Here is a 72,089-nt window from a genome sequence, read left to right as displayed (position 1 = left end):
AGCAGATATTGCAGCATTGGTTGGGCAGTCGTGACCTCATGGGCATTCTGGAAGGCTCAGGAATGCATGCTGGGAGGGAAAAACTCCCTCTTATTGAACTTATGAAAAGAGTTTGGGCAAAGGTGAAGCAGCTAAGAGGTGTAGGTGGAATCAGTGAACTTTCCCCTATTGGAAAGAATCACCTGTTGTCCGAATTTTTTGCCATACCAGGACTTAGGAACTGGAAAACTTATGGAGTGACGAGAATTGGCCAATTAATTGAGGACAAGATATGTAAGTCATTTCAAAATCTGCAGCAGGAATTTAATATTCCTAGGGGGTGGTTCTATAAATATCTCCAAATGAGGCATGCCCTTGAGGTCACACTGCGGAAAGGATGTGTGATAGCTCAAATGGAGGTGGTTCATAAGCTTGTTCTCCCGACAGGGGGGGGGGGAAAGAGGGCTGATATCACAGTTGTATGCTCTTTTACTGGGAAAATTCCTAGAGGGGTATCCGCTTTCAAGAATGAAAAAATGGGAGGCTGACATGGGGGATATGTCTAAAGATAAGTGGGAAGATATATTGGAAGGGGTCCCCAAGGTGTCCTTGAGCGAACAGGGCAAATTGTCCCAATTATTTATTATACATAGAGTGTACAAAACACCGGTGTTTCTAAAAAAGGTTGGCGTAAGAATTGATGACAAGTGTCCAAAGTGTATGGAAGATGGTGCGGATTTGTTGCATATGCTGTGGTCTTGTCCAGTAATTAGTAATTATTGGGAGGATGTAAGAAATATGATTAATAGCAGAATGACATTGAAAATTCAAAAAGACCCTAAGGTGTGTGTATTGGGGTATGTGTCTGAGATTGGAGGGACTGAATCGGTCAAGGTAGCTGTGGGCCTTCACATTTTCTGGGAATGTCCTGTGATTGTGCCCTTTTGGAGAATGGTGGAGTCTGTCTTTTTTCAACTCCTCGCAATTCGTTTTCCTTTTACACCTTTTTTTTACTTATTGAATATGCCAAAAATGTCATTAAAAAAACAATTCCTCCTAATAGTCCTTCAGGTGTTAACGGCGGCCAGACGCCTAATTGCGAGGTTTTGGTTGAGGGCAGACGCGCCTACCCGAATGGACCTCATACATAGTGTAAGGGAAGTTAGGAAAATGGAATACTTAACTGCATGTATTACTAACTCAGTCGAAAGATTTACAAAGATCTGGCAAACATGGGATGACGCTTTTGATCACTTACAATAAAAGACCGTTGATTACCAGTTAGATTATTATTTTTCCCCCTTCCTCTAATTTCCCCCATGTGTCGTGTCATTGTAATTGTCTTATGTCCTTTTGTGGTTTCAGCCCTTATTGGCCTCAGATGCAAAATGTATGTTTTGTATACTAATGTACATTTGTTGATATCGACGTTATGCAACATAGTATTGTACCTGTATTGCCTCTTACGATTGTGCAATGAGACAATGTACCTGTACTATTTTTTCATTGATAAAAAATCAATAAAATAAACAATTTAAAAAAAAAAGGTAGCTGTGGGGAGGTTGCTGTATGTGGCCAGGAAACTGGTGGCTATGAGGTGGATCCAGGGAAGTCCGCCTACACTGAGTGGGTTTGAACGGAAGGTGCATGACATGATGATACTTGAAAAAGGGGTGTATGTGAAGAGAGGGTGTCCTCAGAAGTTTGATAAAATGTGGAGTGATTGGTTATCTCATACTCACGTGGTTATATAGGCTCGTGAAGGTCAAGACTAGTTGTCAGGGAGGGGGGTGTTAGGGTAGGGTGGGGGGGAGGGGTTTTGGGGGGGTTAAGATATATGTAATTCTTTGTTTCAAATATTTGTTTTAACATGTGTACACGCTATGTATAGATACTTGATAAAACTGTGTGTTGGTATTTCTACGGTTACTGTTGTACACTGATTCCACATGGTGGATAAAGCAGAAAAAACAACGTATTGTTTTTGTAATACTCTGTATTTATTGATTCAATAAAAACGATTTGATTTAAAAAAAAAAAGGCCATATAGGAATAAATGAGTAATGTGATAAATAAGAAAAAAGACATTTTATAGGAAAAAAAATAATGAGGGGGGAGCAAAAACACCATAAAAATAAATGTGTGTAGGTAGACTCGCAGGAGACTGAGGTGGATGGTCGGGGCACAGGTGCACAAATGCAGGGCTAGTAGAGTGAGGAGTTAATGAGGAAATACATACTGCAATACTGTAACTATCAAAGATGTTTGTAGAATGAATATATATATTTAATGTATAAAAAGCCTCAAGGCAAGGTCTTTTCGTCGGTTTCTCCTGAAAGCTATATACCGAAGGGAACAATTGGATCAGCCTTGTCCCTGAGAAAGGAAACTGCTATTCCTAAACACCGCCAACCATACCGACTACAGTGATGTCAATTTAGCTGTAAGGGTACTGCTACATGGCAACACCATTGAAATATATTATATGAAATGCTTTGCGACTTTCTTGTCACGCAACATGTCACCGTGTAGCTGTACCCTTGGACTGGTGGAAGCAAGTGTTGCATGCTGCTGGCTGAAGCATGCTTAGTACTGCCGCAGAGGACTATACCCACTTCCCTTGGAGCTTCTTTACCCTAAGGCCTCTTTCACATGAGTGTGTCCGGATGCGTCCCGGTGCATTGTGGCAAACCCGCGCGAGTAGGTACGCAATTGCAGTCAGTTTTGACTGCGATTGCGTTCTGTTGTTCAGTTTTTATCGTGCGGGTGCAATGTGTTTTGCACACGCATGACAAAAAACCGACTGTGGTACCCAGACCCGAACTTCTTCACAGAAGTTCAGGTTTGGGTTCAAGGTTGTGTAGATTGTATTATTTTCCCTTATAACATGGTTATAAGGGAAAATAATAGCATTCTGAATACAGAATGCATAGTAAAATAGGGCTGGAGGGGGGTTAAAAAAAAATAATATATATATATATTTTGACTCACCTTAATCCGCTTGTTCGCGCAGCCGGCATCTCTTCTGTCTTCATTTGTGAGGAAAAGGACCTTTGATGATGTCACTACGCTCATCACATGATCCATCACCATGGTGATGGATCATGTGATGAGCGCAGTGACGTCACCACAGGTCTTTTACCCAGGTCCTGAAGAAAGAAGACAAAAGAGATGCCAGATGCGCGAGCAAGTGGATTAAGGTGAGTTAAAATATTTTTTTTTAACCCCTCCAGCCCTATTAATTCTGTATTCAGAATGCTATTATTTTCCGTTATAACCATGTTATAAGGGAAAATAATAATGATCGGGTCCCCATCCATCGTCACATAGCAACCGTGCGTGAAAATCGCACCGCATCCGCACTTGCTTGCGGATGCTTGCGATTTTCACGCAACCCCATTCATTTCTATTAGGCCTGCGTTACGTGAAAAACGCACAAAGAGGAGCATGCAGCGATTTTCACGCAACGCACAAGTGATGCGTGAAAATCACCGCTCATGTGCACAGCCCCATAGACATAAATGGGTCCGGATTTAGTGCGGGTGCAATGCGTTCACCTCACGCATTGCACCCGCGCGGAAATCTCGCCTGTGTGAAAGGGGCCTAAGGCCTGTTCAGTTTTTATGGTGATGGAGCATGTGATGAGCGTAGTGACGTCATCAAAGGTCCTATTCCTCACAGATGAAGACAGAAGAGAAGCCGGCTGCGCGAACAAGTGGATTAAGGTGAGTTAAATTATAATTTTTTTAACCCCTCCAGCCCTATTTTACTTAGCATTCTGTATTCAGAATTCTATTATTTTCCCTTATAACCATGTTATAAGGGAAAATAATAAAGATCGGGTCCCCATCCCGATCGTCTCCTAGCAACCGTACGTGAAAATCGCACCGCATCCACACTTGCTTGCGGATGCTTGCGATTTTCACGCAGCCCTATTCAATTCTATGGGGCCTGCGTTGCGTGAAAAAAGCACAAAATAGAGCTTGCTGCGATTTTCACGCAACGCACAAGTGATGCGTGAAAATCACCGCTCATGTGCACAGCCCCATAGAAATTAATGGGTCCGGATTCAGTGCGGGTGCAATGTGTTCAACTCACGCATTGCATCCGCGCGGAAAACTCGCCTGTGTGAAAGGGGCCTAAGGATTGCACTGTTTTTCATTACGTCAGTTGTGAAATGATTAAGATAACCAGGTAAATGGATCGGTATATACACTCACCTAAAGAATTATTAGGAACACCATACTAATACGGTGTTGGACCCCCTTTTGCCTTCAGAACTGCCTTAATTCTACGTGGCATTGATTCAACAAGGTGCTGATGGCATTCTTTAGAAATGTTGGCCCATATTGATAGGATAGCATCTTGCAGTTAATGGAGATTTGAGGGATGCACATCCAGGGCACGAAGCTCCCGTTCCACCACATCCCAAAGATGCTCTATTGGGTTGAGATCTGGTGACTGTGGGGGCCATTTTAGTACAGTGAACTCATTGTCATGTTCAAGAAACCAATTTGAAATGATTCGAGCTTTGTGACATGGTGCATTATCCTGCTGGAAGTAGCCATCAGAGGATGGATACATGTTCTCATTCTGTTTACGCCACATTCGGACTCTACCATTTGAATGTCTCAACAGAAATCGAGACTCATCAGACCAGGCAACATTTTTCCAGTCTTCAACAGTCCAATTTTGGTGAGCTCGTGCAAATTGTAGCCTCTTTTTCCTATTTGTAGTGGAGATGAGTGGTACCCGGTGTGGTCTTCTGCTGTTGTAGCCCATCCGCCTCAAGGTTGTGCGTGTTGTGGCTTCACAAATGCTTTGCTGCATACCTCGGTTGTAACGAGTGGTTATTTCAGTCAACGTTGCTCTTCTATCAGCTTGAATCAGTCGGCCCATTCTCCTCTGACCTCTAGCATCCACAAGGCATTTTTGCCCACAGGACTGCTGCATACTGGATGTTTTTCCCTTTTCACACCATTCTTTGTAAACCCTAGAAATGGTTGTGCGTGAAAATCCCAGTAACTGAGCAGATTGTGAAATACTCAGACCGGCCTGTCTGGCACCAACAACCATGCCACGCTCAAAATTGCTTAAATCGCCTTTCTTTCCCATTCTGACATTCAGTTTGGAGTTCAGGAGATTGTTTTGACCAGGACCACCCCCCTAAATGCATTGAAGCAACTGCCATGTGATTGGTTGACTAGATAATTGCATTAATGAGAAATAGAACAGGTGTTCCTAATAATTCTTTAGGTGAGTGTATAAGCGTTATAATACCTGTGAGGAGCATAATTAGAAAGTGCTATTGGCGAATGTTGTATGTTACCGGTACTTGCTAAAGTAGTTTACACCTGTTCACACGGATTATAGTAGGCTTTGTTTTATGAGGGATGTTGCGCTGCAGCATTTGTATTTTTCTATAGGTAGACTTATATGGTTGCATATGTTTACAAGCTTTAGGTACACACGTGGTCCTTAGAAATCTTTGGGGTGTGTTAACCGTAAACCTGGACATGCAGCATCAACCCATTCCTACACAATCAATGTCAAAGTCATGCACCCTGAGCATGTATGGTGTTACACAGGGAGTGACACTTTTTGTGATGCGCTCAACAAGGGGTGAGGTTTAACAGGGAAGGAGTGTGGCTTAAAATGCAACCCTGCAACAGAATTGTGGTGCACAGTGCTGGCACAAAAGTAAGCCAGCTAATAGGTGGTAAAAACGTAGACAAGACAATGTAAAGGTGAACTGGAAGTACCATGCAGCATCGGCCACTGTGATAAATGGGGCACAGCTCTAGACTGTCTAAGGCCTTATGCACCCAGCCATGCAAACAGCAGGTCCACAATATGCGGGCACCAGCCGTGTGCACTCTGCATCACGGATGTGGACCCATTCACTTGAATGAGTCCACAGTCTGGAAGGTGAGGACCCATTTTTTTTTTGCAGAGTGGACGGATCACGGACCCATTCAAGTTAAATGGGTCTGGATCCGTTGCGGCAGCCGCACTGATACTGCCTGTGCATTGTGCACGGAGTGGCCGAGCAATGGCCGTGTGCATGAGGCCTAACTGTTTACACTGTATTAGTAAACCTGCCCAAATATCCTCTTCTCACTGCCTCTAGTGGAAAACAATGGGGCCAAAGAAATCACTCAAATAACAATTAGATCTAAGATGTACAGAGGAACAATACGGGCCTGAGCCCTTGGACCTTCTTAATGTGCAAAAATGACCTTTTGTTGATGACAGAGGCCTGAATGAGTTTGAACCAACCATTGCACCAGTGACTAAAAGAATGTATGTGCCTTTGTAAATGGTATAGGAGTACGATTAACATGTAAGTGTATAAAAGAGCCAAACACTTATTTGTATATTGAGCATAATACGGAATATTTATGCCAAACAGCCATTGAAAATGTTATGTCACAGTATGTATAAAATGTGGTGTGATGTGATTTGGGGATGTATTTGCACATTTTATTATTTGACTTAAATATATAAATAGAACACTTTTTGTCTTGTGCAAAGATTTTGTTACATTCTAGAATTCATATACATGGCCAGAAAACAGGACATTAATCTAAAACACAATATACAGCAAAATGATGGGATGATCAGAGCAGCCGCTATACAATTACCTTGTGTGGGAACACCTCATCATATTGTCAAAGGATGGAAAATATGGGACCTCATTTATCAAAACTGCCTCAGTTGTCCACAGGGACGGAATGTGAACTTAAAGTGGCCCCATGTTGTAGATGGGTCCAAATTGACAGAATGCAGGAAGGAGTACACCAGTAGGAGATGTCAACACGTCGGTAGAGCCAACAGAAGTAGGCGGGGACAGAAATACCGTACCATAGTGCAGCACACAATACCGCCCCAGCAGAACCAAACACCATAGTGCAGCATATAATACTGCTGCTGCAGTATTCAACTGCGAGGATGGCGATACAGTTGAATTTAGGAGGGCACCTGTGCACCAAGTATCTGATGCTCCCAAAATTAATTAAAGTTGATGGCATCTGATCGTTATGTACCCGGCCATGAGAAGGGCTTAGGTGGCCCCCTGGGCATTGGCCCACCAGGAAATTTCCCTGTAGGGTCTATGGCCAGTCCAACCCTGGTTGCCCATAGCAACCTATCAGAGCACAGCTTTCATTTTTTTCAGAGCAGTTTAAGAAATGAAAGCTGAACTCTGGTTGCTTGGGGCAACTAGGACAGTTTTACTGTTATGGAGAAGATAATGGAGTAACAAGAGGGGCTCCAAAAGAACTTTTTACATAAACACCAATCATCCAATAAAGTATAAATCTTTATTCCAAAACTGTAACGCATTTCAGGAGTTAACCCCTTTTACATTCATTTATTTTCTGAAGAAGGGCACATTTATCTTTACTCACATCAGTTTTCTGAAGTGAAAAAAAGAGAAGAAATATACGGCAGCTAGGAGGCTGCTGTGGATTTTAGATTGTCGCATGGACATCGGGAGGATGCATCAAATCTATGAGGCATGCGCCTTTGCATAAATTTGGCGGAGGGGAATTCAAGACCAGTGAAGAAAACACCAGTTTTGATAAATGTCCCGCCTAGGTTTCCTTGGATCATTGGTGTTTAGGCTTTCATGTAAAAAGTCCTTTTGGAGTCTTTCATGGTACTCCATTATCTTCTCCATGGGCCTGACATCCGGACCATATCTGTGATAATTGCTGTGCACCTGCAGCCCGTATTCCACCATAGTGATCCTCGTGTACATACAGTGGTTGTGACTTCTTTTACAAGAGCAATACCTACAGCTTTATTACCGTTTTTTCATTCCATTAAGTCCTACTGTACTACCCTATCTAGCGCTCGGCGCTGTATGTTTTTACACTTTTGGTGATTTGAAATGCCGCTATGCTTAAACATTACTTTCTTCTCAGGATTGTGCATATGCCATTACTTTATAAGATGGAAATAATGGTTTAACACAGCACATGAACCAGCTTTACTATAATTGGAGGCCTAAACTGAGGTGCCCCCATTTACTAGAATTGGGAGCTGAGCTGCAGTACCCTGGCACGGCTACTGTATAGTTTTTGGCAGCAGTGGCTGCCCAAAAGAGCTGATTGGTGGGAGTGTTGGACTCCCACCAGTATGATATTTATGACCTATCCTAAAGATAAGCCGACAGTATGTAACTCCTGGAAAAAACCCTCAATTAACGGTCTTGGTTATTGCTGTGACAATATTACTATTTTGCAATTTCTTTAATTATACCTTTATATTCCCCATTTACAGAACCAGCCAGCCATATTGGACAGTTGACAGTGGTCAACTCTTGATGCTGATGATACATTACAAGCAGTGGCGTAGCGTGGGGGGGGAAAGGGGGGCATTGCCCCAGGCGCGAGACTGCAGGGCCGGCGGCTTGCCCAAAAAATCTGTGAACTGAGTGAGTTTTTCGCTCTGCTGCACTGCACAGCACCGCAGAGTGAGGAGCAGTATCAACAGAAGGAGCGCGCACCAAGAAGAAGATGGCTGCCGCAGTGTGCCACTTCAGGACTCCACAAGCAGCCTGAATGAGCGACACTGACAGTGAGTGACATCAGTGTCACAGTCAGTGTGACAGTACTCCCTGAGTGTTAGGTGTGGGGTGACCAGGTGGCCACGCGGTATATGAAGGGGTAATACTGCCTGATATATGGCCAGTAGAGATGGCATCCTCTGGGCAGTACTGTCTATGGTCATCCTTCACCAGCACCCTGACTGCCACCTGCTTGGCCTGGCTCTCATGGCACTTCACTGCCTGCTACTTGGCTATCAGTGAGTGACAGTCAGTGTCACAGTGTAAGTCAGTCCCTGAGTGTTAGGTGACTCACCCCACATAATTATACAGAGGGTCCATAATAATACTACAGTGGAGGCCATTATAATGCAGAGGTGTCATTATAATAATACAGAGGGACTATAATATACAGGGGGAATAATATTATGGGGGACTATCTCTCTGGCACTAGCACAGCATTGGTGGTAGCAGCAGGATGACAGTGTTTAGGCACCAGGAGGGGGAGGATGATAGTAAAGTGAGGAATCTAAGATTTTTTTTTTTCTGTGAACCTCTGCAGAGACGAGAGATGGCTGAAAGAAGGGTGAGGGATGTGGTGCTGTATTTTATAATAATGTCCATCCACATATCTGTTTACGATAGGGTTTGGGGGGGGAAGGATATAGAATTTGTCCCACACTGCCACAGACTGGCCCCAGACTTCAGGTCACACTGTGCATGTTCTGAATTCTGGGGCCTTACACCCGTCTACTACATTATCTGTACTCCGAGAGTTATCACTGTGTTAGCTGTGGTGTTACGTAGGACTGCAGAGGGGGGGGGGGGGGGGGGGGGCGCAATACTTGGCTTGCCCCGGGTGCTGGCAACCCACTCTACACCGCTGATTACAAGGTCTTATGCCCATGATGTATTAATGTAGACTCTAACATAGATTCATTACTAATGTTGCCCCTGCATTTACAGAGTCCATTCAATGGTGTACCCAGTGCGCAGCCATGTTCATTAGTACCAAGTCTGGATTCACATACAGTTGCAAGAAAAAGTATGTGAACCCTTTGGAATGATATGGATTTCTGCACAAATTGGTCATAAAATGTGATCTGATCTTCATCTAAGTCACAACAATAGACCATCACAGTCTGCTTAAACTAATAACACACAAAGATTTAAATGTTACCATGTTTTTATTGAACACACCATGTAAACATTCACAGTGCAGGTGGAGAAAGTATGTGAACCCCTAGACCAGGGATGGCCAACTTGCGGCTCTCCAGCTGTTGTAAAACTACAACTCCCACTGAAAGGAATCCATGTTCTTTATTATGTCAAAATGAATTCTGCTTTTTGCTGAAGTTTTGTTTCTATGTTAGGTACTAACTCTGATTGCTGTGAAACTAATATACTGTAAGGTTTCTATTCTCTGTAACCCTGAATCTTATCTCTTTGGCACTACTCCCGGACAATATTCCTAATATGGAAGTTCCGTTTTTGTTTCTCTTTCTGTAAACGTAGAATGAAACGTGTTAATGTGATAGGTTAAATACATAACATACGATGATGCTAATAAAGAGGGTAAAGCCCCCTCTATATAACCTGTGTGCATTAAAAATAAACCTTAGAGTGTTCATTCAGTACATCACTGTTGTGTCTTTTGTTACCTACTGAGTGAAGCGCTCTCCTGACGTCAGAAAGGGACTCAAACCAAGCCGATACTAGAAGTTTGGTGCCAGGGGTACCAAGAGGGACTCAGAGATTCCTATCAGTTTGGGGGCTCGTTTCCGGGATCGGGAAGGTTTTCCTCGTGTTCGGTAAGGAAGGCATCTGTTATTGTCCTCTGGCCGATCCGAGGACCACGTCCCGATCTAGTAAGTAGAACCTACAACTTCTAGTATAATTACTGTATCAGGGATACAGGGTACAGACTCCGGAAGTCTGGGGGAGTGACCCGGGGACTCCGGGAGTCCGCCGTGAGGATAACTCAGAGAAAATATAGTGCGCACTACATAATATTGTCTCAGGGAGACAAGGATGGAGCTTGGTTTGACTCTTTTAACGTTGTTTTAAAGTATAAGATTATTAGAGTTGAGATAAGGATACTGATGTCCGGGTGGTAAGTGTACGGACTGAAGTTCACTATTTGCATAGAGTTTTAAGGACATTGCATTGTTGTTTTACTGTGTTGCGGAGGTCTGCAATACGCCCCACCCCCGGCTGGGAGCAATCCATTAACCCGCAGATAGGTGAACACAAGCGGCAGACCAAAGCAACAAATTATATGTTTGATGAGACACTCTGATATTTTCTGATCAGACCTGAGTCCTTTGCCTAGTTGACAGCATTAATTTGTCGAATCCTTAACGCTTCAGTACAGCCAGTCCTAGGAAAGTAGCATCATTAAAATATCAGACGGAATGGGGTCACAAGGGTCTAAAACAAATCATCCCAAACCTGAGACGGGAGAAACATGCAAAGTTTATGTTGCACGGTGTAGTCCCACAAATTACTTCCTATTTAACCCATGGGTGGATAACTTAGCTGGATGGACTGAGTTCATGCAAGCTGCTAGCCCCTTTTCCCAGGGACGGCGATAATAACCTGTACCACATGGACATGATAAAGGGTCTTTGTCTGGGAGACAAAGAAGCATGGCCACATTTTGACCATGACCCGTCCTAGGATATGGATTACATGATACAAAGGAGTAGGGAATCCTGCAGAGTAAGTGATGTCATATGTGTAATATTATTATAGAAGACAAAAATTGTTCAATAATTTTCTTTCCCCAGCAGTGTAATGTGAGAATCCAGTTTTTAACAAGAATTATTATATATGTACAACATTAACTAAGAACACCTGACATATAAAATGATTTGGGTTTAACAAAATGACTTTATGATTATAACATGTATATTGTCTTACAGCGACAGACCATCAGCAATTCTGGGTGTGGTGTGGCTGTTTCCCGGAAAACTGTGTTTGTCTGTGCTGCAAGTTTTGGGATGAAACAAAGACAATTGTGTGATTAGGTTGGAAGACAAATGATTCAGTGGAATGTGAATGGGTGTGGCTCTGAGTTGTAGTGGAGTTGAAAGTGTGAAAGAACCCTAATGGATGCTTTAGGAGAGCTGTGTGTGCAATTCAGTTTTTATGTGTAAGGGCGTGGTTATGAGCTGTTTTGTGAAGATGAGTACATGAAATGTATATGAATGTGTATGGAGTACGATATTTGTTTTCATATAATATGCGCATTGAGAATTTAATTTTTCTTGGAAGTTTTGGTTTTTATTGGTGCCAACAGCATTGATCAAGCTGTACATTTTTTTTAATCGAAGTTAATGAAAAGTTTCTTATGGGCCCTTTGTGTGTTCATGTCTGTATTGTCAGATCTGTTTGTTTCAATGTTTGAAGTTACGTGTTACATGTTAAGTGTTGTGCTTCACATCAGAGCTCTGTTCTCACGGACAGAAGGTGGACCACAGCGTCCGACTAAAAGGGGTGGACTTAGATGACTGAGAGTAGGATTCATGGTAGATAGCAGTGCAACCTCAAGTGTGTTAAGTAAAGATTTGTTCATTAAGCTTGACTTACAGCCAAAAATCAGGGCATAAGAGTACACTCAGATCTCATTCCAGTCTCTACACCAGTGCCACTGATTCTTGCAAACATACAGAGCCACCCAGAACTTAACAACATTAACCCTGCATTATGGTCTTCAAATGAATATGACACAGGATTCATAGATTGCACACCTTACAAAGCTACTGTAAAACCAGGTGTCATTTCAGTGTTCCAGAAACAATACCTACTGCCAAAAGAGAAACTTGATGGACTTAGGCCAATGATAAAAGAATTCCTACAAAAGGGAATCCTGGAAGAGGTGATTTCACCCTACAGCACGCCCGTGAATCCAGTGACAAAGGCAGATGGTACTACCCGCTTTGTACAGGATTTAAGGGCCATCAACAACATCATTGTGCCTATAGCCCCTGTTGTACCTGACATCACTCAATTACTATCTGCCATTCCAGCAGACGCTGTTTGGTTCAGTGTGATAGATCTGAAAAATGCATTCTTTTCTATCCCAGTTGACAAGAAGACCAGACTAATTTTTGCTTTTTCCTTTGACAGATGTCAACTGACCTGGGGCAGAATGCCCTAGGGATGTGCTGATTCACCTGTAGTGTACAGCATAGTCCTCCAAGCCACGTTAAAACCATGGCACCCCCCCCAAGGTTCCGTGTTGTTGCAATACGTGGATGATTTACTGTTGTGCAGTATGTCAGTGGAGGCCAACATTGAGGATGGTATATCACTGTTACAATGGTTGTTTGAATGTGGACACAAAGTGTCATTAGGGAAAATGCAATGGTGTAAACAGCAAGTCGAATACTTGGGGTTTGTCCTGACAAAGGGGGAAAGAAGGATCAGTCCAGGGAGAGTTCAGTCTGTAGCGGGCTTGGTCACCCCGCTCTCCAAGAAGGAAATGCTATCCTTCCTTGGAATGATAAACTACTGCAGACAATGGATCCCAGACTGTTCCTACTATGACAATATCTTGAGACAGGCAACACTGCAGGACAAACCTGATTTAATAAGATGGTCTTCAGAAATGTACAATGCATTTGATTATCTGAAATGTTCATTAATGTCAAGTCCAGGATTGGGCCTCCCTGACTACAAACTTCCACATGTTTGCACGACAAAATTGTAAAACCATGGCGGGTGTACTGACACAAGAAAACGGAGGCAAGTTGCGTCCTTGTGTATTTTTTTCAAAGGTAATGCCCACCCCTGTTCAAGGGATGCCGGCATGTCTGTGTTCTCTTGCAGCCTGTGCTATGATGGTAGAGTTGGCAACTCCTTTCACAATGTGACGTTACACCATTTTTGCACACTACACATGATGTTATAGGCCTACTCAAGGGCATCCACACTCGACACAGCAGGCAGCTGAGCTCATTGCACTCACTAGAGCATGTATTGTACATACTGATAGATCTGTCACCATTTATACTGATAGTAGGTACGCACATGGGGTAGTGTGGGACCATGGTATGATTTGACAGAGGAGAGGATTCACGGCAACAGATGGTAAGGATCATGTCTCACAGGGCAATGCACTGGCAGATAAGGTGGTGAAACGAGTGGCCAAATGCAACCCCACAGGTCCATGTAACCATTGGGAGATGCCATGTTTGGCACCTCCAACCCCTGAGATGTCACAAATGCTTACTGATCTTCAAAGATATTCCACTGAACAGGAACAGCAAGACTGGTGTTATCCAGTATTGCAGAAAAATCCTAAGACAGGATTAGTCTGCAAAGAGGGGGTAGGATATAACAGCATTGAGAATCCTTGCAGATACTCATGGGAAGGCCTTTCCCCACCCCCTGGGCAAGGCGCCCAATGATAGTGCAGGAAGGTGATCTTGATTTAATAAGGGAAGAAAATGTCACCAAATTGATACAGGTTCTTAATAAAACTGAGGAAAAAGTTGCTTGTAAGTCTCCCTCTCTTCCACAGGAACCCACCCACCCATACAGGGTGGGGGATGAGGTAGTGATCAAAACACTGAAGAAAGGAAAATCCCAAGGTGACTTCGCATATGGCCCACCCACTACCGTGGTTGCAGTGACCAGAACAGCTGTGCTGACTGAACAATCTCCAACTTGGATCCACGCCACCCGAGTGAAGCTTGTGAGAAAAAGAGAGGAGGCAGGAACGGAGGCAGACAGCCTTGGCCTTGAAGAAGGACAAGAGGTACTAACGGGGGCAGACAGCCCTGACCTCCAACAAGGCCCAGAGGTACTAACGGGGCAGACAGCCCTGACCTCCAACATGATGAGCTCCTCACTCCTTTCTGGGAAATGGTTGAATGTACTGACTAAGATTGCTTCAATAATCTTGTTGATTTTACCAATTAGTAGTAAGGGAGAAGTAGCCGCAACTAGCAAGGGCGGCGTCATCACCTTTTGGTATAATTCATCTAACACTCACGTAGCTACCTACACCTTTTGCCTTTGTGATATATTGAAAACATGTTCATATTATAACTATTGTTCCAACGACTATGTAGAAGGACAGGCCTATATATGTGTAACAGACTCATACTGGGGAAAAGGTTGTGGATACTGGGGATCAGTGGGATGGAATACAGGGACAGAATGGGGATATAAACCAGAAAGAGCCCTCAAAAGGAGGGATAAAAATTCTAAGTCCCTTTTGACTAGGATGACACTCCTTGAGAGAGGGACGTGTTATGTGGACACCTCCTCATTGAATTATTGCAAAAAAAAGGTCAGCGGAAATGAAAATTGTATTGACAATAGAAAACCCTGGTAAATATGATGAAGGAGATTATGTACTGGGATGGTACTTCCATAAAATGTGGGGAGCTGAGACTTCTCAGGTAACACAAATGTTCAAACTTAGAGATATGTATAAGTCTAAGGAATACCAGCCCATCACAGGTGTCCCCAAAAACCCACTAGCCCCGCATATAGTTTCTCTAAAAAACCTAAGGGCCATATCTAATCCCACATATGAGGATACTTTGGCCATGGGGACGGGTTTTTCTGATGTTAATTTGTGGCTGGAGTGGATGAAATATAGTGCAGCCTCTGTGAATAAAAGTAACTGTTACATATGCGGTGCTACCAAGCCACACCTAGGTACCGTACCCCTAGTGTTACCAGAAAGTGTTGAAGAATGTTTTTTGACTCTTTTTGTTAATATGTCTTATAACCACACAGTGTATGTACAGAATGGAAATCAAAATACCCTCTTTTGTTAAAAAATCCTCGCCCAGGGGCAGGTATCCAGGTATATCCAGGTAACTACACATGTTACAAGGGGAGTACACATGGGAGGAATGTACAGAATTTCACCAAAGGTTATTGTCACAAATACAGCAATCTGAATATATCCCTCACTCAGAACCAAGTGTACTCCATAGAAGATGTGTACTGGATCTGGGGAGATGGAAAGATAAGATCCAGATTGGAAGGTGCCTGGAAAGGTGAATGTGCGCTTGCCAAAGCTATAATGAACACGCACATTTTTACTGAATCAGATATTATAGACAAAGGGGTGCTAAAGATAAACAAAAGAAGCAGCCCCCTTTCAAGTTTTGACCCCCATGTGTATATAGATGCAATAGGTGTTCCAAGAGGGGTCCCAGATGAGTTCAAAGCTAGAGATCAAGTAGCTGCCGGATTTGAATCAATATTTCCCATCATTACTGTGAATAAAAATGTTGATTGGATAAATTACATATACTACAATCAGCAAAGGTTTGTAAACTATACCAGAGATGCATTTCTAGGGGTAGCAGAAGAACTACAAGCAGACTCAATCATGACATTCCAGAATCGAATGGTGTTGGATATGATTCTTGCAGAGAAGGGCGGGGTGTGCAGAGTATTGACTGATCCAACCTCCTGTTGCACATACATACCAAATAATACTGGCCCCACTGGTAAGGTCACAATAGCTATAAAGAAGCTTGAAGATCTGTCAGTAGAACTGAAAAAGAACTCAGGTATAAATAATCCATGGGATCAATACTTTGGGTGGTTCACAAATTGGAAACAAGGTCTCATGCAACTAGGGATTGTCATACTAATAGTAATTGTAGTAATAGGTGTAGTAGTATTATGTGTTATTCCCTGTGTGAGACGAATGCTAGAAAAAGGGCTCTCTAATATGTCATTATACCAGACTACTGTACCCCAGGAGGATCGAAGCCCAGATGGGTATAAGAATTACCTAATATCATATAGAGAGAAAAAGGACAAGAAAGGAAAGAACCATGTAGTGTGATCCACTAAAGGTTCTTAAGAGGGGATTTGAAAGGAATCCATGTTCTTTATTATGTCAAAATGAATTCTGCTTTTTGCTGAAGTTTTGTTTCTATGTTAGGTACTAACTCTGATTGCTGTGAAACTAATATACTGTAAGGTTTCTATTCTCTGTAACCCTGAATCTTATCTCTTTGGCACTACTCCCGGACAATATTCCTAATATGGAAGTTCCGTTTTTGTTTCTCTTTCTGTAAACGTAGAATGAAACGTGTTAATGTGATAGGTTAAATACATAACATACGATGATGCTAATAAAGAGGGTAAAGCCCCCTCTATATAACCTGTGTGCATTAAAAATAAACCTTAGAGTGTTCATTCAGTACATCACTGTTGTGTCTTTTGTTACCTACTGAGTGAAGCGCTCTCCTGACGTCAGAAAGGGACTCAAACCAAGCCGATACTAGAAGTTTGGTGCCAGGGGTACCAAGAGGGACTCAGAGATTCCTATCACCCACCATGCCCTGCTATAGGCTGATAGCTGTAGGCAGACTGGGCATGCTGGGAGATGTAGTTTTGCAACAGCTGGAGAGCCACAGGTTGGCCAGCCCTGCCCTAGACTAATGACATCTCCAAGAGCTAATTGGAGTGAGGTGTCAGCCAACTGGAGTCCAATCAATGAGATGAGATGAGATTAGAGGTGTTTGTTACAGCTGCCCTGGCCTGCCCTATAAAAAACACACACCAGTTCTGTGTTTGCTTTTCACAAGAAGCATTGCCTGATGTGAATGATACCTCGCACAAAAGAGCTCTCAGATAACCTACTATTAAGATTTGTTGACTTGCATAAAACTGGAAAAGGTTATAAAAGTATCTCCAAAAGCCTTGGTGTTCAATCAGTCCACGGTAAGACAAACGGTCTATAAATGGAGAAAGTTCAGCACTGCTGCTACTCTCCCTAGGAGTGGCCGTCCTGTAAAGATGACTGCAAGAGCACAGCGCAGACTGCTCAATGAGGTGAAGAAGAATCCTAGAGTGTCAGCTAAAGACTTACAAAAGTCTCTGGCATATGCTAACATCCCTGTTAGCAAATCTACGATACGTAAAACACTAAACAAGAATGGATTTCATGGGAGGATACCACAGAGGAAGCCACTGTTGTCCAAAAAAAAAACATTGCTGCACGTTTACAGTTTGCACAAGAGCACCTGGATGTTCCACAGAAGTATTGGCAAAATATTCTGTGGACAGATGAAACCAAAGTTGAGTTGTTTGGAAGAAACACACAACACTATGTGTTGAGAAAAAGAGGCACAGCACACCAACATCAAAACCTCATCCCAACTGTGAAGTATGGTGGTGGGGGCATCATGGTTTGGGGCTGCTTTGCTGCATCAGGGCCTGGATTGCTATCATCGAAGGAAAAATGAATTCCCAAGTTTATCAAGACATTTTGCAGGAGAACTTAAGGCCATCTGTCCACCAGCTGAAGCTCAACAGAAGATGGGTGTTGCAACAGGACAACGACCCAAAGCATAGAAGTAAATCAACAACAGAATGGATTAAACAGAAGAAAATACGCCTTCTGGAGTGACCCAGTCAGAGTCCTGAGCTCAACCCGATTGAGATGCTGTGGCATGACCTCAAGAAAGCGATTCACACCAGACATTCCAAGAATATTGCTGAACTGAAACATATCTGTAAAGAGGAATGGTCAAGAATTACTCCTGACCGTTGTTCACGTCTGATCTGCAACTACAGGAAACGTTTGGTTGAAGATACCTGGCTTGCTAGCTTAGATGTGGAGGCCTTGTACAGCTCTATTCCACACGAATTAGCTGTACGGGCCTTCCTTCAACAGAGGGGTGAACACCTTAACGGACATAATGCTTTTGTGATGGAACTATTGGACTTTGTCCTGAGTCACAATGTGTTCCTCTTCGACCGTCAATTTTTCCACCAGCTCAGGGGAGTTGTGATGGGCAGTCCTTGTGCCCCTACTTACGCAAATCTCTACCTGGGCTGGTGGGAAAAAGAGGTCGTCTTCAGTGATGCCATGGAACAGTACACGTCGTCGATAATGATCTGTATCAGATATATCGACGACGTGTTTATACTATGGAAGCGGACCAAGGATTGGTTCACCAAATTCGTAGCTGAACTTAACCACATCTAGGTCTATTTTTTACGTCTGAGATTCATGAGCGGGTAATTACATTTCTGGACCTGACTGTGCCTGTGGGGACAGATAGGAAGATCACGACGAATTTGTTCCGTAAGCAGACTGCCACCAACAGTCTACTGAGGTGGGACAGTGGCCATCCCCTGGCCCTCAGGAGTGGCATTCCCAAGGGCCAATACCTGAGGGCTAGGAGAAATTGTTCTGAAATGAGGGATTTCAAGGTGGCTGCCAATGATCTGAGGACTCGGTTCATGCGCAGGGGTTATCCCGAGCAAACACTCAAAAGAGCATATCATCACTCTATGAGTGTTAGCCGTGACCAACTACTGATTCCCAAACATAGGCCGCAGGGCCAGAATTTTCCAAGGATCATAGCCACGTATGACAAAGCGGAGAAACGGGTACGCGATATCCTTCAAAAACATTGCCCCATTTTGCAGTCAGACCCAGATATTGGCGAGTTAGTATTAGACCGTCCCCCCATTACATACCCCCGTAGTTCTAACATACGCGATCGTCTGGTCCACAGTACTTACCTACACCCGACATCTGACACATGGCTCAAAAATACACTAACTGGGACCTTTCCATGTATCATTTGCGGTAACATCATGAAGGGGACATACTTCGCTAGTCAAGTGACTAAGGAAAGATTTTCCATCAGATCCTTCATTAGATGTACATCAGTGGGAGTGGTGTATCTTTTGACTTGCCAATGTGGTGTACAATATGTTGGTAAGACCAGACGCGAATTACAGAGATGTATTGGCGAACACCTACTGGACATCAAAAATAAGCGTGACACATCTGTGGCACATCATGTGTGTGATCATCATGGGGGTAATCCAGCTGTGCTGAAGGTCCAGGGGATTGAGCACATTGTGACATCCATTCGCGGAGGGGACATTGATGTGCCATTGCTCCGCAAAGAAACTGAATGGATTTTTAAACTGGACACGGTACACCCCAAGGGACTAAATGAGGCAGTTTCCTTTTCCTGCTTCATTTGAGATACCATGGGTGAGAATATGTGGTCCATCACTTTGTCCCAGATGTTCTGGGTGTCAATCATACAGAGTATCTTTTGAATTATACTAGCAATCCGCATTCATTACGGATTGGTGGCTCTTATAACAGATACTCAATTTAATCAATATGGTTGTCTGTGTGGATAATTGAAGCACTTATTGGTGTTACTTCTCTTGTATAGACCTTCCTTATACATCCTGATCAATTCTTCAGAGCGATGTCACTCGACTATTCACAGACCGCATTCGAATGTTCCCCCATATAATCGAGCAGAGTAATGCTCCTCCCCGTGAGCGAATGACACTGTACTGTGCGACGGTCACGTCAGGGAGCGTGTCAGAGGACGCGCCTCCGTCCCTGATTGGAGACCTGGGCCGGCACACACACTCGGGGGGCGGGTCTTAGATTATTTATATCCGGCGTGTGGTTGGCCGCATACGGCCATCACAGCGCCGATGCACGCACGCTACAGTGCGGTAGCTTTATTCCACTTGACACTGTAATAAATCAAGTTCGCTCCTGATGATACACATCTGTCATGTTGAAACGCGTAGAGAGATTTGTTGCGTCATCTATCGCTCATTAAATAGGGCAGCCTCTGTAAGTGATAATCTAGTCACAAGTGACAATCCGGTCACACTGGCTGCCTATATTTGAGCGCATTGAAGCATACACATCATTCATTCATTCATCAGGGAGCAGTGTTAGGGTGTACCAGGACCCATTAGAACTGCTTTAACTGCATTGGCGGTCCACTGCATTGCTGGAACACAGGGCAATTGCAATCAATAAGTGGATTAGATCAATGTTGCCAGTCCCTGCATTGAATGTAGTGTTTACATTATCCTGTGGATACAGGCTACACGCCAATCAGTGTGCCCCAACACTGGATGTTAGCCTCACACACAGGTTACTAGTCAGGCTCTCAGAGTGCTGGATGGTCTATCACTTGATCCCTCTCCGCACCTCTGATTTCCTGTATGCCTGATTTTATCTATACCCCTTGATTGAGTTTAAATAAAGTATTTATTATTTTTACATTTAACGTTCTATCAGGCTGAGATTTAATATTTCTACTGAACGTGCACCGTCAATATTACCTTTTACTGTGTATTGAAGTTATTGCTGCCAAAGGAGGTTCAACGAGTTATTAAATCCAAGGGTTCACATACTTTTTCCACCTGCACTGTGAATATTTACATGGTGGGTTCAATAAAAACATGGTAACATTTAATTCTTTGTGTGTTATTAGTTTAAGCAGACTGTGATTGTCTATTTTTGTGACTTAGATGAAGATCAGATCACATTTTATGACCAATTTGTGCAAAAATCCATATCATTCCAAAGGGTTCACATACTTTTTCTTGCAACTGTAGGCCGGTTAGTCAGACACAGAAATGTATACAAAAGAAAGAAGTATCAGGCCTTATTATTGGATCCATTCTGGCTTTGGCTAAACTACATCAAAAAATGCATGTGGAATTCCATCCTGAGGCCTCATTCAGATTGCATTACAGCCGAAAATTCCAGCTCACTCACACGTCAGTGAATCACCCAAGATTACACGGATATTCAGACTTCTGAAAGCATGTTCAACTTTGGCATGTTTTTGGGACCAAACATTACTATTCAAGCCTAAGGGTCTATAAAAACCATGGACAACACATTGATGCCATCCATGTTCAGTCAGGTTTTTTTACAGAGCAAGTATCTTAAAACATAACTTTTATTTATGTATTTGTAAAAATAATAATACCCATGGATCCAATAAAGATCCTTTTGACAAATACAGCGAGCTATCAACTACATAAAGGCTGAAAAAGTAAGGTGCCAAAAGGCAGCAAACAGTCGGGATGCGGGAAAATTAAAACTATCCCTTCACTGAGCCCTTACACTTCTCAACCCAGGGACACACCTTGATGGTAGGTGTTCCCTGTTCTCGTACCTAGGACTATTCTGTCCTTAACCTAACTTAGAAAAAACTAGCTAAGGTATATTGGGACAGAATAGTCCTAGGTACGAGGACAGGGAACACCTACCATCAAGGTGTGTCCCTGGGTTGAGAAGTGTAAGGGCTCAGTGAAGGGATAGTTTTTTTCAGCCTTTATGTAGTTGATAGCTCGCTGTATTTGTCAAAAGGATCTTTATTGGATCCATGGGTGTTATTATTTTTACAAATACATAAATAAAAGTAATGTTTTAAGATACTTGCTCTCAGTGATAGTTGCTTTGACCTCTTGCAAGTTTTCTCAATAATAGTAATCAATCAGTGATTCCGTTTTTTTTACAGACCATCGCTAGGAGAGGCCCTGGAAACCCTCTTTTTGGCAGGATACTAGAAGAGGCTCTGGAAATCCTATTTTCGGCAGGATACTAGAGGATGCTCTGGAAATCCTCTCTTCGGCAGGATACTAGAGGATGCTATGGAAATCCTCTCTTCGGCAGGATACTAGAGGATGCTATGGAAATCCTCTCTTCGGCAGGATACTAGAGGATGCTATGGAAATCCTCTCTTCGGCAGGATACTAGAGGATTCTATGGAAATCCTCTCTTCGGCAGGATACTAGAAGAGGCTCTGGAAATCCTCTTTTCGGCAGGATACTAGAAGAGGCTCTGGAAATCCTCTTTTCGGCAGGATACTAGAAGAGGCTCTGGAAATCCTCTTTTCGGCAGGATACTAGAAGAGGCTCTGGAAATCCTCTTTTCGGCAGGATACTAGAAGAGTCTTTGGAAACCCTCTTTTCAGCAGGATACAGTTGCAAATGGGCCGCCTTCCTTTTTTTTCCACGCACGTTAAAAAAAAGAAAGGTAACAGTGTGCAAAAGACGACACACAAAATGGAAACTACTTGAACATAAGTCATGAAATGTTTTCCCTGCAGGCATTGATTGTTGGCATATCCATCAAAAAATAAGTTTGTGGCCAGGTATACAGAGAGATCTGCATATAACTAGTTTCATGTTTTTTTTTCTCCATCTTTTCTATATGTACAATCTGGGCCTCAAATAAAAAATGTCTACCTTTGCCTGTAGATGCCATGCTGGTTCTAAAATAAAAAAATCAGATTTTGGGTGGTATGTCTCACTAGGTATATTTTCTAACATTCTTTATTCAAACTGATATTCCACACAAAAGATAGATAACATTCTAGTCCACTAGGAAATACAGAAACTGATGAGCATTGTACAAAATAAAAAGTCTGTCGAGGTTATAGTAAGGAGGAAAAAAAAAAAAAAAAAAATGCTGACTGTACAGTACCCGAGGCAAGTAATAGATCATGTGGGCTAGACAAATGCCGGGACAGTCAGATCATACAGCAGTCTACTGTCTACATTATCATAATATTTAATAGTAACATATTTCTCCTTTATAGTAGGACCTTTGAACCGCATCACTGAATTGATAATGAACACCGTGCACAGCTCAAGGTCACATTCATCAGTAATAAGTTATTGTACAGTAATAAATAATGCCAAATATACAGCCACAGTCTTTTACAGTCATGACTGTTAGAACTCCACATGGGCTTTTCAATATTACTTACAATTATCAGTGGGAACTAAGTGGAGCAGAGCTCACCTGGAGAGCGGAGCCTGTGCTAAACCAAATCACAGGACATGAAAATCCAACTAAGGAAAAAGTTACAAATGGCCCAGTGCATTGTCCTTTATTCAAACATTTTATGTTGCAGATTTCATAGATTTAGATAAAGTCTAAAAGTGTGAAGTCTCTTTAAATAACTGGAATCATGAACAAGTGTTGGGACTAAAACTTTGGTTGGTACAGGGAAACCCGTCCACTAAGGCACCCCGACGCTATCTGACAGTGCGTGGGAGAAAACTTGGTTGTCAGGACCACATCCTTATGAGAATATAGGGAACGGATTTCTTGTAGATTCCCAGCTTCTTTAGGCATACAGTCTACAAGTTCACTGCACTGGGAATCAAATCCCAACAATCGGATTCCATATCCATGTGGGGAGGCAATCATACGTCCATCTGGGCTAAAACAGAGTTCTTTAATGTAGCCCCGGCCAACATTGGCTTCTTCTATGTAATGTGTTAATCGCAATGAACATCGAGGAGAGATGGGACGTACAGGCGCTCCTTCTTGAAACTCATACACGCACGTCCACTGGTTGAAAAGGCACATTAAAAACGATTAAATCAGGTAGGACATATTCCATCCAATACTTTATTACATAAAGGAGGATTACAAAAACATTACTGCGTCTTCCAAAAAAAGTGGCACATCTGTATCGGTGGTATGTGGCACTGCAGTTCAGATTCCCTTCATTGGAGCCAAGCTGCAATACTAGACAACACATGGACAAGTATAGTCCAGTTTCTGGAAGAAAGCAGCTATGTTTTTCTACTCCTGTACAACCCCTTTAAAGGGGTTTTCCGAGACTTTACTACTGATGACATATCCCCTGAATAGGTCATAAGTATCTGATCGCGGGCGTCTGACACTCGGGACCCCCGTTGATCAGCTGTTTGAGAGGGCAGTGGTGCTCGCAGTAGCGCCACACATTGTACAGAGGCTGTGCTTGGTATCGAGCTCAGCCCCATTCACTTCAATGGGGCTGAGCGGCGCCTAGGCCCGTGATCGATAAACGTGATGTCACATGGCCTAGGAAAATCTGGAGAAGGCCACGGTGCTACTGTGGGCACCTCTGTCTTCTGAAACAGCTGATCATCAGGGGTCCCGGGTGTCAGTCCGCCACCGATCACATACTGATGAATTATCCAGAGAATAGGACATCAGTAAAAAAAAAAAAAAAAAAAGCTCTTGGAAAACCCCTTTAACTTCTAACATTAACATATCTATAAAGCATCTGTAAAAACCCATAATGCAATATGTGGAATTGCAGCTCCTCTCTGTAGATCACACCTGGCAGTACTATGTTTCAGGTATAGACCGAATAGCTTTAAGCTATTAGCTTTATTTTTGTGCAACAAATCTGCAGCATGATACTGTACTAAAAAAGTGGATGAGATTTTAAGAGGTCTCATCCATCTGCTGAGTACAAAAAACGCAGTGTAAAGTGGCCTGCAGTGCAGATTTAAAACAGGCAGTTCCGTGGCAAAAAACGCATGCGTTTTTCTGCACTTTGTTCGCCACTTCAGGGTGCGGGGGCCAGACCGGGACTGAGACTTTGATCCTGGCAAATTAAGTGCACGCCTCCTCATAAATTAGCCGCATCTTATAGCATTATTGGTAAGAATCCAAGACCGCCATAAAAAGCCGGTCTTAGTAAAGGACCCCCAATAGGTTTTGAAAAAAAGAAGTAGGGTGTAGGCTGCTTTGTCACACCAAGGCTAAAATAAAATGCCCTCTTCTGCCAGCAGAACAGTCCTATAACGGTATGTCCATATGAGGTGTGTTGCAGATTTCGCACAGAACAATTGGAGCATGTTAACTGACGCTTCAGATTTCCACATCACGTTCATTGTTCAGGTGACCACTGCAGCCAACCAATGGCCTCAGTGGTCATGCTCTATACCTGAACATGACTGCTAAAGTCCTAAGTGTTGTGCATGGTATGATCGAGTCTGTGAATATGGGCATCGTTCAGTGTGTGTTATTCGCAGAAATTAGAAATCATCTGTTTTACACAGCAATAAGACACAGTTTTAAGTCGTCGTAACAAAGCTACTCTGAAATATAGCTAGGCTTTGGCTATTCAAATAGTAAAACAGAAGTCCTTACCTCTTGGTCATCAGTATTGCTGGAGCAGCGTAGTAGTGTAGCCCAGCCTTTGGGGTGAAGCTGAAGTGACGTAATACAATTGCCTCGGTCTCTCTCACCTGGGACTTCTGGAGTTAAAACTTCAAGGCTGTTACGAGGGGAATTGCCTAATACATAAACATAATATATTGAGAGGGATACAAAACAATTTTAATCCACTGCTACAAGCATACTTATTGTATAGATTTTTCTCAAATCAATAGTGCATGCAAAGATAATAAACTTTATAATATATCTTATCAAAGAAAAAATTGCCTCTTTTCCCCTGTTACTGGCTCTGCAGACCTGCCCTGCGGCATAAGGCAGCAGATGACTCAACACAATACTGACGTTGAGAGGATATGGGGAGCTCATCCAAGACATTGATCAGACCCGCTGCTGGACAAATACAGGCATTTCTACAACCGGGCGGAAAGTATGGGACATATGCGGCTGGTATCTGTGTTTTGTGGACTGCAAAACATGTTCAGTTGTGTGCACGAGGCCTTACTGGACGCAGTCACATTACTGTGGGTTGAGGGAAAGTGTGCAGTAATCCTGAGTGTGAAGAATACATGGTGCCAGCCCCTTATAAATCGGATCTCTATAAAAACTGACTACTACCAAATCCAATGGAGCCAACAGAGGGGGAAAGGTGCTATACAAAACCTGAGAAAAGAAACATTTTGGGACAGATTTATCATTAGCTCAGGTCAGAATAATGGAGTGAAAAAGTCCCAAGTAAAGTCCCAAACGCTAAAACTGCGCACAAATCTGCGACTTTTTTCTGCTCTGCACTATGCTCGCCAGTTTTCTGAAAGTGGGCGTGTTTTCTTATGTAAATGAATCTCTAGACAGATTTACTATTGGGACTATTTAAAAAGTCGCAATTTCACTCCAGTGATGACCATGCTTATCTTATGAGACTTTTTAATAGAACATGCGACTTTTTTATAAAAATGTGCGACTTTTTCGTAAAGATGTGCGACTTTTGTAAAGCTGCTTACTGACGGATAAACTGCTACCGTCAAACCACATTTATTACAGTCTTAAAGGGCCGATCATAAATCTGACTTGGCTAAAACTGACTTTAGCCATATGTGAAAGTGGAGTGAGCTGTCAGAGTCATGATAAATCTGGCCCTTTGTGTGTACACTAAAATTTTAGGCCCAATTTATTAAGAGACATGAGCCTTTTAATACATTTGGTGCGATTCACTGCAAAGATTTGTTTTTAACCAAGCTTATGTCAGCCTTATGGCAGTCTTAATAAATCTGTCCTTTTATCCATTTGAGATGCCCAAAGGCAAGTTGAAACTTGGCTTCTGGTTCAACACGATGAACAAACAAAGTGGTAGAGTTCGTGAGACATACCTTCTCTTGGTGATGCCCGGGAAGTATGTTTCTCAAACAAAGAGCCCAAATCACTATGATGACAGGGGGAGCTAGAAGGTCTGGAGTCAGAAGATGTAGGAGACGAGGTCACATCTGTGGACAATACATAGAATACCAGGCATGTTCACATCTGCATCCAGTGCAAATGACAGGAATATCTCTCAGTTACCAATGACTCAAATGCACACATTTACATGGCTTTAACATCCTCCAAAAGGACACTACCATACAGTAAATTATATACAGAATACTATATGACAAGGAGGCCCCACAAACTTCCTAATGGAAGCCACTATAATGGCTAGCTGCTGCTCACGAGCCAAATTATGGAAACCCTAAATCTATCTGTCCCCTGAATTGAATAAATCAGATTCATTCTTTCTATCAGGTGGTCTATAGACCTGACCAGCTTTTGAGAAACCAAAGACCCTATTACAAAAAAGGCAATCATGACATGTTTTTGGGGGTTTTGTTTTTACAGTGTTCACTATGCACTAAAAATGACATGATGACCTTATTCTGCAGGTCAGTACAATTCTAACGATACCAAATGTATCTAGTTTTTATTATATTTTACCCCTTTATCTCCATATTTTGACACCCATATCTTTTTTATATTTCAAACTACAGAGATGTTTGAGGGATTGTTTTTGCAGGATGAGTTTTTTTGTTTGTTCTATTTTGAGATTTTCATCAGTTTTTGTTCAAAAGTTTTTAGAGGCCAGGTCACAAAAAAATATTTCTGTTATGCGTTTTCTGCACTATGCTTTATCTCCTCAGTGACCAAGCAATTATTTTTGTTGCATTTCAAGAGCTAGCTATAACTTATAATTTTTTTCTGTCAATCTAGCCATATGAGGGCTTGTATTTTTGCAGGATAATTTGACGTTTTTAACGGCACCGTTTTGGGGTACACAACTTATTGATTAACTTTTTTTTAGGGGGAATGGACAAAGGAGCAATATCACCATTGTCCTTTTTACGTTGTAGATTTTACGACGTTCACTTTATGGCCTAAATAATAAAAAAAATATATATATATATATTTTCTGGGTCAGTACAATTACAGCGATACCAAATACATATAGTTTAAGGTTTACCCCTTTTGCAAAAATAAAAACTCTTAACCCATTCCTCACCAGACTTTTTCCCGTTTTTGCATTTTGCACTCCCAGCCTTCGAGTCATAATTTTTTTTATTTTTCCATTCACATAACCATATGAGTGATTGTTTTTCGCGGTACAAGTTGTACTCTAATGGCACCATTTAATATTGCATATAATATAGTAGGAAGCTAAAAAAAAATAATTCTAAATGGGGTGGAATTAACAAAAAATTCCCACAGTCCCAGCCACCAGAGAGTCCAGCGCATTTTCCTATAGTGGGCAAACACGCCACCACTGATGGATTGCAGGGTGGTCGTAACCATAGAAACGAGCAGTGTATAATGCGATGGAAAAAATTATTCTAGCCAGCAAAGGAGGCAATATGGACAAGCACAATACATTAGTAAGTACCTTGTACCCCCACCGATCACAGGAATGGGGGCCCCCGTACCCCCTGAAATTAACAGAGCAGCCAGTCGGGCATGCACATGGTCATGCCATTCATTTCTATGGGAGTTTCCAAGATAGCTGAGCACTGTACTTGGCTATCTCCGGAACTCCCATAGAAATGAATCGAGCGGCCGCACACTTGCCCGACCAGCTACTGCGTTTATTTTAGGGGGGCTGCAGGTGGTGATTGGTGGGGGTCCCAGCAGTAGAACCCCCACTGGTCTAATAGTTATCACCTATCCTATGTATAGGGGATAACAATGTAACCAGGATACCCTTTTAAGTCACTGTAAGTGACTATAGGAAGCAATCATTCAATTACTTATACAGTAAATCGCATTGAATTAGTACAGCAATGCTCTATTGCCATGTTCTTATGGAGCTCTGCCATCTGCAGGGCTCCATAGGAACTACAACTTTCTTTAGCGAAACCAGGGCTTTCAAATTCAACCGTCGGTTCCTCCAATTGCCACACGGGGAGCAGTCGTGCAGCAGTAGGGAAGTAGTTAAAAAAATAAAATGTTTTTGCATCGCTCAAACCCTGCAACTTTTTTCTTTTTCTTTCTACGGAGCAGTGTGAGGGCTTGATTTTTGCAGGACAACTTGTAGTTATCATTGGTGTCATTTTGGGGTACATATGATGCTGTGATCGTTTTTTTTTTTTTATTCAGTTTTTTTGTGGTGGATAAGCAACATTTAAAGGGTTAAACAGCGAGGTTTAGAGAGTCTGAGCAGGAGCCTGGCTGTCCTGAGAGACCCGAGTTTCTGCTCTTCTCTGCACCGGAGACCCGTGCAGTGCTTGAACTAGGCCACCATAAAGAGGCGGTGGTCTAGCTTGAGGCCCCTTAGTTAGAGCCGTAAAATACTGTAGATGTATTGATGGTCACTAAGGGGTTTTAATATGATTTTTGTTTAATTACAGAGTACACTTGAAGAGGCCAAGATATAGGCACAGTACTAGGACTGTACTGTGCATGCGTCAGCAAAGACAGGTAGGCCTCGAGAATCTCTCTAACAGTACAGTCACATGGAATATCTGTAGCATTGTACATTACCAGCAAAAATGATGAGATTAAGAAATCTCATCCAAACACTGCAAAAAAAATCTGCAGCTTCAATTGGCTAGCAATGTAGATTGTGATGCAGTGGCATATCAATTTATGCTGCATATTTCCACTGGAAATTTCGACCCTTTTAATGCAGAGGTTGAATGCAATGTGGATGATCCATCCCCATGACTGTACCCTTGGTAGGAACTCGTGCACGAGGGATTTGGCACAGGGTGTTATTAGAGGCCTGTCCTATCAATGCAGAGGACCTCATCAGTAATAATTATTATAAGACAGGGAGCCATGTTACCAGCTGTGCTCAACCACAAATGGGAAGAAAAGTGTGGGAGGGTTGGCCTTTGCTTGTGAATGGTACTGTCTATTATAGTCTATTGGAGGGTTATGAAAACAGCAGACTGGATGCAGTCAATTTCTTAAATACAAAAACGAGACCGTATATTGCTGTGTGCCTTTTACAGAACCTGCCCCTAGTCATCTTTGGTTTACTGTACCTGAAGTTGAAGCTGTTCTTCTTGCTCTCAAGATAGGGTAACTGCCAACCTCTAGAGACTTTGTCAGATCTAAATCATGCAAAATTAATAAATAACCAGAGGAAGTAGAAATCAGCATTTTTGAACAGTCGGGGGTCAGTCTCATGCGCATCAGGAAACGAGTGTGAAAGAATTTTTTGTGTGGACAACCATCCTCAGTACACCTGTCAAACAATAAAATACTGGGTAAGGGAAACTGTGTACAAAACGCAATACCTAAGCAGAAAAAAAGGTTACATATGATACCAGCATCTTTTATAATATAACTTAACTTCTTCAGTATCGAGCCACTTTTCACCTTAAATCCCAGGCCGATTTTTGCAAATCTGACATGTGCCACTTTATGTGGTAATAACTTTGGAATGCTTTTACTTAGCCATTCTGAGACTGTTTTCTCGTGACACATTGTACTTCATTACAGTGGTAAATTTCAGTCAATTTAAATCTTATTATTTTTTTTTTATAAAATAAAAAAAAATAAAAAAGGAAAAATTCACAACTTTCCAAATTTCTATTTCTCTGCTTTTAGAACAGATAGTGATACCTCATATAATAGTTATTACTTTACATTTCCCATATGTCTACTTTATGTTTGGATCATTTTGTGAATATCATTTTATTTTTTGGGGACGTTAGAAGTCTTAGAAGTTTAGAAGCAAATCTTGAAATTTTTCTGAAAATTTCCAAAACCCACTTTTTAAGGACCAGTTCAGATCTGAAGTCAGTCACTTTGTGAGGCTTACATAAAACAAACCCAAAAATTACCCCATTTTAGAAAATACACCCCTCAAGGTATTCAAAACTGATTTTACAAACTTTGGTAACCCTTTAGTTGTTCCACAAGAATTAAAGGAAAATGTAGATTACATTTAAGAATTTCACTTTTGGCAGATTTTCCATTTTAAATCCATTTTTCCCAATAACAAAGCAAGGGTTAACAGCCAAACAAAACTCAATATTCATTAGCCCGCTTATGTAGTTTACAGAAACACCCCATATGTGGTCGTAAACGGCTATACGGGCACACGGCAGGGAGCATAAGGAAAGGAACGCCATATGGTTTTTGGAGGGCAGATTTCACTGGGATAATTTTAAGTTGCCATGTCACATTTGAAGACCCCCTGATGCACCCCTAGAGTAGAAAAATGAAGAAATCAGCCGGCACTCACTCAATTTTGTGATACTTTGACCCCCCCTCCCTCTTCTGGGTGGGTGGGTGACGTCATGATGGGCAGTATTATCTCTCTATATATACCTGCTTATTTGAGTATACCTTTACCTGTTGATAAAGGCATGTATGCCGAAACGTGTCCTGGCTATAGGACATTTTTGATTTGATGTAATAAAACATCACGATTATACAAGACACGACTGCTGGGATTTCTTTTGGATAGAGTAGAAAAATTACCCCATTTTGAAAACTATGGGATAAGGTGCAGCTTTGTTGGTACTATTTTAGGGTACATATGATTTTTAGTTGCTCTATATTACACTTTTTGTCAGGCAAGGTAATTTAAAAAATAGCTGTTTTGGCACAGTTTTAATTTTTTGCCATTTACAATGTTCATCTGACAGGTTAGATCATGTGGTATTTTTATAAAGCAGGTTGTTATGGACGCGAAAATACCAAATATAACAACTTTTTGGGGTTGTTTGTTTCAGTTTTACATAATAAAGCATTTTTAAAAAAATTATTTTTTAGTGTCTCCATATACTGTCTTATGTAGGGGCTCATTTTTTTTTTCAGTATGAGATGACGGTTTGACTGGTACTATTTTAGGGTGCATATGACTTTTTGATTGCTTGGTATTACACTTTTTGTGATGTAAGGTGACAAAAAAAATGGCTTTTTTGACACTTTTTATTTTTATGTTGTTCACCTGAGGGGTTAGGTCATGTGATATTTTTATACAGCAGTTTCTTAAAGATGTGGCGATACCTAATATGTATACTTTTTTTTATTTTTATTTAAGGCCGAGTTCACACGAAAGTGTGTGACCCGTGCCTGTGCTGCGGCCCGCAAATAGCGGGCCGCAATGCACGATCGCCGGCCGTAGGTCAGCCGCATCGGATCGCGGACCCATTCACTTTAATGGGTCCGCGATCCGGCCGTTCCGCTAAAAGATAGAACAAGTCCTATCTTTTTGCGGAACGGAAGTACGGGACGTAACCACACGGAGGCACTCCGTAGTGCTTCCGAGGGGTCCCGTCCCGTGCGGCCGTTCCGCGATTCCGGATTTGCGGACCCATTGAAGTGAATGGGTCCGCATCCGTGATGCGGAATTCACACGAAAATGTGGCCGTGTATTGCGGCCCGCGATTTGCGGGCCGCAATACGGCCACGGATCACACACGTTCGTGTGAACTTAGCCTAAGTTTTACACAATAACAGCATTTTTGAAACAAAAAAAATAATAATCTTGTTTTGGCATCTCCATATTCTGAGAGCCATAGTTTTTTTATTTTTTGGGCGATTATCTTAGGTAGGGACAATTTTTTTTGCGAGATGAGATGATGGTTTAATTGGTACGATTTTGGGGTGCGTATGACTTTTTGATCGCTTGCTATTACACTTTTATTTTTTTTACGGTGTTCACCTGAGCGGTTAGGTCACGTGGTATTTTTATAGAGCAGGTCATTACGGATGTGGCAATACCTAATATGTCTACTTTTTTATTTATTTAAGTTTTACACAATAAAAGCATTTGCGAAACAAAAAAAAAAAAAAATCATGCTTTAGTGTCTCCATAGTCTGAGAGCCATAGTTTTTTTTATTTTTTGGCCGATTGTCTTAAGTAGGGGCTCATTTTTTGCGGGATGAGGTGTTAGATTGGTACTATTTTGATCGTCTGGTGTTGCACTTTTAGTGATGTAAGGTGACAAAAATTGGAATTAGACTTACCGGTAATTTGGTTTCCATGAGATCACCATGACAGCCACAAGGAGATTGACCCCTGTCCTCTGTAAGGGCAGGAGCAGAGAAAGGTTAGAACTCTTCCCCCCCCCCCCCTTCTCCACCATACACCAGTGCTTTCCAAAATTACAAGAGTGAGAGGTGGAGATAAATCTAAGCAACTGTTATATAATTAGAAGGTATTAATTCATACCCTCAACGAAATTAAGCAAATAATGATAATAATTGGGGAGGGATTAACGGGCTGTCATGGTGATCTCATGGAAACCGAATTACCAGTAAGTCGAATTCCGATTTTCCATATCACCACCATGACGACCACAAGGAGATATCCAAAATTATAACATCAAGGGGGGAATACTGCCTGAAACACTTTACGTCCAAAAGGACAGTTCGGAAGAATTGGAGAAATCTAAGCGGTAATGCTTAATAAAAAGTATGTACACTGGACCAGGTCGCCGTCCTACAAAAATGTCTTCCATGCAGGCACCTGCTTTCTCACCATGAGAAGAGGACATAGCTCTAGTTGAATGCACTTTTAAGTTGGCTGGACAAGAGAACCCCTGAGTAGTATAACAATGGGAAATTGTGCACTTAATCCACCTGGCAATGGAAGACCTAGACAAACTCTTCCCCCTGTTTTTCCCTGGGAATTGAACAAGAAGACTATCGGACTTCCTGAATTCCTTAGTGACCTCCAAGTATTTCAGAACTGTACATCTAAAGTGTGAAAGGAACTTTCCCTGCTATTTTTTGGGTTATTACAAAAAGATGGGAGGATGATCTCTTGATCCCTGTGGAAGTCAGATACCACCTTAGGCAGGAACCCTGGTTCTAGTCTGAGTACTATCCTATCTTTCAGGATTTTAAGATAGGGTTCCCTAATTGAGATGTATTTCACCGAGCCTTCTTGCGGACGTGATCACAATCAGAAATGCTGTCTTGAAAGATAGGAATTTGAGTGGTCAGTCTTCCAGAGCTTCAAACTGATTCATAGTTAAGCCATTTAAAACAGTGTTAAGGTTCCAGGAAGTGACTCATGATTTCAAAGTGGGCCTCAATCTTGATGCTGCTCTGATGAATCTTCTGATCCATCTGCGATTTGCCAAGTACGCATCGAAGAAACAGCTGAGTGCCGATACCTGCACTTTTAGAGTAGATGGCCTAAGACCCAGTTCTAGACCCTGTTGAAGAAAACCTAAGATTTGTTGAATCTTTGGTCCAACTAGGTTTGGAGAAGATTCCCCTGACCAAGAGCAGAATCTCCGCCAAATTTTTAGGTATATGGCAGATGTCACCTTCTTCCTACTGGACCTGAGAGTGGCTATGATCTTGTCTGAAAGTCCTTGACGCTTCAGTATTTTGACCTCAGGATCCAAGCTGTCAGTCTTAAAAACTCTGGATTGGGATGAAGGTCTTTCCTGAGCGGAAGAGTCCATGGGCTGGATATTGAACATTATTTGAGGGAGGAGAACCAACTCCTCTTTGGCCAAAAGAGGGTTATCAGGATGACCGTTGAATTCTATTGTAGAATTTTATAAATTACTCTTGGTATATTCGGTATTGGAGGAAACGCATAACAGATTCCAGACCCATGTCGTAGCGAATGCGTCTATCATCCAAGGATTGCTCCTGGGATCCAGGGAACAGAATATGTTCACTTTTTTGTTGTCTTTTGACGCAAACAAATCTATGTCTGGTGTCCCCCATCTGTCGACTATCATTCTGAAGACTTCCGGATTTAGGGACCATTCCGTTTGGTCTATTGTGTGTCGGCTTAGATAGTCCGCCTCCTGATTGAGGGTTCCTTTGAGATAAGTTGCCGAGATAAACTTCACGTTCCTTTTGGCCCAGTAAAATGTTCTGTTTGAAAGGTCTAGAAGCTTCTTTGATTTTGTTCCTCCCTGATGCGAGAGGTAAACCACTGTCGTTGTGTTGTCTGACAGGATCCTAAGGTGGTGATCCAAAAGAGCCTCTTTCGCAGTCTTTAAGGCTTCCCATACAGCGCTCAGCTCTCTGAAGTCCCCAATTTTTGCTCCCCAGCCTGACTGACTCGCATCCGTCTTGATCTGAACATACAGAGACTTCCTCCAGGTCACTCCCTGTGAGAGATTGTGGTCTACCTTCCACCAGCTTAAGGAGGTTTTTACATAGGCTGGAATGGGAACCTTGCAATCTAGTGACCTCTGTTGCTTGTCCCAGATTTCCAGAATCCAGGACTGCATGGGGCAGGAATGTAGTTGACTCCACATTACTGAGGGAATGCAGGCTGTCAGAGTTCCCAGCAAACTCATAGCTTCTCTTATAGAGCAGATCGTCTTCCTCTGGAAGGTTTTGACTTTCTCCTTTAGAGACTGAATCTTGTCTGTGGGCAGGAGAGTGGTCTGTGACTGCGAGTCCAGGATGACTCTCAGGAACCGTACTCTGGTCGATGGCTGTAGACATGATTTCTGCGGATTGACAATCCAGTCCAATTCTGTTAGAGTGGATAAAAAAAAAAAGTGTCCAGTTCTGTTAGTAATTGGTCTACTGTATCTCCCACTAGAAGGAAGTAGTCTAGGTAAGGGATTAAGTTTAGTTCTTTTTGTCTCAGGAATGCTACCATCTCGATCACCAGCTTGGTGAATATTTTGGGAGCCGAGGAAATCCCATAACGGAAGAGCTGTAAACTGAAAATGGTGAGTGTTGCCTTGCTGGTCTTTTATGGCGAATCTCAAGAATTTTTGAGAGTTATGGTGGATCTTTTAAGTCCACTGTACACATCACTGCTTTCCATTTTATTAGGGGAATTAGAGATCCCAGGGACTTCATCCTAAACTTCCTGTAGGAAATGTACTGGTTGAGGAATTTCAGATTTATAATCATACGGAATGACCCTTCATTCTTTTTCACCAGAGAGACTGGAATAGAATCCCTGGCCCTGTTCTGAAACTGGGACCTGAATTACAACCCCTAAATCTATGAGATCTTTGATCTCTTGCCAAATGCTGCACTGAGCTTTCACTGACCCCAGATTTGATATAAAAAATCTGCTCGGGGGGACTGAATAAAATTATATTTTGTAGCCTGCTCTGACAACCTCCTGGGCCCAGGGATTTGATATCGCCTTCTTCCAGGAAGATAAAAATCTCTTTAGCCTTCCCCCCCACTCTGGCATCATTGTTTATCGGCGGGTTTACTCTGGGGATTGAGGAGAAACCCTTTCCCCTTACCCGCTTTGGGGTAACTCTAGCGGCCCGATTTCCCTTTGCCTCTGTAGGATCTCTTTTGGCCCTGAAAGGAATGAAAGGTAATTTTCCTCCTATAAGGTCTATCCTCCGGAAACCCCTTTTTATCGGACGCCTTTTCCAGGATCTTGTCTAAAACTGGACCGAAGATATATTCACCTGAAAAGGGGATAGAACATAACTTCATTTTTGAAGTCTTATACCCTGACCACGATTTCATCCAAAGGGCACGACGTGCCACATTAGAAAGACCTGCATCCTTGGCCGAGAATCTAATGGACTCAACAGACGCATCTGCTAAATAGGCCGTTGCTGATTTTAGGAGAGGGATGGAATTTATTATTTCCTCCCTGGGGGTCTTATCCCTCAAATGGGACTCTAACTCATTTAGCCAAAGATACATAGACCTCGCGACCGAGGTTGCAGCAATGTTAGATTCAAGATTAAACATGGACGCCTCCCAGGATTTACGTGGTAAGCTGTCTGCTTTCCTCTCCATGGAGTCCCTCAATTGGGATGCGTCTTCAAAGGGTAAAGAGATTTTTTTAATAACCTTGGCTACCTGTACATCTATTTTGGGGATCTCGTCAAATAGTCTTGACTCTGCCGGATAAAATAACAGGCGGTTCTTGTATTCTCTAGATACCCCTAGCTTCTTCTCAGGGTCTGACCATTCCTCCAAGATCATATCCCGAATGTTTTCGTTAAATCGGGAACACTCTGGTTCTTTTTGTCCTTAGTCCCCCAAACATCTCCTCCTGAATATAGTTAGTTTTTTGAACATCCTCCACCCCCATGGTTGCTCTTTAGGCTTTAAGGAGGTCAGACATCTCATTTGTGGCAAAGTAGAATTTTTTACTGCCTTCTGGAATTTCTCTCTCAGAAAGGGGGTCCTCCTCCTCCCACTGTCTGGAAGAAGAGGCGTCGTCACCGATGCATTCCGAATCAGAAGAGGAGGGTGGGATTAACTTTTGCCTTTTTCGGGGGTAAGGGTCCCTTGTCAGCCTCCGACATCTGAGATAATGAAGCCTTAACATCCTCCTAAATCATGGAACGAACCTCTTCCCTCAGTGAGGCCTTTGCAAAGCTTTTTGGAGTAACCATTGGGTAACTTTTGAAACATGAAATACATTTTGCAGGGTTTTTTTTTCTGTTTCTTCTGAGCCTCCTTAGATACCGGTCAGGCGAGAACAAACCAAAATTAGACGGGAGGAACTATGAACTGCAACAAGGTGAAAACACTGCCATAGCCAGAGAAGGAACACACCAGACTTAAGTAAAGGGTGATCCCCAATATGTGTCTGGCCATAAAAAAGGCAATCCCCGCAGGGAACGTACGGGAGGCTGAGAAGGAGCATCACGCTCTATGGGCGATTGCGGTTCCGGACCTGACATCTCAGTTACGCCAGACCTCAGATCAGTGCCTACACGCGGCTCCCCGTTTTACAGCCAGTATTTTGAATGCTGAACACCACTGTGCGTCGCCTGCCTCCTACGTCACTTCCTGGACGCACCGGAAGTGACATCATCCAAAGCGCAATTGCGCCGGGCACTCGCTCCAGCTTAAGCCACGAGGGGCCAGGAGGAGGGCGCTACCCTGGGAGCAGGCTCAGGATCTACCAGAGCGAGCTGTACCGCAAGCTCCAGCAGTTAAGATAAGTGCCACAGCACACATACTCCCCGCAGGGAGTTCCATACACTGATAAAAAACTTCATCTTCTCTCTTCATCTCCCTGACCCACAGGGAGACCTTTCTCTGCCCTGGCCTCTGTAGGGACAGGAAACACTGGTGTATGGTGAGGGGCGGGGTTTTTTCACCTTTCTCTTTTCCTGCCCCTACAGAGGTCAGGGGTCAATCTCCTTGTGGCAGTCATGGTGATAATATGGAAAAAAAATAAAAAAATTAGCAGTTTTTTTTTTTTTTCAACGGTGTTCACTTTAAGGGGTTAGGTCATGTGATATTTTTTTTAGAGCCGGTCGATATGGATGCGGCGATACCGAATATGTCTAATTTTCTTTTTTTCCCTATTTTTTTACAAATTTTTTGCTTTATTTTGGTAAAAGGACACTTTTTTTTTTTTTTTACTTAAAACATATTTTTTTTCACTTTTTTTTTTGTCCTACTCTGGGACTTCAACTTTTGGGTGTCTGATCCCCTTTACAATGCATCACAATACTTCTGTATTGTAATGCATTGGCTGTAAGTGTATTACTCACTATAATACACTTACAGCTTCCTGTGAGATCCAGGGGGCTGGATCTCACAGGCTGTCACGAAAGGCAGCCACAATGCCTAAGGAAGGCATCAGGCTGCCTTCCCTGCTATTGGGTCCCTGTCACAGCAGTGCAGGAACCCGATGGACACCCCGCACCAGTCAGGAAACAGCGGCAGTGCAAGGGTTAATGTGCCGGCATCAGTGTTTTCACCGATGCCGGCACATACAGCAGGAGTCCGGCTTTCAGTGACTGCCAGACCCCTGCAGCTGATCAGGCGGGCTCAGCTCCTGAGCCCGTCCGATCAGAGCGCCGTACATGTACGGTGCTGGGATTTCTGTCCCACATTTGTGCGCCGTACATGTACGACGCTGGTATCCTACGGGTTAAAGGGGTATTCCTGTTAGATGACGTTATCCCCTACCCACAGGATAGGTCATAACCATAAGATCCGTCAGGGTAAGAATTTGGGACCCCCATCATGAGCTCTGTACCCCCACAAACAAATGGAGCTGCTGGTTGAGCATGCCACTCCATTCATTCTGTATGGAACTGCCAGAGATAGCCAAGCTTAACCTATTGCTCCATTCATTTGGGGAACACAGGGCCTTATTCTCGTCATCAGTGGGTGTCCCAGCAGTCGGACCCCCACTGACCCGATAGTTATCACGTAGTCAGTGTATTGGGGATAATGTCATCTAACTGGAACACCCCTTTAAAAGGAGTTTCCAGGTGAATCAGAACTAAGCTGTACTTTCAGCTCTATTGTCAGTAGTAATTCCATTGCTGGCAGCTACTTCGACCAGCTGATTGATAAAGGTGTGGGAACCCCACTGATGTGATATTGATGACCTATCCTTAGGTTATGTCATCAATATTGTTAACCTGGAAAACCCCTTTAAAGTAACATGATAAGATGTAAGACGTCTCTGCTGAATACCGCGATACCTCCTCAGTAGTTTTCTAGATACAGTATTTGGCATCAGGGTAGACATTGTTCTCATTTTATGTATGTATTGCATTATATATAAAATATGAGCTAGTTGAGTAAAATTGCAATTTATAAATTTTACTTACCTATTTGTATCCCAGATTATGACATTGCCATCAAATCCAGACGTTACCAAAAGCCTTGTGTTGGTATCAAATTCTATGTTCTTTACCCAGCTGGTATGCCCATGTAGAGTGCACACCTTAGTGTTTAGCTTCCTCAGGTCCCATAGTGCTATTGTGGTATCATCTGAGCAGGTGGCAAACATCCTGTTGTCCAGAAATCTGCACAAAGGGTAAAACCAGTTATTTGAAAACAAACACCCTATGCTAGTAACATATCGCCAATGTCAAAGCTTTTAAAGGAGTCTGTCACCCCCAAAATTGGTTTTAAATTATGCATACCACCATGTAAAGAAGATACCCCTAAACAAAACTAACTTAGGCTACTTTCACACTTGCGTTCGAGGCTCCGCCTGTGAGCTCCATTTGAAGGCTCTCACAAGCGGCCCCGAACGCATCCGTACTGCCCTAATGCATTCTGAGTGGACGCGGATCCGCTCAGAATGCATCAGTCTGGCAGCGTTCAGCCTCCGCTCAGCAAGCGGACACCTGAACGCTGCTTGCAACGTTCGGGTGTCCGCCTGGCCGTGCAGAGGCAAACGGATCCGTCCAGACTTACAATGTAAGTCAATGGGGACGGATCCGTTTGAATTTGACACTATATGGCTCAATTTTCAAACAAATCCGTCCCCCATTGACTTTCAATGTAAAGTCTGGACGGATCCGTTTGAAGCTACTTTCAGACTTAGAATTGTTTCTACAATATAATGCAGACGGATCCGTTCTGAACGGATCCAAAGCCTGCATTATATGAGCGGATCCGTCTGGGCAGACAGCAGACGGATCCGCTCTGAACTCTAGTGTGAAAGTAGCCTTACCTGTGAACTGTGATCCTGAAAAATCCTTCTTTTATTTTCATGCAAATAAGGTCTTCGGTGCGATTAAAGAATAAATGGAAAATCTATAGTGGCTCTCCCTTGCTTTTACACTATGGTAGAGGTGCACTGTTTTTAGTGACTCACCCCATCACCATAAAAGTTAAAAAGGTTATTGTAAAAATAAAAGAAAAAAAACAGGCACTCACCATCTAAATGTTGAATTCAAATATACAAGTACCTTTATTACACAATCGAGATAAAATAATATTAAAACAAACAATACACCCATGTGCTGTTAAATTACTCTTAATTTATTTATGACCTCTGGTTGAAAGATGCAGACGTACTCGCCAGCCATGGACCATAAAGCAATGTATCCTTTGTATATAATGACGCACTTGCGTTACCGATGCAATTCTCATGCAACCCCTAAAATATGTGCAAACCTGCAATCACCCTAACCAGTAGACAATGAGGTATACTTTGTGATGCTGACTTTCATTCATTAATACAAATTCCTAGAGTGAAGTACCGGTACTTCAAAGATCTATATTAAATACGCCTACTAAAATTGTGATACAATTGTATGTATCAACTTTAATGTATGTTTGATGATTATGTAAAAACTATGTGTCTATATTCCAAACCTAGATCCTAAATACATAGTAGCTAAATACATAAATGCTTAAGGAATAAAAGTATATAAACAATATAATGACTGCATCAAAGATATCAAAAGTGTCGTCTTGATCCACCTCAGGTGAGTCAATATTCTCCTGTGTTCTATTAAATATGCGCAGAGTATTTTGTATTGTTTCTTCCAACTGCCATTAAATAATATGACATAAAACAATATGGCTTTAAATTGGCTGAACATAGGCTGGAGATATATATATATATATATATATATATATAGTGTGAGACAAGAGATTGATATATTCCTTAGATCAATAGCATGGACCCCTCTATGTACTCAATCTGATGTCAGTCATTACAGGATACAAAGAAACCAGGAAAATATCCCCATTGAATGTACTATCAACGAGCGGTACATTACAAGCAGGAAAAACACGTGATCTATTCCCGCATCACATGATCGGCTCTAAACCACGCGGGACGCCGTCTCTGTAACGGGACCTGCAATACGAACTTACAGAGAAGCGATACCGCACAAAGGAACAAGGACGGGTGAGTGGCTGTGCAGCAGGTGGGATGCCCCCGCTGCCAGCCAATATACAAAATAGTCTCTTGTGAGTAGAGGCATAACAACTAACTTATTAACCCCTTCAGGACCCTGGGATTTTCCATTTTTGCGTTTTCGTTTTTCACTCCCCGCCTTCCCATAGTACTAAGTTTTTTATTTTTCCATTCACATAGCCTTATGAGGGCTTATTTTTTGCGGGACAAGTTGTACTTTCTAATGGCACCATTTACGGTTGCATACCATGTAGTAGGGAGTGGGGGGAAATTCCAAATGGGGTAGAATTGGGAAAAAAACTATAAAATTCTGATAAAGGTTTTTATTTTTTATACTGTACACTATGCAGTAAAATTGACCTGTTAGCGTCATTCTCCAGGTCAGTACGGTTACAATAGCACACTTGAATAATTTTTCTTGCGTTTTTTTTTTTTCATAACCATATTCTGACCCCTATAACTTTTTTGTAGCTATGTGTACGGGGCTGTGTGAGGGCTCATTTTTTGCAGGACAATCTGTTCTTTTCAGCGATACCAATGTGTGCAACTTTCTGATCACTTTTTATTAACAAATTATTGCGTAGTTGCCGTATGCCATTAAGGCCTCATGCACACGACCGTATGGCTTTTTCAGTGTTTTGCGGTCCGTTTTTCACGGATCCGTTGTTCCGTTTTTTGTTTCCGTTGTGTTTCCGTTTCTGTTCCGTTTTTCCGTTCCGTTTTTCCGTATGGCATATACAGTATACAGTAATTACATAGATGAAATTGGGCTGGGCATAACATTTTCAATAGATGGTTCAGCAAAAAACGGAACGGAAACGGAAGACATACGGATGCATTTCCGTATGTGTTCCGTTTTTTTGCGGACCCATTGACTTGAATAGAGCCAAGCACCGTGATTTGCGGACAAGAATAGGACATGTTCTATCTTTTCACGGTACGGAAATACTGAAATACTGAAACGGAATGCACACGGAGACACTTCAGTATTTTTTGCTGAACCATTGAAATGAATGGTTCAGTATATGTTCCGCATACTGAACTACAAAAACGGCCAGTATACTGAACGTAAAATACTGTCGTGTGCATGAGCCCTAATATTGTTATATTTTAATAGTATGGGCATTTTCGCACGCGGCGATGCTCATGATGTTTATTTTTTTTATTGGTTAAGTATTTTTATTTTTATATTTGTAAAAACTTTTATTTACGGTTTTTAAGTCACCTTGGGTGACAATAACTGGCAATCATTGAAGACTTCAATTGCACTATATCAATACAAGGCTGCCACCTAGTGGCCTGTATTGATATATACATCTAATTGACTCGGAAGTCGGCTTGGGTCAATTAGATCGAGGTAACAGGTCCCCCTTTCTCAGCCGGGGAGCGCTGATACCGGACCAGAAGCGCGCAACTTCCGGTTCCGGTCTGCGCAGATGCCGTGGTCACATTTGACCACAGCATCTGAAAGGTAAGATGTATGCGATCAGCCTTATGGCTGATGACATACATGTGCCGCGGGTCTGTTATTTAAAATAGCAGAGACCCCGCGGCTAAGGCGCGCTGCACGCACCATGTTTAGGGATCGGACCCATGACGTACAGCTATGTCATGGATCCTTAAGGGGTTAATACACCCACCATGTGACTCAATTTACATTGTCCTGGCGAATATACCAGTCTCTTGTTTTTTAATATAGAGACTATACCCATATGTATCCAGCCTATGTGTATTCAGCAAATTAGAGGCTATACCGATCAGTTAAAGTGGAATCAGATACTCATTCCAGTTGGATTAAGTACAATAGTCTCCTGCCAGTAAAGACGCGAAAACTAATCTACTGTGCAGTTGTATCCATGCTATTGATTTGAGGAATTATCAATTTCTTGTCTCCCAATATAGAGAATATATATATATATATATATATATATATATACACATACATACATACATACATACACACACACAGCCCATGTTCAGCCAATTTAAAGCCATATTGTTTTATGTTATATTATTTAATGGCAGTTGGAAGAAACAATACAAAATACTCTGCGCATATTTAATAGAACACAGGAGTATATTGACTCACCTGAGGTGGATCAAGACGACACTTTTGATATCTTTGATGCAGTCATTATATTGTTTATATACTTTTATTCCTTAAGCATTTATGTATTTAGCTACTATGTATTTAGGATCTAGGTTTGGAATATAGACACATAGTTTTTACATAATCATCAAACATACAATTGTATGTATCAACTTTAATGCAACACAATTTTAGTAGACGTATTTAACCACTTAAGGACCACAGGTTTATACCCCCCTAAAGACCAGGCCCTTTTTTACAAATCGGCACTCCACAACTTTAGCGGTTTATTGCTCGGTCATGCAACTTACCACCCAAATGAATTTTACCTCCTTTTCTTCTCACTAATAGAGCTTTCATTTGGTGGTATTTCATTGCTGCTGACATTTTTACTTTTTTTGTTATTAATCAAAATTTAACGATTTTTTTGCAAAAAAATGAAATTTTTCACTTTCAGTTGTAAAATTTTGCAAAAAAAACGACATCCATATATAAATTTTGCTCTAAATTTATTGTTCTACATGTCTTTGATAAAAAAAAAATGTTTGGGTAAAAAAAAAAATGGTTTGGGTAAAAGTTATAGCGTTTACAAACTATGGTACAAAAATGTGAATTTCCGCTTTTTGAAGCAGCTCTGACTTTCTGAGCACCTGTCATGTTTCCTGAGGTTCTACAATGGCCAGACAGTACAAACACCCCACAAATGACCCCATTTCGGAAAGTACACACCCTAAGGTATTCGCTGATGGGCATAGTGAGTTCATAGAACTTTTTTTTTTTTGTCACAAGTTAGCGGAAAATGATGATTTTTTTTTTTTTTTTCTTACAAAGTCTCATATTCCACTAACTTGTGACAAAAAATAAAAACTTCCATGAACTCACTATGCCCATCAGCGAATACCTTGGGGTGTCTTCTTTCCAAAATGGGGTCACTTGTGGGGTAGTTATACTGCCCTGGCATTCTAGGGGCCCAAATGTGTGGTAAGGAGTTTGAAATCAAATTCTGTAAAAAATGACCAGTGAAATCCGAAAGGTGCTCTTTGGAATATGGGCCCCTTTGCCCACCTAGGCTGCAAAAAAGTGTCACACATCTGGTATCTCCGTATTCAGGAGAAGTTGGGGAATGTGTTTTGGGGTGTCATTTTACATATACCCATGCTGGGTGAGAGAAATATCTTGGCCAAATGCCAACTTTGTATAAAAAAAATGGGAAAAGTTGTCTTTTGCCAAGATATTTATCTCACCCAGCATGGGTATATGTAAAATGACACCCCAAAACACATTCCCCAACTTCTCCCGAGTACGGAGATACCACATGTGTGACACTTTTTTGCAGCCTAGGTGGGCAAAGGGGCCCACATTCCAAAGAGCACCTTTCAGATTTCACAGGGCATTTTTTTACACATTTTGATTTCAAACTTGTTACCACACATTTGGGCCCCTAGAATGCCAGGGCAGTATAACTACCCCACAAGTGACCCCATTTTGGAAAGAAGACACCCCAAGGTATTCCATGAGGGGCATGGCGAGTTCCTAGAATTTTTTATTTTTTGTCACAAGTTAGTGGAAAATGATGATTTTTTTTTTTTTTTTTTCTTACAAAGTCTCATATTCCACTAACTTGTGACAAAAAATAAAAAGTTCTATGAACTCACTATGCCCATCACGAAATACCTTGGGGTCTCTTCTTTCCAAAATGGGGTCACTTGTGGGGTAGTTATACTGCCCTGGCATTCTAGGGGCCCAAATGTGTGGTAAGGAGTTTGAAATCAAATTCTGTAAAAAATGACCTGTGAAATCCGAAAGGTGCTCTTTGGAATATGGGCCCCTTTGCCCACCTAGGCTGCAAAAAAGTGTCACACATCTGGTATCTCCGTACTCAGGAGAAGGTGGGGAATGTGTTTTGGGGTGTCATTTTACATATACCCATGCTGGGTGAGAGAAATATCTTGGCAAAAGACAACTTTTCCCATTTTTTTATACAAAGTTGGCATTTGACCAAGATATTTATCTCACCCAGCATGGGTATATGTAAAAAGACACCCCAAAACACATTCCTCAACTTCTCCTGAATACAGAGATACCAGATGTGTGACACTTTTTTGCAGCCTAGGTGGGCAAAGGGGCCCATATTCCAAAGAGCACCTTTCGGATTTCACAGGTCATTTTTTACTGAATTTGATTTCAAACTCCTTACCACACATTTGGGCCCCTAGAATGCCAGGGCAGTATAACTACCCCAAAAGTGACCCCATTTTGGAAAGAAGAGACCCCAAGGTATTTGCTGATGGGCATAGTGAGTTCATGGAAGTTTTTATTTTTTGTCACAAGTTAGTGGAATATGAGACTTTGTATGAAAAAAAAAATAAAAAAAAAAATCATCATTTTCCACCAACTTGTGACAAAAAATAAAAAATTCTAGGAACTCGCCATGCCCCTCACGGAATACCTTGGGGTGTCTTCTTTCCAAAATGGGGTCACTTGTGGGGTAGTTATACTGCCCTGGCATTCTAGGGGCCCAAATGTGTGGTAAGGAGAATTGAAATCAAATTCTGTAAAAAATGACCAGTGAAATCCGAAAGGTGCTCTTTGGAATATGGGCCCCTTTGCCCACCTAGGTTGCAAAAAAGTGCCACACATCTGGTATCTCCGTATTCAGGAGAAGTTGGGGAATGTGTTTTGGGGTGTCATTTTACATATACCCATGCTGGGTGAGAGAAATATCTTGGCAAAAGACAACTTTTCCCATTTTTTTTATACAAAGTTGTCTTTTGCCAAGATATTTCTCTCACCCAGCATGGGTATATGTAAAATGACACCCCAAAACACATTCCCCAACTTCTCCTGAGAACGGAGATACCCCATGTGTGACACTTTTTTGCAGCCTAGATGCGCAAAGGGGCCCACATTCCTTTTAGGAGGGCATTTTTAGACATTTGGATCCCAGACTTCTTCTCACGCTTTATGGCCCCTAAAATGCCAGGGCAGTATAAATACCCCACATGTGACCCCATTTTGGAAAGAAGACACCCCAAGGTATTCAATGAGGGGCATGGTGAGTTCAAAGAATTTTTTTTTTTTTTGGCACAAGTTAGCGGAAATTGATTTTTTTCGTTTTTTCTCACAAAGTCTCCCTTTCCGCTAACTTGGGACAAAAATTTCAATCTTTCCTGGACTCAATATGCCCCTCAGCGAATACCTTGGGGTGTCTTCTTTCCAAAATGGGGTCATTTGTGGGGTGTTTGTACTGCCCTGGCATTTGAGGGTCTCCGCAATCATTACATGTATGGCCAGCATTAGGAGTTTCTGCTATTCTCCTTATATTGAGCATACGGGTAATGAGATTTTTTTTTTCCGTTCAGCCTCTGGGCTGAAAGAAAAAAATGAACGGCACAGATTTCTTCATTCGCATCGATCAATGTGGATGGAAAAATCTCTGCCAAAAAAAGAAAAAGGAGGGGAAAGGCGTCTGCCAGGACATAGGAGCTCCGCCCAACATCCATACCCACTTAGCTCGTATGCCCTGGCAAACCAGATTTATCCATTCACATCAATCGATGTGGATAAATAAATCATTGCCGGGATTTTTTAATTTTTTTTATATATACAAAGTGTTTGCCAAAGTATATGAACACCGCCACCTCCTCAGCTCATATGCCTCGGCAAACGTATCTTTTACTGCAGAGGAGAAATCTCGTCTTGCAGCGCCGCATACACCGACTTGCGTGTAATCTGACAGCAGCGCAATGCTTCTGTCAGAATGCACATCAGTGCTGCAGCTAGTCGATCGCTTGGTCCACCTAGAAGGTAAAAAAAAAAAAAAAAAACCAGGCCGCAACGCAATAAATTTATTAACATTAACTTTAGAGAACATTAACTTTTATAAACTTTTGAAACAGAATAACAACTTTTTTGCTTACCGGTGATTTTTTTTTTGTTTTGTTACCTTTATAGGACAAACCTCTCCTTCCCCATGGGACAATGTGCAAAGCGCAAATCGCCCAGAGATGTGGCGAAGTACATTATGCACTTTGTCCCAGGTGAAAGGAGAGGTTTGTGGCAGCTCTGTGTGAAAGGGCCCTAATAGCCCTGTGTGCCTGTCCTGTGTCACGCGATCCCTACACTAATAGTGTACCTGAGTGTGGAACTTGCGGAAACACTCCCCTATGCATAGGGCAGGCTGGTCAGGACAGTCAGGACAAAAAACGGTGGTGTCACGCCTTATTCCAGCCCTGCTGCAGACACGACATCTTTTTCTTGGGGAACGTTGAGTTGGGGTACCAGGATAGACAGACGGGAAGTGTCTGCCATGTAGCCGGCTCACTACATCAGGGCCTTGGGGCACGGACCCTCCTGGATACAGGAGTTCCGAAATGATCTCTTCCTGGAATTTTAGGAAGGATCCCGTTCTCCCAGCCTTACTGTAGAGAACAAAACTATTATACATCGCCAATTGAATTAAATATACAGACACCTTTTTATACCAGCGTCTGGTGCGTCGGGAAACTAAATAGGGAGCCAACATCTGGTCATTGAAGTCCACCCCTCCCATGTGAAGGTTATAGTCATGGACAGAGAGGGGTTTCACAATGACTCCAGTTGCCCGTTCAATTTGGACAGTCGTGTCTGCGTGAATGGTGGACAGAAGGTAAACGTCCCTCTTGTCCCTCCACTTCACCGCGAGCAGTTCTTGGTCACACAAGGCAGCCCTCTCCCCCCGTGCAAGTCGGGTACTAACGAGCCGTTGGGGGAAGCCCCGGCGACTAGGTCGCGCGGTGCCACAGCATTGAATTCCGACTAGATGTAAGTGCCGAAAGAGGGCCACGCTTGAGTAAAAATTGTCCACGTATAAGTGGTACCCCTTGTGGAGTAAGGGTGACACCAAGTCCCAAACAATCTTGCCACTGCTCCCCAGGTAGTCAGGACATCCGACCGGCTCCAGTTTTGAGTCTTTTCCCTCATAGACCCTAAAACGATATGTATAGCCTGTGGCCCTTTCACAGAGCTTATACAGTTTGACCCCATAACCGGCGCGCTTGCTTGGGATGTACTGTTTTATGCCAAGGCGCCCGGTAAAATGTACTAGGGACTCGTCTATGCAGATGTTTTGATTAGGGGTATACGCATCTGCAAATCTGGATGACAAATGGTCTATGAGGGGCCGAATTTTATGGAGCCGGTCATAAGCAGGGTGGCCTCTTGGATGACAGGTGCTATTGTCCGTAAAATGCATAAAGCGCATGATGGCCTCAAAACGTGCCCTAGACATTGCAGCAGAGAACATGGGCATGTAATGTATTGGGTCTTTAGACCAATATGACCGCAATACATTTTTTTTTGTTAGACCTATGCTGAGGAGAAGGCCCAAAAAATTTTTTAACTCTGAAACGGTGACTGGTTTCCACCGGAAAGGCTGGGCATAGAAGCTTTCCGGATTGGCGGTAATAAACTGTGTGGCGTAGCGGTTGGTTTCTGCCACAACTAGGTCATAGAGATCCGCGGTGAAGAACAGCTCAAAAAACTGAAGGGCCGATCCTAAATGAGCCGTCTCCACGCGAACTCCAGACTGGGCGGTGAAAGGGGGCAATACGGGTGCGGCGGAAGCAGGGGAGTGCCAATTGGGATTTGCCAGCACCTCTGGGAGACTAAGGGTTCTACAGGCCTGTGAACGCGGTGGCTGCGACAGGGGAGTTACTGCACGTGCCACCGTACCAGCTGGAACTGCACTTCTGGTGCTCGCCACTTCACCAGGATGTGCTGCGTTGCTGGTGTATGCCGCACCATAAACAAGATCAGCGCTAGCACCACTCTGCTGCAAATGAGGGTCATCATGCAGGGTAGGCAGAACCCTGACATGGGATCGGGTACGTCTGGCCGTAGCAGGGACCTCTACCTCGTCATCCTCACTAGCGGTTAGAGTGCCACTGCTGTCTACAGGTTCATATTCTGAACCACTGGATTCAGCGGGTGAGGCGTCCCCATCGCTTTCATCCATCAGGGCCAGAATCCTGTAGGCCTCTTCAGCGGAATACCCCTTGTTTGACATTTTGGGTTCACTAAATTTAGGGGGTATTCCTCTGAGACTACCCAGGAAAAAGAGCAAACCTACCTAGCAAAAAGGAGTGCTTGCGAAGTAAAGCTGCGACCGCTAATAAAGATCCAAAAAGCTCAAAAGTGATCTTTATAGCGGCGCAGCGATTTTACGGTGTTTTTGCAGTGATCAGAAAAAAAAAATTCTGTCACTGCGGTGGGGCGGACTGAACGCAAGTGTGCGCACAAGATCAGGCCTGATCGGGCGAACACTGCGTTTTTTGTAGAACCTAAGGTGACCCTAATGTACTTATATAGATCTGATTGCGATCAGTATTGATCACTTACAGATACTATATAGTACTAGTGCTGATTAGCGACAGCGATGACGCTAATCAGCGACTAATCGGTGACTGCGGTGCGGTGGGCGCTAAACTACCTAACAAGTGGCTAACTAACTGGCGGTGATAAGGGACCCTTACAGGGGGGGTGATCAGTGACAGGGGGTGGACAAGGGGGTGATCAGGGTGATCAGGGAGTCTAATATGGGCGATCAGGTGCTAAATAAGGGGTTAAATAAATGACAGGGTAATGTCTAATGTGTAGTGTGGTGATTTGGTGCTACTTACTGAGCTGCCTGTGTCCTCTGGTGGTCGATCCAAGCGAAAGGGACCACCAGAGGACCAGGCAGCAGTTATATCAGACGCTATTTTCAAAATAGCGTCTGATATAAGCATTTCATTCGTCCATTCAAAAATCTACAGCCTGCCAGCGAATGATCGCGGCCGGCAGGCTGCAGAAGAACTTGTGCACTATGCGTTCCTGTGAACGCGCGCTCCTGTGTGCGCGCGTTCACAGGAAATCTCGGCTCACGCGAGATGACGCCAATCGGCGTTAGCGTAGCCTGGGGGAGCCGCAGAGATGACGCCTTTCGGCGTTACAGTAGCGGTAAGTGGTTAATATAGATCTTTGAAGTACTTCACTCTAGGAATTTGTACTAATGAATGAAAGTCAGCAATAGGCTTTGTATCACAAAGTATACCTCATTGTCTACTGGTTAGGGTGTAGTGATTGCAGGTTTGCACATATTTTAGGGGTTGCATGAGAATTGCATCGGTAACGCAAGTGCGTCTTTATATACAAGGGATACATTGATTTATGGTCCATGGTTGGTGAGTACGTCTGCATCTTTCAACCAGAGGTCATAAATAAATTGAGAGAGTAATTTAACAGCACATGGGTGTATTGTTTTAATATTATTTTATCTCGATTGAGTAATAAAGGTACTTGCATATTTTAATTCAACATTTAGACGGTGAGTGCCTGTTTTTTTCTTTTATTTTTACATAGGTCTTTAGTGCACCATGGGCAGGGCTGCTCCGTTCATTGCACCTGGCTTCCCCTGGGTCATAGCTATCAATCAAACAAAATTGGGAGGTCTGGGCGGCATTACTGGCAGAGAGATGGTGAACTAAATGGAGAGACTGCCCATGGTGCACTAAAAGCCTTATTTGAGGACAGGATTTTCACAACATAGGTATGGGTATGTTTGGGATACAGACTCTAAATGGTGGTATGCTTACTTTGAAACCAATTTCAGAGGTGAGAGACTCCTTTTAACAAATCTATATACATAGAAACAAACTCTGTATCAAAGAAAATGATGAATACACTTACCGGTAATCAGATTTTCCAGACCCCAACGTCAGCACCACAGAGAGAGAGGATCCGCCCCGAGGGCAGGAAACCTACAGAATAAAAAGGTGGAGCCTTTCTTTCCCTTCAGTGGATTTCAGAGCAAGAGAGGGACTCTTACCCTAGTTAATCAAGTTTATCATATACCAAACATACACTTTTTATTTTATTTTTTGCCACACCCAGTGCATATAAGAAGGAATAAAAGTAAGAACCCAGGGAGGGAATAAGGAAGGGTGCTGTCGTGGGGTCTGGAAAATCTGATTACCGGTAAGTGTAATCATTATTTTTCCCTTCCCCCATGACAGCACCAAAGAGAGAATTACAGAGAAGAGCATCCTTCCTTAGGGAGGGACCACCGCTTGCAGGACCTTTCTACCAAAGGATAGACCAGAGGAAGAGTTGAGATCCAAACGATTGTGCCGCAAAAATGTAGAGGGAAAGGACCACGTGGCAGCTCTACAGATTTGTTCAATAGTTGCACAAGATCAATCCGCCCAAGAAGTGGAGACAGAACGAGTAGAATGAGCCTTCACCGAGAATGGAGGAGATAGACCAGCCTCCAAGTAAGCTTGAGATATACCAAGTCTAATCCATCTAGACAAGGAACTTTTGGTAGCCTTCTTAGTCTTATTTGGCCCAGAGAAGAGGACAAACAAGGCTGAAGACTTTCGCCAACCCTCTGTAGATTTAAGATAATGCAATAAACATAGTCTCACATCCAATTTATAAAAATTTCTCTTTTGGGGTTTTATGATTGCCATAGAAAGAGGGAAGCACCATCTCCTGGGACCTATGAAATTGAGAGGAGACTTTAGGTAAGAAGGCCGGATCAGGTTGGAGAATGACTATATCCTCCAGAATAGTAGTGAAGGGAGGATTTTTGGAAATAGCATGTAACTCTCTAACCCTCTTGGCTGTGGTTAGCGCTACCAATAAAATCAATTTATAGGTAAGATGTTTGATATTGGACGACTCAATGGGCTCAAACGGTGACTGCATTAGAGCTTTTAAAACCAAATTCAGGGAACTTTTGGGGTATAAACCGGAGCAATCCTATCCACTGCTCTAAAAAAAAAAATCTTACTACCCAAGGATCTGAGCCAAAGTTTTTCTCAAAAAGCACCAAAAGGGCAGAAACCTGCACCTTTTATGTACTTTTAGGTAATACTAAAGTCAGTCTTTTTTTAAAGAAATTCCAGAATATGGGAAGAAGGTACGGAATCAGGCAGACAGTCAGGATTAAATTTACAAAATTCTATAAATTTTCTCCATGCCCTAGCATAAATAGAGATCGTCACAGGTTTTTTACTCTTAAAAAGTGTCGCAATCAGCTCCTGTGAAAAAAACTTTTTTGCTAATAGGTTCCTTTCAAATTCCATGCTGTTAAATGCAGACCCTTTACTGCTGGATGGTAAACAGGACTCTGGGGACAGCAGATCCGGGATCTCTGGAAGTATCCATGGATCGGACACCGACATTATTCTGAGAGGAGTAAACTATGCTCTTTTTGGCCAGAAGGGAGCAATTAGAATTACTCTCGCCCTGTCCTTTCTGATCTTCTTCAGTACCAATGGAAGTAACTGGAATGGGGGAAAGGCATAAGCTAGAGTGAAGTCCCATTTCAGGAGAAGGGTGTCCACCCCATAAAGGGATTCCATTGGATCTAAGGAACTAAATAGATCTATCACAGGAATGCCCCATGATTTTGTGATCATGGAAAAAAACTGAATTGTTTAAAGACCATTCCCCCTGCCTTAGAGATTACCTGCTCAGGAAGTCTGCCTGGATATTTTCTTTTCCTTTTATATGTAGTGCTGAGATGTGCCTGATCTGCCCCTCCAACTTTTTCAACAAACGACTTGCTTCCAACCAGAGGGAGACTGACTTTGTCGTCACCCCCCCCCCCCCCCCTCGACCGCCGGAATGCAGGATACTAGAGACTCCAGGACAGACATCGCCTTCCGAAACATCAGAGTGGGAGATGCTATGGATTTTATTTGACTGAAAATTTTGCTTATCTTTTCCTCCGGCAAAAATAAATACTACCTGAGAGTCGGAGTCTAGACTTAGGCCAAGACATCTGACACTTTTCTGGCTTTGGTCTGGACTTTTTGTCGTTGACAATCCAACCCAATTTCTGAAGTGTTCACACCCATTTCCGCTACCACCTTGGTAAAGATCCTTGGGGCCATGGACAGACTAAAAGGTAATGCCTGAAATTGGAATTGCTGTAGTTGACCCTCCGTAAAAACTGCAACTCTGAGAAACTTCTGGAACTCCGGGTGCATTGGGATGCGAAAATAGGCATCTTTCAGATCTATCACTGCCATGAAACAATGTGGAAACAGAAGCTGTATCGTAGTTTTCATTGTTTCCATTTTGAATTTCCTGAACACTAGAAATTTGTTTTAATCCCTCAGGTTGATAATGGTCCTGAAAGAGCCATCCGGCTTTGGAACTAAAAAGAGGAGGGGAGACATAGCCTTCTGATTGTTCCTTGTGAGGGACAGGAATTAAGGCTTCTTTCTCTAGCAATTCTCAAATTTCCTTTATTATGGGGAAGGACCCCTTTACAGCACACTTTTTTGTAGTTACAAACCTTTGAGGCGGCAAGGTGCGAAATTCTGGTTTTAGGCCGTGATGATTAACTTCCAAAACCCATGGCACTGCTACCTTTTCCCTTGCAGAGAGGAAAAACCTTAGCCTTCCTCCCACCTTTGGCTTTGTGTCATTGTTGGGACGGTTTTTCATTTGACGAGGAAGAGTTTTCAAAGAGGAAACCTTTCCGTGCCAAATTTCTGAGCCTGTATCTCTGGTCTTTCTTTCTAAACTGCCTCCTTCCAGTATTTCCTCCTGAGGACCGTCTAGGCCTAATAGAAAAAAAGCGGAAGGATTGGGGGGAGGAATCTTTTCTTCCTATTCACCGCCTTCTCTAACAGATCATCTAGATCTGGGCCAAAGAGAAATTCACCCTGACAGGGAATACCGCATAACTTTTGTTTTGAGACCACATCTCCTCCATTCCAAATCTTAAGTCAAAGGGCTCTACGAGCGGAGTTAGTAAGAGATGAAGCCTGAGCGCCAAGCCTAACCGCATCTACAGAGGCATCCGCCAGAAAGTCAGCAGCTTTTTGCAAGGTGGGCAGGGAAGATAAAATGTGCTCCCTAGGACACCTCTCCTTCAACTGAACCTCTAACTGTTCTAGCCATAAAGCTAAGGATCTAGCCGTTACCGTTATGTTGGGACGAAACGAGGAAGTGGACGCTTCCCAAGCGCCCTTTTGGAAGGACTCGGCCTTCTTATCCAAAGGGTCCCTAAGAACACCCGTGTCCTCAAAGGGAAGAGATGATCTTTTAAAAACCTTAGAAATGGCCACATTTATCTTGGGAGCCTTGTCCCAAGAAGATGAAGCCTCTTTTTCGAAGGGGTATTTACGTTTAAAAGTTTTGGAAATAAATACCTTCCTATCTGGTTTCTTCCACTCTTTGTGAATTAGAGTAAAAACACTAATATGAACGGTAAAGCATCTACTCTTTTTGTCCTGCAACCCTTCAAATATAGAATCTACTACAGACTTATCCTCTTCAATGTTCATAGTAGATTTAATAACTTTTAATAGTCTCTCCGTATCTTCTGGAGGAAAAGAGGCTCTTCCTTCAATTTCTTCCTCTGAGGAAGATTCCGAAGAAAAGGCATCCAGAGGGGAGTCACTGCCATCAGAAGAATTGTCTTGGGATAGGCTAACCCTTTCTGCCACCTTATGCTTCTTACTTGATTTAAGAGTATTCTTTACTTCCATCCAAATGAGCGTTTTTATATTCTTTAAAAAGGACAGAGATTCCTCTGTAACCGTTTTGTCAATACAGTGCTGACATAACTTTTTGTCATATGAGGATGAAAGAGTTGTCCTACATAAGGCACATTCTTTATTCTTTCTTTTAGCCAGCATTTTCTTAGGCTTACACTAACATACAATCATAGAAAAAAAAAAAAACATAGTGAGAAAAAATGCCACAGCAATATAACTCGCCCAGAAAAAAACAGTACCAAAGTACTGGAACTGGTGCTACACTTTCTCTCTTAGCAGATTCGTGTGTCTTGTCTTCTTCCATAAAAGCTGGTGACAGCAAAGAAAGCCTGCTTATGGGTCAGAAAATATAATAATTCAGACCAGCATTGAGCTTCATGTAACCCCTTTCTGCCAGAAGTTATGGCCAGGGAAATAGGAAGAGAGAGGGACACAATTATCATGCCTCCATAACATGGAAGCCTGTATTAGCCGCTTCTATCACGATGAGCCGCTGCTCGGATCACAATAAGCCGCCTATCAGTGCCTCGGCTTCTCCAGCGGTGATAGACGCTCTTTGAACAGCGCGGGCCGGAAGCGCGTTACCACGTGCCTCCGGAGGTACGTCACCCACTTCTCCAGCTGCCGGAAGTAGCCGTGCTACTCTGTAACCTCCTACACGACGGGATAGTAGCGTGGCATTACTTCAGTAAAATATGCCTACGCGCCTGCTGCAAGACCCAGGGGACCCAGGGGAGCCCCCCCCAGCCAGCCCTCTAGGGACCCCCTAGGCAGTAAGAACCTGAAAAAGAACTGTAGGTCTCCTACTCGAGGGACAGGAAACCACTGAAGGGGAAGAGAGGCTCCACTTTTTATTCTGTAGGTTTCCTGTCCCTGGGGGCGGATCCTCTCTCTGTGTGGTGCTGTCCTGGGGGGGGGAAGGGAAAAAATACACTTAGAACTTATGTTAAGGCCTGGCGGTTTATGGTGTGATCTCCGCGCCAAAATTCTGGAAGTGGCCACATGGTGTCTATTTTTCACTGTTGCCAGTGGGATGCAGCGATACAATTCGCATGGCCAGCAGTCTGAAGCTGCATTGGGACGGCTGCCGCTTAAAGTCGTGGTGGGCATCTGCTTGTAGTATAGCTCCATTCAATGCATCCAAAGTCAACAATCAGGTCAAAATCCGCCATGTTAACATTCCCTTAGAACCATATTAATAAGTGTAAAATGGGGTGGCCATTTACATACTTTATGGTCGAATTAACAGTGGTTATTTGTGAGGTGTGAGCAACATTTGTACCTTCTTCAAGATGTGCAGATGATTCAAGGGTCAGTAAATTTGAATCATAGACTCTACTTATGGCCTGAAGCCACTGCTCATCTACGGCTATGTTCACATCTGTTCATGGCTTCCGTCACAGAGTTATATAGCGGGAGAGAAAAGTGCTGCATGCTGCTAAAAAAAAAAATATATATGTTCTCCCGAACGGATACCTAACGCATCCTATTATAGTCGTTAGGATCTGTAAGGTTATGTTCCTGTCAGTTAATTGTCAAATCCAGCACTTCCCTTATTTCCGTTCTTCTGCTCCTATAATGGAGCAGAAAAATGGAAAATGATGGCGCTGATGCGAACGTAGACTTAATCAAAAAGAAGAAAAAAACAAGACCCCCTGTCACTGATAAGTGTGTGACAAGACAAAGAAAAGTTCATGTATCATTAAAGTGTGAATAGAGAGCAAGCAGCGCACGTGCGACCAGACTTCATTTACTGCAATGTTGAGCCAGCGCTTTATTGTCCTTTAATATTTTAGACCATTCTAAGCAGATTTTAAAACAATTTCCATGGGTGAACAACCCCTTTCATATCTGAAGCAGGCTTAATTACACACAACTTTTTGCCACTGTATGTAAATAGGTCTCTTCTAAACCCCTTTCACATGCATTAGTCTACTTTCACACTGGCGTTTCTGGGTCCGCCTGCGAGATCAGTTTCAGGGCTCTCACAAGCGGCCCAAAACGGATCAGTTCAGCCCCAATGCATTCTGAATGGATAAGGATCCGTTCAGAATGCATCAGTTTGGCTGCGTTTGGTCTCCGTTGCGTTTTTTAGACAGTCACTAAAACTCAGCTTACAGCGTTTTAGTGACCGTCTGATTATGCGGAGTCAAACGGATCCGTCCTGACTTACAATGTTAGGCTACTTTCACACTGGCGTTTCTGGGTCCGCCTGTGAGATCCGTTTCAGGGCTCTCACAGTTCAGCCCCATTGGGCTGGATCAGTTCAGCCCCATTGCATTCTGACTGGATAAGGATCTGTTCAGAAAGCATCAGTTTGGCTGCGTTTGGCCGTTTTTGAGGCGGACACTAAAACGCAGCTTGCAGCGTTTTGGTGCCCGCCTGAAGATGCAGTGCCAAACGAATCCGTCCTGACTTACAATGTAAGTCAATGGATCCGTTTTGACTTAGACTTTTTTTTGAATGAATAAAGCAAACTGATCCGTTATTAACGGATACAAGCGTTTCCATTATTGGTGCGGATCCGTCTGTGCAGATACAAGACGGATCCGCACCAAACGCGAGTGTGAAAGTAGCCTTAGTCTGTACCTTGTGGCAGGTTTCCGATGCAGAATACACACCAAAAATCTTCAGCAGATCCACAATTGTGTGTGTAGGTGTAGGAGACGTTCCATACTCACAGACATCTTTGTGCCTCACTAACCTGATGTTATTTACACAGTCCTCGTGGGCCTCCGATAATGTCTTTATGTGCTTTGAAGACACCGGGTCAAACAGCAGGACTTCAGTTTGCTCACATGCAACTGTCAGTACAGAGCTAAAGCATGAAAAAGAACAGAGGAATGTCAATCTGACCCAAAAGAAAATGACATCATCTACTACTAATATATATATTTATTTATATCCAGACATGTGTATCAGCCTCCTGTGCCAGAAAAGGAGTATCAAATAAAATCACTAATTTTTGCACAAACACCATTGTCTCAAAATAAAAGTTACATTTTTTGGGGGGGGGGGGGGGTTGCCACGCTCAGCGCTTTTTTGAAAAAGTGGGTATGGTTTGCACAGGGTTGTGGCCTCCCACGTCCCAGCGAATTTACTATAGTTTACTATAGCTGCCATAGATCTGTCTGTCTGGCATACGGCACACGTGTGCCGTACCGCTTATTAATTTAGGTGCACACCAACACAAACTAGATCCAAACTGGCATATGAAGCGCCAGTCTTGAGAAATTCCCCACTTGTGTTGGATTTCCTGACACGTGGACCTGCTTGGATCACACTAGGGAGATGAATTCCAAAATCACAGCAGATTCAGGGCACGGCCACACGAGGTTTTGAAGCAGACCTGCCAGCAAGATTTTTAGCCAAAGCCTGAAGTGGATCCACCAGGAATGAGAAGTATATATCCTTCCTGTATATTTCCGATTCCTTTCAAATCCACTTCTGGCTATGGCAGAAAAGTCTCAAAACCTCCTCCTAAAAAAAAACTCTGCATGGCCATACCCTTAAAGGGGTTGTCTAATCTCAGACAATGGGGGCATATCGCTAGGATATGCGGGACCCGCACCTATATCAAGAATGGAGCCCCGAAAGTGAAGGAGAGCGTACCGCGCATGCGCAGCCGCCCTCCATTTATTTCAATGGGGCCGCCGAAGATAGCCGCTTGGTGGTGGACGGATCCCGGGAAATCTGGGGTCCTCCAGCCACATCGCTCCCCACTCCGTTCTCGATATAGGTGTGGGTCCCAGCGGTGGTACCCGCACCTATCAGACAATGGGGGCATATCCTAGCGATATCCCCCCCGTTGTCTAAGATGGGAATACCCCTTTAAATAATGGGGCATTTACTAACAGGGTTGAGAGCAGGCAGTATATGTGTCACACTAGGTCAACCAATTCCTTTGGATTACATTCTGGCTGCCTGCAGCCATTTCAAGAGAGACCGTACTGCGTGGATTTACACAGCTTTCATTGAACTCAATAATAAATATGTCTACAGGAAGCTCCAACACTCCCCCTAGTGGTCAGCAGAACTTTATCCTGTATCTGGATATCGACAACAGCACCATCCAGTTGAAAGACATAGTACCTGCAATTCTGTTGAACTGTAGATGCCATAGTGACACGTCAGAACTTTTGAGAGGAGGCCCAGGTTTGTAGACCCCACCAATCACTAATATGGAGGGGCAGAAGCACTCAGCTGAGTGCAGAGCCCCTTCGTTTTAGCGCCTGACATGCCACTATGAAAGTGGTGTAAATCTCTAAACTTGTGTGCTATAGTTGTGGAAAGTAGATAAGAAGGAACAGACCACCATACTGCCGCATACCACCTGATCCCCACTGACTACAATGAGATCCGATGGAGATGCAGCAAGTTTCTGCCATAAATTCCAGCTTTTGGGTGGACAAATGTGCAGCATATGTGAACCTAGCCTAAGTCTAGGACTACAGGGCAACAGCTGGTCAATATGAGAATAGTAATAAATAGGAAGAATTGCTGGGAAGTTTCTCTGCAGTGATGCTGCTTGGGGACTCGTCATCACTGAAGCCAGTCATTGGCTGCAGTAGTGCAGGCGACCATGTCCATACCCGACCTGAAGTAAACAAGCAGAGGACCGGAAGATGGACAAACAGAAGTCAAGGTGCAGGAGGTGAGACGCGGGGAGCAGATAAGTATGACTCTCATTAGAGGAGGTGTCTGAATGGAGCAGTAGTATATAGGAAGTCTATAGCCAGGGAGACCGCATGGAAGATTTATGAAACGGTCTAAAAGAAATGCTGCCCACAGCAACCAATCACAGCACAGCTCTCATTTTGTATACTGCCCTTGAGAAAAGATAGCTCTGCTGTGATTGGCTGATACGGGAAACAAAAACAGGTTCTATTCTAGATATTTCATAAATGTGCTTCAATAAGCGGAGTATGACTGATCTAATTAGGTGGAGAATTCAAAGCAAGAAAGCCCCCATTACATTGCCATGCCACCCCATAAACACACATTGCATGCTATAGCAGAGGACTCCAGGGAAGCGCGGTTTTGTAGTCTGTTATATGTGTGATGTGCAGTTCTTACCCATCCGGGGAATACTCCAAGTTGAATACTGCTCCATGAGTCCTTGTGCTGAGATTTACTGAGTCAGCTGGATGAATGGAGCTGTACAGGCTAGTCATGGTCTTGTAGTTGTCCCTGGCCGGATCCACATACAAGCCCCGGCCTAGGCATCTGTCCTTAAGCCAGTAGAACAGGCTCCCGGGGGCACTATCAGCACAAACGGTGACATTCGGGGCAGGAGGCTCTTCCGCGGGGGCGGGGCTCCTCTGCTCACTAAGCTGCGGCTCCTCCTCTTCTTCCTTCTCCTCTTGGTCCTCAGGCCTTTCCTCCTGTGTGCTGCTCATTCTCCCACCTTCCCGCTGAGGTTACAGAGGCCGATACCTTCAGCTCAGAGGCCGCAGGGATATACCGTCCTCGGCTTTCAGCCGTTTGCACCCCAGGATCTCGGAGGTGGCGTGGTGCACAGGAGCATATCCGCAAGGGCCACACGGGCCGCCGCGGAAACCACTGCGCCTTTCCCCGCCGTCTGCTATTTCGTGTTCAGATACCAAACGCGCCAGCAATCCAGGCTCGGCAGATGCTAGAATGGAGTTGTTAGAAGGTTCGTGACGTCGGTGGTCACGTGCTCCTTCATGGTCACATGACCAAATGTGGGCAGTGTTGGCAAACACGGACTGCAGGCGCTTGTGGAAGGGGGAGGGGCTGTATCCGCCTGCAAGTGCAAGCAGCCCAGTGATGTGGAGTGGAGAGAGCTTCATGGGGAGCAGGTGAGGGTATATGAAGGGGCAGGTCTGGGGAGGACACCTGGAACACTCAGGGGCAGTGGGGTTCATGGAGTGCAGGCGTATCTGGGTGGTGGAGTGATTACACAGATCTGGGTGTGAGAGGCTTTATGGGGTGTAATCTGTGAGGAGGGGGCATGGGATGTATTCTGGGGTCAGATGGGGGGGCTTTATGAGCTGTGAGGAGGGGGCATGGGATGTATTCTGGGGTCAGATGGGGGGGCTTTATGAGCTGTAAATCTGTGAAGAAGGGGGGGGCATAAGGGTGTAGATTATTGGTGGGGGGGTCTTCATGTGAAGTAAGGTGTGATGTCAGTGGTCACATGGCATGGTGATCACGTGACTTTGCTATATATTTAGCAGTGCCCTGCACACAGCTGAGACAGTGCTGCTACTCACCTTGGGGAGAGCTGTGGGAAGCGGGCACAGATGGCAACCTGTTGTGTGGAGGGGGTGGGGCAGAGATGGTGACCTGTTCTTTGGGGGGAAGAGATGGTGACCCATGTGCTAAGCGGGAGGAGGGGCAGAGATGGCAACCTGTTGTTCAGCGGGCGGGAAGGGGCATAGATGGTGACCTGTTCTTTGGAGGGGTACTGTCTGTACCTTAGGAACAGTTCGCTGGGGAGGCACGAGCAGCAGTGGGTGGGGTGCAGACAATGGTGTTCATATCTTATCAGGTCTGTGTGAGAGAAGGGGCACATGGTGAGAACTGTGGGGGAGCAGTCTAGCTAGATAGGGTGACCCGGGGTGCAGTCCCTTGTCTTGGGGCTTATCGGGTCAGCAGGAAGTATTGTGTGGGAGCCATCAAGATCAGACAAGGCGATCATGAGTGTAAGGCTACATGCACACGACCGTGCCATTTTTTGCGGATCCGCAAAAAACGGAAGTCACCTGTGTGCCATCCGGAACGGTTATATATTTTTTTGCGGCCCCAATGAAGTGAATGGGTGCAAAAACTGCGGCTCGGATGCGGACCTGAAAAACAGTCGTGTGCATGAGGCCTAAGAGTGAGGTCGCATCTGGAGGAGTCCAGGATCTGTGGGGGCAGTGTGTGTGGGAAAAGAGGTCAGTGGGGACTACTGTGTGTGGTACTCGTGCCGCTGTCTGTGGGAGAGGGGTGGCATGACGAGTTGCCCTGGCAATGTGTGGGTATATGGGACCCATGTGGGGGTACTTGTCCTGCTGTCTGCTAGAGTAGGGTGGCATGAGGTTCGGTCCTAGGACTTTAGTGGAATCTGTAAAGCCAGGGGGCCGTCTGTTATAATATGTTGATGGGGTATAGGAACTACACCGTCTGGAGTAGGGGGTGTTGCTGTGAATTAGCTCAAGGCAGTTACAGGGAATTGTACAGCATGTACGTCTAGAATGTGGGTCCTGGGTTTGGGCTTCATGCCGTGGTCTGGGGTTTAAATCCTCATCTTAAATGTTCTACTTATGTGGCTGTGTGGTGACTTGTTTTTGCACCCCATAGATCCTATTCCTGGAAGCTGAATGGCACAGGAAAGAGGTGTCCAGTCTCTTGCGGGCAGAGAGGGGCACACCAGTGACGGGTCCCTTGCGGGCGGAGAGGGACACGCCAGTGCCGGGTCCCCTGCAGATAGAGGCCAAGTGTGATAACAGGACATATAGGGCTGTGTAGTTGAATCTGTTCGGCTGGATATGTCAGTCCAGTGGCTTTGGAATGTACAGTCGTGGCCAAAAGTTTTGAGAATGACACAAATATTAGTTTTCACAAAGTTTGCTGCTAAACTGCTTTTAGATCTTTGTTTCAGTTGTTTCTGTGATGTAGTGAAATATAATTACACGCACTTCATACGATTCAAAGGCTTTTATCGACAATTACATGACATTTATGCAAAGAGTCAGTATTTTCAGTGTTGGCCCTTCTTTTTCAGGACCTCTGCAATTCGACTGGGCATGCTCTCAATCAACTTCTGGGCCAATTCCTGACTGATAGCAACCCATTCTTTCATAATCACTTCTTGGAGTTTGTCAGAATTAGTGGGTTTTTGTTTGTCCACCCGCCTCTTGAGGATTGACAAGTTCTCAATGGGATTAAGATCTGGGGAGTTTCCAGGCCATGGACCCAAAATGTCAACGTTTTGGTCCTCGAGCCACTTAGTTATCACTTGTGCCTTATGGCACGGTGCTCAATCGTGCTGGAAAATGCATTGTTCTTCACCAAACTGTTGTTGGATTGTTGGAAGAAGTTGCTGTTGGAGGGTGTTTTGGTACCATTCTTTATTCATGGCTGTGTTTTTGGGCAAAATTGTGAGTGAGCCCACTCCCTTGGATGAGAAGCAACCCCACACATGAATGGTCTCAGGATGCTTTACTGTTGGCATGACACAGGACTGATGGTAGCGCTCACCTTTTCTTCTCCGGACAAGCCTTTTTCCAGATGCCCCAAACAATCGGAAAGAGGCTTCATCGGAGAATATGACTTTGCCCCAGTCCTCAGCAGTCCATTCACCATACTTTCTGCAGAAGATCAATCTGTCCCTGATGGGTTTTTTTGGAGAGAAGTGGCTTCTTTGCTGCCCTTCTTGACACCAGGCCATCTTCCAAAAGTCTTCGCCTCACTGTGCGTGCAGATGCGCTCACACCTGCCTGCTGCCATTCCTGAGCAAGTTCTGCACTGGTAGCACTCCGATCCCGCAGCTGAATCCTCTTTAGGAGACGATCCTGGCGCTTGCTGGACTTTCTTGGACGCCCTGAAGCCTTCTTAACAAGAATTGAACCTCTTTCCTTGACGTTCTTGATGATCCTATAAATTGTTGATTGAGGTGCAATCTTAGTAGCCACAATATCCTTGCCTGTGAAGCCATTTTTATGCAACGCAATGATGGCTGCACGCGTTTCTTTGCAGGTCACCATGGTTAACAATGGAAGAACAATGATTTCAAGCATCACCCTCCTTTTAACATGTCAAGTCTGCCATTTTAACCCAATCAGCCTGACATAATGATCTCCAGCCTTGTGCTCGTCAACATTCTCACCTGAGTTAACAAGACGATTACTGAAATGATCTCGGCAGGTCCTTTAATGACAGCAATGAAATGCAGTGGAAAGGTTTTTTTGGGATTAAGTTAATTTTCATGGCAAAGAAGGACTATGCAATTCATCTGATCACTCTTCATAACATTCTGGAGTATATGCAAATTGCTATTATAAAAACTTAAGCAGCAACTTTTCCCATTTCCAATATTTATGTAACTCTAGTTTTATAGAGTGCAAACATTGGTGGAGGGTGCAATTTGTGAGGGGGTGGGTGGAATGGAGAACAGTCAAGAGGCTGAGTGTGCGTGGTCATGGGGTGTATTCTGTTAATAGGGATACTCTATAGAGAGCGGTTCAAGATCACTTTCTGGGTCTGGGGTTTCAGGATGAGAAAGTGGGTCTAGGGGAACCTTGCGCATTAGTGTTAGGGTCCTATTACACTTGCGGATAATCGTGAAGATCATTGCTAACAAGCGTTCGTGTGCTCGTTACCGATGATCTGGCAGTGCAATACAGCTGCCGATTACCTGATGAACAAGCAAACGCTTTTTCATCGAGTAATCGGAGTCTTCCAACAGGTTTAAAAATAATCGTTTGATGGCATTAGTGATCACCCCTCCCCATACTGAGGAGGAGATCGCAGCATGTTATAGAAGCAGTATGGGGATGAGCGATGACATTAGTGATCACTGCTTCCCATACTGTGGAGGAGATTTCTCCATGTAAATGTGTCTCCTCCACTAAACAAGCAGACGATTGTCAGGAAGGAACGCTTCATTATGGAGACGAGGGATGGCGTTGGTGATCACTGCTCCCCATACTGTGGAGGAGATCGTTGCATGTAAACGTGTCTCCTTCACTGACGAGCAGGTGATTGCCAGGAAGGAATGCTTCCCTCCTGACAATCACCTGCAGAATCTCCAGGTGTAATAGGACCTTTAGTGAGAAAATAGGATTTAGGGAGCAGTCTTTGAGCAGCATGAGGTGAAATTTAGTGGCTATGGGGTGCAGTTTGTGAAGGGTGTGGGCACCCAAAGCAGTTGTCAGGCTGTGTCCTGTAGTGGGTGCTTAAGGGGTGTAGTCTGAGGGGGAGCAGTCACCATGGGGTGTAGTGTGAAGTCTGTGCTGGGGTAGGGAAGATGCTTGGATGTGTTATAAGTTGGTCTGATGTCAGGTGGCATCCTTTTGTATAATAAGAGCGTTGTGGAAAAGTGTGGGATCTAAACTAATAGCTGAAGGGTGGCTTTCAGGGAGAACAAAATCATGGTATGTACATGTGGTCTGAGATGTGGCTGTGGTTCGTTCTTAAAGGGTCCCAACCATCAACCGGCCAGGAAACAGTGGAGCATGTCGGTGCCCGCTGTTTCAGTAGCTCCTATTGCGATGTGTGGGAGCTATGTGAAGAATAGTCTCAAGCCCCCTTTTTTTTTTAACTGGCCATACAGTTTTACTCTTTGTTCGCCAGTTTGGCGGATTGCAGGCGTGTCATTGGCCGGGCCAGGACTGGCTTAGTTCTATTGCCAGGCACAAGGACTGCTATACATGCGCCTAGTTTATGATGAGGCGCACTCCTCATCATAAATTGGACCAATCCCTTGGCAGTGCAACGGGAAAATTTAAGACCGGCGTAAAATGTTGGTCTTGGTAAACATTCCCCATTGGGTCTTGTTTATAGGGACCGTGTAAGGCTGGGTTCACACTTTCATTGATCTTTCAACAGATCCATTTTATTTTGAGCATCAGTTTGTCAGATTTAGCAGGTTTCAGTTATTTTTCACAGGAGAAAAGGTACAGCAGGAAGGAGTTTCTCTTCATCAAAAATAACTGATCTCTAATGGATCTCCCACAAACTGATCACTGCCCATAATTGGGATTAAAATGGATTTATTTATTTTTTTTACCATTTTTTTTTTTTTGTTCGTCTGATACAACATAAAAATGGAGATATGAACATAGCCTGACAAAAAAAAAATTGCCTTTTTTTTCGTCATATGAAGCAGTCACAGCTCAGTGTTTTTTTATTTTTTTTATTGAACCTCAAAGCTGAGCTGCTGTCACTATGGGCCACCCGTGCAGCGCTGCGGCCCCTCCATGACCAAGGTAAAAGGGTGTACTAGTGGTCACAAAGGGGTTAACACGTTATCATATGTGTATTATGCTTCAGATATTTAGGCTGAATGCTGCCCTCTACATAACCTTTCCTATTATTGAAGAGACTCTCTTTCTGTTTCCTTAGGACTTTTGCCGCTCCACATGACGCCTGTTTTGCAGAGACTTGTTACAGAACGCCATGCAAGCTGCTGAGGAAAATATCATTTCAAACTTTGTCGTCTTGGGATGAAGTTGGCCTCCACTGACTGCCTAAACATGCCTTTCTTTTATGTAGTTGTTTTATTTGACTTTAACCCCTTAGTGACCACCAGTACGTGTTTCTCAGGCGGTCATTAAAGAGCCTTAGGCTAGGCTACAGCCTTGTCATGGCTGCACGGGTCTCTCATGAGAGCTGTGCTCCTGCACGAACAGCCTGGACCGGCAGGAGCCCCGATCCGGGCTGTTTAGCCCCTTACATGCCGTGGGCAATAGCACTCGCCACATGTAAGCAGTTACAGAGAGAGCGGACTCCCCCCTGTTTCCCATTAGCACCCCGCAAATTGATTGCGGGGTGCTGATGCGTGTACAGTGTATGCAGGCCGGGACCTAGTATACGCCCCATACCTGCCTTGAGTGTTCCCCAGCAAGCTGCTCCTCTCTGTATAGCACTGACATTATTAATGCAATGCACTATAGCAGGCATGCTCAACCTGCGGCCCCACAGCTGTTACAAAACTACAACTCCCAGCATGCCCAAACAGCTATCAGCCTACAGCGGGGCATTGTGGGAGTTGTAGTTTTACAACAGCTGGAGGGCCGCAGGTTGAGCATGCCTGCACTATAGGAATAGTGGAGGAGATTTATCAAACTGGTGTAACGTAGAACTGGCTTAGTTGCCCATAACAACCAATCTGATTCCACCTTTCATAAGAAGCTATCAAAACTGAATGGTGGAATCTGATTAATTGCTATGGGTAACTAAGCCAGTTCTAAATCTCCGCCAGTGTGTTCTATTTTAGAAGCGATCACCAGATAACCTTGTATCGTAAACAAAGAAGAAATGAGCCCAAAACAGTACCCATAAAATATAATAAAGCTTTATTGTGTATACAAATATCATTAACCACCTGCCATCTGGGCCATTTGCCCCCTTCCTGACCAGGCCAAATTTTGCAAAACTGACATATCTCACTTTATGTGGTAATAACTTTGGAACGCCTTTATTTATCCAAGTCATTCAGAGATTGTTTTCTCGTGACACATTGTACTTCATGATAGTCATAAATTTGAGTCAAAATATTTCACCTTTATTTATAAAAAAATCCCAAATTTACCCAAAAATTTAAAAAATTCGCAATTTTCTAAATTTCAATTTCTCTGCTTTTAAAACAGAAAGTGATACCTCATAAAATATTTATTATTTAACATTCACCATATGTCTACTTTATGTTGGCATCATTTTGGAAATGTCATTTTATTTTTTTAGGACGTTAGAAGGCTTAGAAGTTTAGAAGCAATTCTTCAAATTTTTAAGAAAATTGCCAAAACCCACTTTTTAAGGACCAGTTCAGGTCTGAAGTCACTTTGTGGGGCCTACATAGTGGATACCCCCATAAATGACCCCATTGTAGAAACTACACCCCTCGAGGTATTCAAAACCGATTTTACAAACTTTGTTAACCCTTTAGGTGTTCCACAAGAATTAAAGGAAAATGGAGATCAAATTTTTAAATTTCACTTTTTTGGCAGATTTTCCATTTTAATAAATTTTTTTCTTTAACACATCGATGGTTAACAGCCGAACAAAACTCAATATTTATTACCCAGATTCTGCGGTTTACAGAAACACCCCACATGTGGTCATAAACTGCTGTATGGGCACACGGCAGGGCGCAGAAGAAAAGGAACTCCACATGGTTTTTAGATGCCATGTCCCATTTGAAGCCCCCTGATGCACCCTTACAGTAGAAACTCCCAAGAAGTGACCCCATTTTGGAAACTAGGGGATAAGGTGCCAGTTTTATTAGTACTATTTTTGGGTACATATGATTTTTTGATCATTCATTATAACACTTTATGGGGCAAGGTGACCAAAAAATTGGTTGTTTTAGCACAGTTTCTATTTATTTTTACAGCGTTCACCTGAGGGGTTCAGTCAAGTGACATTTTTATAGAGCAGATTGTTACGGACGTGGCGATACCCAATATGTATACTTTTTCTCATTTATTAAAGTTTTACACAATAATAGCATTTTTGAAACAAAAAAATTATGTTTTAATGTGTCCATGTTCTGAGAGCTATAGTTTTTTTTATTTTTTGAGAGATTTTCTTATGTAGGGGCTCATTTTTTGCGGGATGAGGTGACGGTTTTATTGGTACTATTTTGTGGGACATATGCGTTTTTGATCACTTAGTGTTGCACCTTTTGTGATGCAAGGTGACAAAAATTGCTTGTTTTGACAGTTGTTTTTTTTTTTTTTTTTTTACGGTGTTCACCCGAGGGGTTAGGTCATGTGATATTTTTATAGAGCTGGTTTTTACAGACGCGGCAATACCTAATATGTATACTTTTTTTTATTTTTTCTATTTTTAACTTTTTTTTTTCATTCCTTACTTGGGGACTTTTTTTTTTACATGTGAAACTTTTTTTTATTTTTTTATTTTCAACCTTTTATTTTAATTTTTTTTATTTTACACTTTTCGTCCCCCATAAGGTCATACAAGACCTCTGGGGGACATTTGCTTCACTTTTTTTTTTTTTTTTTTCACTGTTGATTTCTCCTGTAACTGGGGCTGACATAGTTGCCCCAGTTACAGGACAAATGCACCCCTAGAGAGGCTGTACAGCAGCAATCCAGCGCTGTACAGCCTCAGAGCAGGGCTGATCGAGGTCTCTAAGAGACCTCACACAGCCCCTGCACTCTCCGGTCCCGGCGGTCACATGACCGCCGGGCCGGAACAGGAAGCGCACAGCGCTTCCTTCTCTGCAGACACAGCGCTCGGTGAGCGCTGTGTCTGCAGCGATCTAGAAGGCAGGGACACCTGGGCACTGTCCCTGCCTTGTCTTAGGGTTGCCCTGCTGTCACTGACAGCGGGCAACCCGATCAGCAGCTGCACGTTCTGGAACGTCCGTTCAGAAATAGACGTCCACCCATAGGACGTTTATATCCTATGAGCGGACGTAAAGCGGTTAAAAAAAAGTTTTTATTAAAAATCACATTATGCAAAGGTGCCCTTTCCACCCCTTAAAATGTTTGTACCGGGGTGTACTTTCTAAAATGGTGTCACTTCTTGGGGTATTTCACTTTTTACATGTGATATGGCACCTAAAATCCATGTCTAATTTAGGCCTGCAAATTCCATAGTTTACGGTTTGTCTTTAAAACCGGCTACAAGCATATATGGGGTGTTGCTGTATTCAGGGAAAGTGGGTAACAAAATGTGCCATGCATTTTGTCCTGTTACCCCTTGTGAAAGTAAAAAATGTGGGTCTAAAGCAACTTCTGGGAAAAAAAAAAAATTTTCATTCTATGAAACACCTTTGGGGTCAAAGTGCTCACTACACACCTTGAAATATTCTGTGAGGGGTGTAGTTTCCAGAATGGGGTCACATTTAGGGAGTTTCCACTGTTAGGGGTACCTCAGGGTGTATTCATATGCAACACAGTTCCCAAAACCATTCCTGCAAATTCTGTCCCCCAAAAACCCTGTAGGGCTCCTTCGGAACCCTACCATGCACCCATACATCAGTTTTTGAGCATATATGGGGTGTTGCCGTATAGTCGGTAATATAAGCTGCAAAGTTGTTAGAAGGAGGTCCTCCTCCTGGAGTCAGTAATCTAGCCGGTTTACTATAAAGCAGGCTACAGTGGTGTTAGAAGCAGGTCCTCCTGTATACTCAGTACCGTATATTCCGGCGTATAAGACGACCCCCAACTTTTCCATTTCCATAAAGGTTTTGGGCTATACTCGCCGTATAAGACTACCCCTGAATGCCCAGCCCTCCCTGTCTTTAAGACGAGCTTCTCCAGTCCAGGGAACTGACTGGGAACTGTGGATGGCACTGTTATGGGGAGGGGGATCTGTGAATGGCACTGTTATGGGGAGGGGGATCTGTGAATGGCACTGTTATGGGGAGGGGGATCTGTGGATGGCACTGTTATGGGGAGGGGGATCTGTGGATGGCATTGTTATGGGGAGGGGGATCAGTGGATGACACTGATATGGGGGGGATCTATGGATGACACCAGGGCTGTGGAGGAGGAGTCGGGGAAAATTTTGGGTACCTGGTGTCGGAGTCGGCAAACAATGCACCGACTCCTACTAAATTTAGATTGGAATAAAAAAAAAAAGCAAGTTTAAATGTCCCAATTCACAAAAAGTTATAATTAATGACTTCTCTACTGTAAGAATAAAGACCAATGCATGCAGTGCCTCACGTAACCGCAAAACGAACACGTTAAGTGACCGTGAAGAAGCATGCTTTCCATGTGCTTCACTATATGGCACGCAACGCACAATTAGGAGCTGCAATACTTATACTTTCCATAGTGTTGTGTTCTGCTTTTACAGGGAACGCAGCGTCCATGTGTAACCTAGCCTCTCACTGATAAGGGATTAAATAAATATGTTTTTTGCAGGACTAAAGAGTGAGACACTTGTATAAGTGAAGGGAATGGAGGGCCAATAGTTCAAGACTGAAGCTGTAAACCATTGGAAAAACTGCTGTAATTTAGCTAAGGCTATAAAAACTAGCTAAGGCTATAAAAACTTGTTGGCTTCCCAGCCAGTAGTCCTGTGGTAGGTTGCGTTTCTTTCCCTCAAGGAATGTATAAAATACATTCGCATATTAATACAGAGGAGTCGGGGAGTCGGAAGTACATAAAACTGAGGAGTCGGAGTCGGAACACTTATCTACCGACTCCACAGCCCTGGATGACACTATATAGCATCTTATGCTATATGTGTCATCCACAGATCTACCCCATGCAGGGGCGTACCTAGAGCATTTGGCACCCGGGGCGAACCCTTTGTTTGGCACCCCCCCCCCCCCCCCCCAAGAAAGTTAAGAAAACATGCACAAACTTTTTTCAATGTTTTCAATAATATTTATAAATAAAAATAAAACCCCTTAATAAAATAAACCTCTGCACACCCCCTTAACGAAATAAACCCATTAACCCCCCTTAATAAAACCCATTAACCACCCCTTAATAGACCCCTTAACCCTTCCTTAATAAAATAAAAACCTGCACCCCCTTAAACCCCAGTATAATAAACATTGGTGGCGCAGTGCGCCCCCCCTCCCTAGTATAATAAACATATAAACATTGGTGGTGCAGTGCGCCCCCCCCAACACCCTAGTATAATAAACATTGGTGGCGCAGTGCGCCCCCCCAACATAATAAACATTGGTGGCGCAGTGCGCCCCCCCCTCCCTAGTATAATAAACATATAAACATTGGTGGTGCAGTGCGCCCCCCCCAACACCCCAGTATAATAAACATTGGTGGCGCAGTGTGCCCCCCCAACATAATAAACATTGGTGGGCAGTGCGCCCCCCCTCCCTAGCATAATAAACATATAAACATTGGTGGTGCAGTGCGCCCCCCCCCCCCCAACACCCCAGTATAATAAACATTGGTGGCACAGTGCACCCCCCCCCCCAACATAATAAACATTGGTGGGCAGTGCCAATGAGGGTTAAAAAAATAAATAAAAATTAACTCACCACCTCCAATTGATCGCGTAGCAGCCGGTCTCATGTACTTTTTCTTCAGGACGCAGGACCTGTGGTGATGTCACTGAGCTCATCACATGATACATCACATGATCCATCACCATGGTAATGGACCATGTGATAGAGGCTGGAGCTCAGTGACGTCACCACAGGTCCTGAAGAAATTACAAGGAGACCGGCAGCAGCTACGCGATCAATTGGAGGAGGTGAGTTAATTTTATTTTTTTAACCCTCATTGGCACTGCCCACTGCCCACCAATGTTTATTATACTGGGGGGGGGGCGTCGCACTCAATGTTTATTATACTGGGGGGGGGGGCGCCGCAATTAATGTTTATTATACTGGGGGGGGGGGGGCACTCTGAAGATAACTGAGCTGTTAATACAAATACAGGAGGCGGGTGCCGGAATCAAATAGCGGCACCCGACCTCTATGACAGGGAGCGGCACCTAAGTGGTTAACTGCAGCTGATCGCAGCTCCCTGTCA

General features: G+C 43.4%; 1 protein-coding gene across 1 annotated transcript; it reads right to left on the bottom strand.

Annotated features, from left to right (window-relative positions):
* Positions 1-22,873: 22,873 nt before the first annotated feature.
* On the bottom strand, positions 22,874-60,621 carry DCAF10 (DDB1 and CUL4 associated factor 10). Its single transcript, XM_040417337.1, has 7 exons — positions 60,010-60,621; positions 57,638-57,751; positions 39,257-39,454; positions 29,786-29,988; positions 26,648-26,761; positions 25,257-25,402; positions 22,874-23,678 (listed from the first exon to the last, which is right to left on the bottom strand). Exons 1-7 carry the CDS (start codon positions 60,330-60,332, stop codon positions 23,310-23,312), a joined length of 1,467 nt encoding a protein of 488 aa, XP_040273271.1. The 5' UTR covers positions 60,333-60,621; the 3' UTR covers positions 22,874-23,309.
* Positions 60,622-72,089: the final 11,468 nt, after the last annotated feature.

Source organism: Bufo bufo, chromosome 2, assembly GCF_905171765.1.
Source record: "Bufo bufo chromosome 2, aBufBuf1.1, whole genome shotgun sequence".
Classification (NCBI taxonomy): domain Eukaryota; kingdom Metazoa; phylum Chordata; class Amphibia; order Anura; family Bufonidae; genus Bufo; species Bufo bufo.
The sequence above is the reverse complement of the archived record's forward strand: the minus strand, read 5'-3'. Positions and strand labels throughout refer to the sequence as shown.

Bases quoted from the DNA above. Each gene is read 5' to 3' on its own strand.
- DCAF10 (XM_040417337.1), bottom strand. From the start codon at position 60,332: ATGAGCAGCACACAGGAGGAAAGGCCTGAGGACCAAGAGGAGAAGGAA. The intron at 29,989-39,256 runs GTAAGTAAAATT...ATTGTTTGACAG, and splicing joins ATAATCTGGGATACAAATAG to GTGTACTGAGGATGGTTGTC. The intron at 26,762-29,785 runs GTACAGTAAACC...TATTGTCCACAG, and splicing joins AAGAACAGCTTCAACTTCAG to ATGTGACCTCGTCTCCTACA.